This window comes from Apium graveolens, unplaced genomic scaffold (assembly GCF_009905375.1).
Source record: "Apium graveolens cultivar Ventura unplaced genomic scaffold, ASM990537v1 ctg4912, whole genome shotgun sequence".
Lineage (NCBI taxonomy): Eukaryota > Viridiplantae > Streptophyta > Magnoliopsida > Apiales > Apiaceae > Apium > Apium graveolens.
This window is the reverse complement of record NW_027418739.1, coordinates 39,956-110,973: the sequence shown is the minus strand read 5'-3', so window position 1 is coordinate 110,973 and position 71,018 is coordinate 39,956. Positions and strand designations below refer to the sequence as shown.

At 35.3% G+C, this 71,018-nt stretch overlaps 6 protein-coding genes and 1 non-coding gene across 11 annotated transcripts; 4 read left to right on the top strand and 3 right to left on the bottom strand.

Annotated features, from left to right (window-relative positions):
• Positions 1-19,862: 19,862 nt before the first annotated feature.
• LOC141702365 (uncharacterized) lies at positions 19,863-22,057 on the bottom strand. The gene is made up of 6 exons (XM_074506070.1): positions 21,790-22,057; positions 21,384-21,450; positions 20,765-20,813; positions 20,644-20,688; positions 20,193-20,271; positions 19,863-20,106 (listed from the first exon to the last, which is right to left on the bottom strand). Exons 1-5 carry the CDS (start codon positions 22,027-22,029, stop codon positions 20,205-20,207), a joined length of 468 nt encoding a protein of 155 aa, XP_074362171.1. The 5' UTR covers positions 22,030-22,057; the 3' UTR covers positions 19,863-20,106; positions 20,193-20,204.
• Positions 22,058-22,133: 76 nt separating this feature from the next.
• On the top strand, positions 22,134-22,207 carry TRNAV-CAC (transfer RNA valine (anticodon CAC)). Its single transcript has one exon. It is a non-coding gene; the product is annotated as a tRNA-Val (tRNA).
• A 2,747-nt stretch (positions 22,208-24,954) lies between these two features.
• LOC141702357 (tubulin beta-1 chain) lies at positions 24,955-27,153 on the top strand. The gene is made up of 3 exons (XM_074506057.1): positions 24,955-25,489; positions 25,702-25,971; positions 26,248-27,153. Exons 1-3 carry the CDS (start codon positions 25,096-25,098, stop codon positions 26,922-26,924), a joined length of 1,341 nt encoding a protein of 446 aa, XP_074362158.1. The 5' UTR covers positions 24,955-25,095; the 3' UTR covers positions 26,925-27,153.
• A 1,150-nt stretch (positions 27,154-28,303) lies between these two features.
• LOC141702361 (serine/threonine-protein kinase BSK7-like) lies at positions 28,304-36,757 on the bottom strand. 2 transcript variants are annotated; one of them, XM_074506061.1, is made up of 11 exons: positions 36,572-36,757; positions 35,788-35,871; positions 35,481-35,701; positions 34,974-35,109; positions 33,795-33,928; positions 33,589-33,694; positions 31,387-31,472; positions 30,778-30,966; positions 30,124-30,276; positions 29,346-29,459; positions 28,304-28,982 (listed from the first exon to the last, which is right to left on the bottom strand). In XM_074506061.1, exons 2-11 carry the CDS (start codon positions 35,867-35,869, stop codon positions 28,737-28,739), a joined length of 1,467 nt encoding a protein of 488 aa, XP_074362162.1. In that variant the 5' UTR covers positions 35,870-35,871; positions 36,572-36,757; the 3' UTR covers positions 28,304-28,736. The 2 variants fall into 2 exon arrangements, with proteins under 2 accessions (XP_074362162.1, XP_074362163.1); XM_074506062.1 differs by having other exon boundaries at positions 36,599-36,756.
• An 878-nt stretch (positions 36,758-37,635) lies between these two features.
• On the top strand, positions 37,636-40,987 carry LOC141702362 (uncharacterized). 4 transcript variants are annotated; one of them, XM_074506063.1, is made up of 7 exons: positions 37,636-37,774; positions 38,292-38,484; positions 39,183-39,240; positions 39,815-39,883; positions 39,960-40,055; positions 40,469-40,558; positions 40,723-40,987. In XM_074506063.1, the coding sequence occupies exons 2-7, from the start codon at positions 38,336-38,338 to the stop codon at positions 40,780-40,782; spliced, it is 522 nt and encodes a 173-aa protein (XP_074362164.1). In that variant the 5' UTR covers positions 37,636-37,774; positions 38,292-38,335; the 3' UTR covers positions 40,783-40,987. The 4 variants fall into 4 exon arrangements, with proteins under 4 accessions (XP_074362164.1, XP_074362166.1, XP_074362167.1 ...); XM_074506065.1 differs by having other exon boundaries at positions 37,670-37,769; XM_074506066.1 differs by lacking the exon at positions 37,636-37,774 and adding an exon at positions 37,804-37,856.
• Positions 40,988-42,818: 1,831 nt separating this feature from the next.
• On the top strand, positions 42,819-47,077 carry LOC141702358 (AT-hook motif nuclear-localized protein 5-like). The gene is made up of 5 exons (XM_074506058.1): positions 42,819-43,842; positions 44,351-44,418; positions 44,797-44,928; positions 46,327-46,485; positions 46,596-47,077. The coding sequence occupies exons 1-5, from the start codon at positions 43,386-43,388 to the stop codon at positions 46,827-46,829; spliced, it is 1,050 nt and encodes a 349-aa protein (XP_074362159.1). The 5' UTR covers positions 42,819-43,385; the 3' UTR covers positions 46,830-47,077.
• Positions 47,078-47,477: 400 nt separating this feature from the next.
• Positions 47,478-49,694, bottom strand: LOC141702359 (putative phospholipid hydroperoxide glutathione peroxidase). The gene is made up of 7 exons (XM_074506059.1): positions 49,559-49,694; positions 49,365-49,433; positions 48,820-48,896; positions 48,599-48,660; positions 48,383-48,501; positions 47,929-48,096; positions 47,478-47,820 (listed from the first exon to the last, which is right to left on the bottom strand). The coding sequence occupies exons 2-7, from the start codon at positions 49,413-49,415 to the stop codon at positions 47,788-47,790; spliced, it is 510 nt and encodes a 169-aa protein (XP_074362160.1). The 5' UTR covers positions 49,416-49,433; positions 49,559-49,694; the 3' UTR covers positions 47,478-47,787.
• Between the last annotated feature and the right edge of the window lie 21,324 nt (positions 49,695-71,018).

Genomic DNA, 71,018 nt, shown 5'->3' with positions numbered 1-71,018 from the left:
TTCCAAAGTACAGAAATCACAATGGTGATATAGTTGATATGAAGCCTAATACTGCACAGATCAGAACATATCTTGGTATTAAGGGACTTGAATTCAATCTAGAGTCTAACAAAGCTTATGTCATAAGACTAGATCAGGAGTTGAGAAAAGCAAAGATTAATGATCTCAGAGCTGCAATATTTCAAACTGGTGAAGATACTGCAGAGCTTAAAGATGTCAAACGGAGAATGATTGATGAACTCAGATATGCTGAGAAATGTTTGTTGAAGAATTATCTCAGAACAACTCCTGACATCAGAGAGATCAGAAAATGATGAAGCCAAGTCGAAGATCTACAACTGCTTAAATTCTGATGTGTATACAGACTAAAGTTGTTATCAGAAGTTGAATTGGTAAAAGCTTTAAGGACTGTAAGTTGTAGTTATCTTGTCTAATTCTCATGCATTTGTACTTAATGTTTTTGACATCATCAAATATCTGTTAAACTTGTATATTTTGCTAATTTACAAGTTGGGGGAGATTGTTAGATATATTTGATAATGTCATGGCTAATATGTTTTATGTTTAGATTTCAGATCTTATTTGAACAGAACAAATCAGTACTTAACTGATCAGTACTTATACTGGACGACAGGACTTAAGGGATATTAGTACTTATGTTATCAGGAGATAAGCATCAGGAGATAGATATCAGAACTTAAGTGCTGAAGGACGATCAGATAAGGACATCAGCTGATTAAAGTTAAGAAGATCAAGATAAACATAAGAAGAGATATGCATGAAGAAGGAATTCCATAAAGAATGGAATACTTGGAATAAAAGATATCTGATTGATATATATTAGGAAGCAGAATTATATTCCATATCAATTAGCGATTATCTTGTAACTGTGTAATATATAAACACAGACATAGGGTTTATACTATAAGTATTATCATTATTGAGAATATTATTTACTGTAACCCTAGCAGCTCTCGTGATATTTTGTTCATCACTGAGAGATAACAGTTCCAGATTGTAACAGAGTTTATTGTTTCAATAAAGTTTGTTTTCTGTTACATAAGTTCTTGAAGTTTGATTTGATTGTAATAAACACTGTATTCACCCCCTCTACAGTGAAAGTGTGACCTAACACAACCGTACTCAATACCCTGTGAAAACATACTTTGTATCATGTGAGAACCTTAACTGATGAGCGAGTTATGTAGTAATAGGATTGCATGAACAACTGGGTAAAACTTAAAACCCGCAAAGCTATTTCTAAAAGAGTCTATATTGTTATGTATGCCATGCTATCGTATTGCTAAATAATTGCTCAATCAGGTTTGTAAGAAATGGCCACTCACCAAATCACCAAGAAGAAGAAACTCAAACCCAAGGTCAAGAACAAAACCAAGATACCCCTATGATGAACCAACTCTTCCAATTTTTGCAACAACCCTCAGCCCATAAAGTCGGTAATTTCAAGCAATTTCAATCCGTACATCCCCCCAAAGTTTGTAGGATTGCCAGACCCGATTAAAGCTCAGTCTTGGTTGAGAGAAATGGAGAAGGATTTTGAGTTAGCGGAAGTTAAGGATGATAAGAAGGCGTACTACGCAAGTTATTATTTTAAAGATGAGGCTAGTTAGTGGTGGGAATCTTCCAAGGCGTTGCTTGAAGGAGAAGTTGTAACCTGGGAAAAGTTTACGGAGATATTTTTAGAGAAATATTTGCCAAGTTATATGCAAGACCAGTTGGAAATGAGGTTTCCGAATCTTAGACAAAAAGACATGACGGTGGCGGAATATGAAGTGAAGTTTTCAGAGTTGGCCAGATTTGTGCTTACGGAAGCTAAGAAGGCCAAAAGATTTCAACAAGGACTTAATCCATGGATTCAGAGTCAAGTGGCTCTTCTGGAGATAAGTACTTATGCAGCTTTGGTACAGAAAACAATGATTATAGAAGGAGAAAGAGAAGCAACTAAGAGGGAAAGTGAAGGAAATGAGAAAGTTTGAGAAATCTGATCAAGAATAAGGAAGCTCTAAGTTTGGAGGAAAGTTTGGGAAGAATGTTGGGAATCAGAACCAGAAGTTTCAGAAGTTCAAGCCCGGGAATGGAAATCAGAAGAATCATTTCCAGAAGTCGGGACAAGCAGTGAAGGATAATAGACCCCAGATTCAGGAGTGCAAGATTTGTGGAAAGCGACACCCGGGGAGGTGTAATAAGCTAAATGTGACGTGCTTTAAATGCAACCAGAAAGGACACTACTCAACGGAATGCTCAAGTGATACAGGAAAGCAAGAACTGACTTGTTTCAAGTGTGGAAAAGTGGGCCATATGGCCATGAATTGTAAGGAGCCTGTTCAGAAGGCAAATGTACTTAGGATTGCAGGACCACCACCCTCAGCAACACCAGCAGCCTAGTCAAGGGCAAGGACATTCAACATGACTATGAAAGATGCAGTGCACAATGCGGATGTGGTAGCAGGTACGCTTGTTATAAATTCAGTAGAAGTCAAAGTGTTAATGGACTCTGGAGCTACTAGATCTTTTATTGCTGAAAGTGTTATTGATAGATTAAAGTGCATTTTGTATCCTCTTGAGCCCACTTTAATTATAGAAGTAGCGATAGAAAGAGTTATTGCCAATAGGATTTGTCATAATTGCGAATTGGTTATTGTAGGTTGGCACTTTTCTACTGATTTAAACCTATTAAGCTAGGAGAATTCGACATTTATATTAGGGATGGATTGGTTGTCAAACCACGACGCGCAAATTGAGTGTAAAAGCAAGAAAGTGAAATTAAAGTCCAAAGATGGTGTTGAGGTGATATTCAGAGGGAAGAGGTAAGAAAGTTTCTAACGGTTATTCAAATGAAGAGATTATTACGACAGGGATACGAAGCGTATTTGGCTCATGTAAAAGATATAGAGGCGGAATCCATAAGAATTGAGGATATTCCAATAGTTAAAGATTTCCTAATGTGTTTTTAGATGAATTACCTAGACTACCTCTGGATCGAGAGATTGAGTTCACGATCGATTTAGCTCCTGGAACGGAACCAGTTTTGAAAGCTCCCTATCGAATGGCGCCTGCCGAGATGAAGGAATTAGCGACGCCATTGCAAGAATTATTAAACAAAGGAGTAATTTGCCAGAGTGTATCCCCGTGGGGTGCACCAGTGCTATTCGTAAAGAAGAAAGATGGAAGCATGAGATTGTGTATCGATTACCGCGAATTGAATAAGTTGACTATTAAGAATAAGTACCCTCTGTCACAAATTGATGATTTATTTGATCAGCTGAAAGGAGCTACCTATTTTTCGAAGATTGATTTAAGATCTGGATACCATAAATTAAAGATTAAGGCAGAAGACATATCCATGACGGCATTTCGAACGAGATATGGATACTATGAGTTCTTAGTAATGGCATTTGGATTGACGAATGTGTCAGCTGCATTTATGGATCTTATGAATAGAGTGTTCAAGCAATATTTAGATAAGTTCGTGATAGTGTTTATTGATGATATCTTGATATACTCTAAGTTAGAGGCAGAACATATGGAACATTTGAGGATTTTTTTTGGAAATTTTAAGGAAAGAGAAGTTATACACGAAGTTTTTGAAATGTGAATTTTGGCTAAAGGAAGTTCAGTTTCTCGGACATGTAGTCAATAGTGAAGGTATCAAAGTCGATCCCGCAAAGGTAGAAGTTGTGATGATTTGGGATATGCCAAAGACTCCCACGGTAGTAAGAAGTTTTCATGGATAAACGGGATATTATAGAAGATTCGTACAAGATTTTTCTAAGATTGTTGTTCCCTTGACTAAATTGACAAGAAAGAATGAGAAGTTTGTTTGGACATATAAGTGCGAGGAAAGTTTTCAAGAGCTAAAGAAGATGTTAGTAACGGAACCAGTATTGGTTCTACCTGATGAGAATGGTGAGTTTGTAATCTACAGTGATGCTTCGTATAAAGGACTAGGTTGTGTGCTAATGCAACACGGAAAATTAATAGCATATGCGTTAAGGCACACGAACAGAAGTATCCTACACATGATTTGGAATTAGCAGCAATAGTGTTTGCTCTTAAAATTTGGAGACACTATTTGTACGAAGAAAAGTGTGAGATTTATACGGATCACAAGAGCTTAAAGTATATCTTTACGCATAAAGAACTGAACACGAGGCAAAGGATATGGTTGGAATTAATCAAGGATTACGACCGTACGATAAGTTATCATCCCGGGAAGGCGAATGTTGTAGCGGATGCGTTAAGCCGCAAGGAAAGGTTGAATGTGTTGACTTCGTCCGAAGAGTTGATCAAGGAATTTGAGAAGTTGGAAATAGATGTACGAGTTCCAGAATTTGTAAATGAAGCAATGTATGCGATGATATTTCATCCAGAGATTTTGGAAAAGATTTGATGTTGTCAAGAACAAGTGATGAATCACGAAAAGGACAAATTGACAGGAGAAGAGGTTAGTGCTCAAAAGGATGAGAAAGGAATATACCGAGTTGGCTCACGTATTTGGATTTCTAACGTTATGGAACTAAAGCACGAGATTTTGCACGAAGCGCATAACTCGAGGTTTTCGATTCACCCTGGAAGTATGAAAATGTACAAGGACTTAAAAGAGAATTTTTGGTGACCGGAGATGAAAAAGGAAATCGCGGAATGGATAAGTAAATGTTATACGTGTCAAAGAGTAAAAGCGGAACAACAGCGACCGAGTGGATTGTTTCAACCACTGGACATACCCAATTGGAAATGGGAGCATATCGCGATAGATTTCGTGGTAGGATTGTCAAAGACCAAGTCTAATCATGATGCGATTTGGGTAATAGTCGATCGACTGACAAAATCAGCGCATTTCTTGCCTATCAACGAAAGGTTCTCATTGGAAAAGTTGGTCAAAATGTACTTGGATGAAATCGTAATGCGTCATGGAGTACCAGTTTATATCGTATCCGATAAAGATATGAGATTCAACTCGAGATTTTGGCGATAATTTCATGATCATTTGGGAACTAAGTTAAAAATGAGTACGGCGTATCATCCGTAGACTGACGGACAAAGCGAAAGGATTATTCGAATGATCGAGGATATGCTGAGAACTTGTACGTTGGATTTCAAAGGAAATTGGGACGACCATTTGTCGTTAATTAAATTTTCTTACAATAATAGTTATCACGCGAGCATCGACATGCCACCCTATGAAGCATTGTATCGAAGAAAATGCAGATCCCCTACCTATTGGGATGAGGTTGGTGAGCGCAAGTTGTTGGGCCCAGACTTAGTGCAACAAATGAAAGAGAAAGTGGAAGTGATTCGCAAAAGGCTGGTAGCTGCTTAAGATCGACAAAGAAAGTACGCAGATCAAAACAGAAAAAGATATGTTATTCGAACTCGAAGACAAAGTACTTTTAAAGATCTCTCCATGGAAAGGTCTATCCAGATTCGGGAAGAAAGGGAAGTTAAGTCCTAGATATATTGGACCTTTCGAGGTGTTAAGGCAAGTCAGAAAGTGGCATACGAGTTAGCGTTACCTCTGCAGATGCAACATCTTCATAACGTGTTTCACATCTCTCTTCTCAAAAGGTAGAATGCTGATGTTAGTCATGTGATCGAATTGGAACCAGTGGAGATTCAGCAAGATATGTCATACGTGGAACAACCTGTTCGAATCCTAGATCGAAAGGAGAAATCGCTTAGAAATAAAATGATACCTTAAGTTAGAGTTTTGTGGAGAAATCCTAAGATAAAGGAATCAACTTGGGAATTAGAAAGTGAAATGCGAGAGAAATATCCCCATCTATTTGTTTAGACTAGATTCTGAGGATAAAATCCTTTTAAGGGGGGTAGATTGTAGCGACTGAGAATTTCGCGATGTAATTTAAAGATTAAAATATAGTTTTGTGGATTATGTGGATTTTTGTGAATAAATAAAAGATTAAATGATTATGTGGTTAAATGTTATTATTGTATAATAGTAACTGGGAATGTAAAGTCGTTCCAATTTGATGAGTCGGCTAAGGGATTAAGTTGTGTCGTCAGACCGTCAAGTTGAACGGAACCTGTATTAAAAAGGGATGAAAATATTTAAAATTGTGAATGTGAAATATATGTGATGATCTTGTGTGTTTGCATAATATTGGAGGTGTGCGTGTTTGAATTTGAGAGTTGTGAAATTTTAAATATTTATAAAAGGAATTATAAGGGTTTTATTGATCTTTAAACATTTTTATAAAATTATAGAAATGTGATCAAGGTATGAGAGTTATTTTATTGCCTTCATAATAATCCAAGAAATTTTCTGAAAATAATGGATGGATTTATTTGAGTAGTTTGATATTTTAAAATGATTCTATAAAAGACATTTTCATTACTCGAGATTTAATGGAAAAATCATTATAAAATGATTCGCTTATTCAAAAAAATATTTAAAAGTACTAGCAAGAAGCTAATTTTATTTTTTACTTTTAAGAAAATTTAATTTTAAATAATTGCACTTTGTGTGAAGGAAAAATATATTTGTTTTGTTGTGTTTTTACCTAAATAAGAAAAGTAGAAAAAAAAGAATTAAAAGGGAGAATGACCATTTTGCCCTTGAGTGCATATATATACACTCCTTCTCCCCTTTTTTTCTTTTTCTCTCCACCTGGTTCTCTCTTCTCTCTTTTCTCCCATCTCTCTCTCGGCTTTTCTCTCTCTCGGTACAAACACACACACACTCTCTCTCTCTCTCTTTCTCTCTCGTTTCATTCAAAAATCATCCATTAAACTCAATCTTCAACCAAGATTTGAGTTTCTTATACTATATTTATGCATAAAGATGCTTGCATGTGTATGTTGTGTGTGTGTTTCGGTGTGTTGCTCGGGTTTCACCGAGAACCACTCGGTTCTTGACTTTGATTTCGTTTTTGAGTTCGATTCTTTGAAAGTAAATGATTATAGTGATATGCATGCTAGTTAATTTGGGTAATCGTTGAAATAGGGGGTTTTGGTTGAATACCCTCGAATGAGGGCACCATCGAGAAGCCACCGCCATAGGTGATGAACTCTAGTGAACGATGGTGAGCTATGATGCTTGACTGAGCTCTATTAATTCAAAAAGAATCATTTTGAATGTTGCATTTGTAGTTTTTGAGAAACCCGAATGTTGCTCTTGAATTTAAAAGAGATTAAGTTAAATTGTTTGTTGTAAATGGCTTATTTGATAATTGTTCATAGAATTGTTGCTAATTATGGTATTAATTCGGTTGCATGTTTGATTCGGTTAATTGTTGAGCTAAATGCTATATGCATGTCAAGTTTTTATGAATGGATGGTATAAATCTAAGTTTATAGAGGGTGTAAGTCATATGTCATAGCCTATTTGTATATTCGAGGATTCAACTCAACTCAAATAAGAATGTAATAAGTAAATAGTGGATCGACCGTCAGAGAGATCTCGCAAAGTAACATCTGTCAGAGGATTCAGAAACAAGGTTCATCTACAGACTTGAGGAGTTAATTCACTGGAAGAAGTTCAAGAAATTGATCAAGCCTCAGTGATATAAATCAAGACCGTGGATTTAATCAAGTGACAGAGATCTCGTCAGAGTATCAATTAATTACAAGGATTTAATCTGAAGAAAATCAAAGTATCAAAGTCAAGACATGAAGAAACGTCATGGAAGTTAGTCACTCATGAACCAGACAGTACATCGAGTGTCAACGTTGAAGTGGTGGAATTGATTCATAATTCTCAGTAATTTTCAGAAGATATTCAGAAGATTGGTTGCTGCTCAGGGTTAGTATTAATTCTCTATTAATTAATTAAGTCATATAATTTAATTAAGAAAATAAATTATATCTGCAAAGATTAATTTATTTGATTAATTAAATTAATTGATTAATTAATTCAGAATTAATATTAAGGTTTTTCAAAATTTAAATTGGATTAAAATTCATTTAAATTCAGCAAGTCAAACTGATTGTACTGGTATGACAATCGGTATGACAATCAATAGTCATACCGAAAGTCATGCTAGTACAAATAATTGTCTTGCTAAAAGTTACACTGGAAGAGAATTGTCTTGCTAGTTCAATCAGATTGTCTTGCTAGTACAAACAATTGTCATACCGAAAGTCTCTCCAGTTCAACAGATTGTCTTGCTAGTAAAATTGGATTGTCTCACCGATTGTCATTGCAGTTCATTCTATTCTGTTGTTTGATTAAAAGAAGCAGAAGCAGAACACAATCAATCATCCAACAAAAACAGAACCCGAGTACAAAAGAAAAAGAAGTCAAGAACATACAGAGAGAAAAAGCAGCCAAATATTTCATCTTATCTGCTAATTCAAGATCACAATTTTTAGTTTGTAATGTTAAATCCAATCAACTAGAAATCATTCTCTTGTTCTTGTGTAACAATCTAGCGGATCAAAATCCCTAGAACTTAATCTCAAATTGCGTTTAGCATTTGAATCTTTTTATTACAAAAATAGAAAAAGTTCATGTCGAATTTATTCTAGATTTGTGATAATTAATTTGAGATTAATTCCTTGTAATCGATACAGTTGTTGTAACACCTTTCAAGTTTAATAATATTTTTATTTAACTTGAATTTTGTTTCACATTTTTTATTCCGCATTTAATTCGATTATTCGGTACTGTTTGTATTCAACGCCCCCTTCTACAAACATATTGGGACCTAACAATTGGTATCAGAGCCTTCTGATTAACGAACAAATCAAGATCCTAGACTTTTGTGATTTTTCAACTCCTTGAATTTTTATTCATTCAAAAATTCATAATGACTTCACAAAAAGTTGGAACCGTTAAAATTCCACAATTTGATAAAGAGAATTATATTATGTGGAAGAAGAAGATGCTTTTATTTTTACAAGTGGCAAATCCCAAATATTCAAACTTGTTAAAGAAGGGGATAAGAACTCCGATGGCTATTGAACCGGAGGTGATAGTAGATGATGTTGTGATCACCAAAGCCAGAACCTATCCTAAAGATCCTGAGGATTTTTCTCCTGCTGAAAAAGATGAAGCCTCCTTGGATGCCAGCCTTCAGTTAATTTTAATTGATTCCCTTGATCCCTTGATGAACAGACATGTGATGAACTGTAAAAATTCCAAACACATGTGGGAAACTATTGAGGTGATCAATGAAGGCACAGAGGAAGTTAGGGAGAACAAGTTGGAGATCCTAACCTCTGAGTATGAATATTTTAAATCAAATCCAGTAGAAGGAATTACTGAAGTGTTTGAGAGGTACAATGCGTTGATCAACAACCTGAACATAAATGGGAAATATTATTCAATCAGGGAGGTCAACAAAAAGTTCCTTTTAACACTGCCAACTCATCTTGAACATAGAATCACTGCCATTAGAGAAGCTAGAGATCTGAGTGAGATTTCTTTGGACAGGCTCTATGGAGTGTTAAAAACATATGAGTTGGAGCAGATTCAACAGAAGGAAGTCTACGGGAAGGATAGAATGGTCAGCACATCTACTGCACTTGTAGCTGAAGGTCAACAACAACAGCAATCTCAACAATTGGAGAGAATGGTACAGTGTTCCAAGGCTGAGGAAAATATGTTAGTAGCAGAATATGATCCTCCTACTACAAATCAATCAAGTGATGATTTTTATTCCTTGGAAGAGCTGGAGCAATTGGAAGACGAGTCAATGGCCCAAATTGTCAAGAGATTCTCCCATGTCAGATTCAAGAGGAATCCCAAGCTTAAGTACAAGTCCAACTACAACAAATTCCAGAAAGGCGGATCTTCATCCTCTAACACCAGCAGTGATGGATACAAAACAGGGATGGTTGATCGGAGCACCATTAGATGCTATAACTGCAATGAGTTGGGACACTTTTCCACAGAATGTAGGAAGCCAAAGCAAGTAAGAAAGAACTCTGAAAGGGCTTATCTGGCAAAGAGAAGAAGCTGGGATGATACTGACAGTGAAGATGAAGATGAAGGAAATCTTGCTCTTATGGCTATTGATGGAAAAGCTTCATCGTTAAGAATAGAGGTAAAACTTTCTGATGCTGAAATGGTTTATCATCTAAGAGGTAACTTAGATTGTGCACGTCGTGATAATGAACTGTTAAGTTTACAGATCACAGACCTTGAGAAAGAGGTCAATGAATTAAGACTTGTGCACATTAATCAAGACAAATTAAAAGAACAAGTATCTTTTCTAGAGAATAGAGTTGACTGTTATAGAAAACTCGAAACTATTCTCAAAGACAAGATCATCGGTCTTGAGACTAAGGTTAGAGCCTACTTCAATTCTTGTTCGAAGGCTAAAGAGTTCTACAGTAAGCAATCTGTTAATCAAACATTTGGAATAGGTTATGATTACAATGTTACTATTGGAGAATTAGGCATAAACTCCCCTCCTCGTGTCTGTGCTAAAGGGAGGGAAGTACCACATGTGCTTAAGGGTGTTGATGAACCCCTCTATAAACCATCAATTGTTGAACCATTTGATGCGACCTCTTCTGTTATTCAAGAAGAAATACGTGCTGAAGATCTTGCTAATGAGAAGGTTGTTTCCAAGTCAAGTGTGTCGAAAGTTCCAGTCAAAGTTGTGAAAGCAACTGAGACTAACTCAGACACACATGAGTTAGATAACAAAAATGCCATGTCTACCATGCATAAACTGCCTGCTGTTAATCACTCTCATAAAGCATGTGGTGTTTCTAATTGTATGTCTTGTGCTTTTAATATGATGTATGCTTATTTTAATGGTAAGCATGTTTCTAATGATAAGACTACTCCTCGTCAGCATGTGAATAACAAGAAGCATGATAGGTCTAAGACTGCCAGTCCTTCTAAGGTTAGAAAGGAGACATTTGTGCCTAAGCTTAAAAAGAAATTTGTTAAGGCTGTTTACAAGGTCAAATGTTCAGTCATTGAGAAAGTTGAGACAATTAAAATTAAAAATGTTGTTTTGCCTGACAAAGGACAATTCTACAAGTATGCCGGGCCCAACCAAGTTTGGGTTCCAAAGAAGGTCTAATCCATTTGTAGTGCAGGGCATTAAACAGGTATAACCGGTAGTGTAGATTCTTGACAGTGGATCATCAAGACATATGACCGAAGATAGAGCCCTGCTATCAAATGTGGTTGAGAAAGCTGGCCCCATGGTTACCTTTGGAGATAACAGCAAAGGTTTATCTGAGGGATATGGTTGTCTGCAAGCTGGATATGTTATCAGTGAAATTTTGTATATTATGCTAGGTTATTATCAGGAAGCAGTATCTAACATATAGCACCAGTGACGAGACTTGAGAATATTACGACATATCAGGCACCTGCTGCACATTACACTTGGAATTGGACTCTAGTAAGATGTGTACAAGTATACTCCTGGTTGGTGAGTCAAAAGAGGAAGTCAGTGCACCACAGTTCATGGACTTTGCAGCTGCAGATCTATTAGACTATGCAATCTCTTCTTCACGATCTCAATTCAGGTTGGTATGAACCAGTGTACTGCTCAAGCAATCGTCATATTTATAACTCTCTAATCACTAGGCACAATCATATTGTTTTATATGTGCAGTGAGTTTTAGGAGTAAATCAAACTTCTTTCTACATTAGTGATTTCTTATTTCATGTAAAATCTTTTGAAATCACTATTGTACATCATTACTCTCAAAAGATTAAATGTATAATTTTCATTTAGCAAAAAAAAAGTATAATTTTCATTCATTATAGATCTTAAGTACATTTTATCTCTCTATATTGCCCTATGTTCTGTGATACAGGTTCAGTCTCCAATGGCTTTCTTTCATTGACAATCATGAGGTTGAAAACCCACAACATCTATCACAGACTGTAAAGACAAACACAGAAACAGAACCAACCAACACTCTCTTACCACTAAAATGCAGTATGAGTGAGCGTGAGGGAGATAGTGCCTTAGTGCACCACATAAGGAAGGTTCTGAAGTCAACCCAGTAGCTCTGTCTCCTACATAGATGAGTAGTATTTAAACTGAGACAACTGCTAGCCCCCATACATCTTCTCAAAAAGATGTAATGGCTGAAAAGGCACAAAAACAGTTACTAGATTCATTCTCTCAACAGGGTGCGTCTATTGAATTTTGCTTGTCGGCCAAGGCATCCGATGTAGTGTCACCACTTCAAACATAAACAATTCTTCATGCACAAGGAAAGGTTACACACACAAAGGATGAGTTGACGGAAACAAGAGTTTCGACCATTTTAAGGTCATATTCGATTGTTCAAGGTTCGTTAATGGACCAATTGCCTTTACAGGTGTTAGGAAAGGATACTGATCCAAAAGCCATATGTCAGTGGTCAGTATCTACCTCCCCAGGCTTAAATCCCCTGGATGCATCTACGGATAGTGGATCTGACATAGGTGCAGATCGGCAACTTGTTGACAATGATTCAGATATTACCTGATGAGTCACAAGGAAATGTCTTCACAGACATTAGAAAGGAACTTTGATATTTATGCTAAATTCATTGGATCATTGTTTACCTTCCCAGAATTTAAATCTGGAACCCTAAAAGGGAAACTAGCAACTTGTAAATTATGACTCAGATTCATCTGACGAGTTTAACAAGGATGGGGATTTGTGAACTCCCATTGCACCACCTATGACCTCCTTAAGGATGGCTAAGGTGATTTTCCTTGCAGGTACAGCTGGATTATGGAACTATGAGAGAAGAGTGATACACTTGTGAGAATGAGTGTAAACACGAGTGGAGAGAAGAGTGAAACACATGTGAGGTACACTAAACAGAATCACACACTCACAGTGAGGAAGAAAGAGAAACTTCTTGTTATTTCTTTTCCAACCAAGTGAAATATGAGAACTCCTTCAGACGACGGCATACATTCCTTCTTTAAGGGGGAGATAAAAGCTTAAGTAATAGTTTGGAGGATTCCTCAACTAAGGGGGAGAAATAGCAGGGAGGAAGAAAAAGATCATATGTACACTACACCACAACATTGTTGTTTGTAACTACGGATCCTATTGTACGGGAGAGGTGGTAAACACAAGGTGATTTTCTAGTAAGGGAAGAAGCTGTTTTCAAAAGGGGAGTACCATTGGCTTTTATCTGCGGATCCTATTATACGGGAGAGGTGGTAAACGAAGGTGATCTTCTTTAATCAGTTGATTCTCATAGGGGGAGAAGCAAGAGAGATATGGGCTTCTCAACAGAAAATGTGGTTGTACAAATGAAGATGGAACTACTTGAAGATATGTTCAGTCTAGAGGAACATCTACTTGGAATTTGGAAAATGTTAAATATCATCCAGAACTTTTCTACTATTTACTTTGCATTTCTTTTTATATCTTTTTCTTATTTGTTAGTTGAGTTATCCTCTAGGTATTTGTATGTTATTGTTTAACAAACAAATAGGGGGAGATTGTAAGTCATATGTCATAGCCTATTTGTATATTCGAGGATTCAACTCAACTCAAATAAGAATGTAATAAGTAAATAGTAGATCGACCGTCAGAGAGATCTCGCAAAGTAACATCTGTCAGAGGATTCAGAAACAAGGTTCATCTACAGACTTGAGGAGTTAATTCACTAGAAGAAGTTCAAGAAATTGATCAAGCCTCAGTGATATAAATCAAGACCGTGGATTTAATCAAGTGACAGAGATCTCGTCAGAGTATCAATTAATTACAAGGAATTAATCTGAAGAAAATCAAAGTATCAAAGTCAAGACATGAAGAAACGTCACGGAAGTTAGTCACTCATGAACCAGACAGTACATCGAGTGTCAACGTTGAAGTGGTGGAATTGATTCATAATTCTCAGTAATTTTCAGAAGATATTCAGAAGATTGGTTGCTGCTCAGGGTTAGTATTAATTCTCTATTAATTACTTAAGTCATATAATTTAATTAAGAAAATAAATTATATCTGCAAAGATTAATTTATTTGATTAATTAAATTAATTGATTAATTAATTCAGAATCAATATTAAGGTTTTTCAGAATTTAAATTGGATTAAAATTCATTTAAATTCAGCAAGTCAAACTGATTGTACTAGTATGACAATCGGTATGACAATCAATAGTCATACCGAAAGTCATGCTAGTACAAACAATTGTCTTGCCGAAAGTTACACTGGAAGAGAATTGTCTTGCTAGTTCAATCAGATTGTCTTGCTAGTACAAACAATTGTCATACCGAAAGTCTCTCCAGTTCAACAGATTGTCTTGCTGGTACAATTGGATTGTCTCACCGATTGTCATTGCAGTTCATTCTATTCTGTTGTTTGATTAAAAGAAGCAGAAGCAGAACACAATCAATCATCCAACAAAAACAGAACCCGAGAACAAAAGAAAAAGAAGTCAAGAACATACAGAGAGAAAAAAGCAGCCAAATATTTCATCTTATCTGCTAATTCAAGATCACAATTTTTAGTTTGTAATGTTAAATCCAATCAACTAGAAATCATTCTCTTGTTCTTGTGTAACAATCTAGCGGATCAAAATCCCTAGAACTTAATCTCAAATTGCGTTTAGCATTTGAATCTTTTTATTACAAAAATAGAAAAAGTTCATGTCGAATTTATTCTAGATTTGTGATAATTAATTTGAGATTAATTCCTTGTAATCGATACGGTTGTTGTAACACCTTTCAAGTTTAATAATATTTTTATTTAACTTGAATTTTGTTTCACATTTTTTATTCCGCATCTAATTCGATTATTCGGTACTGTTTGTATTCAACCCCCCTTCTACAAACACATTGGGACCTAACAGAGGGTTACATAGTTAAATTGTATAAAGTGAGATTTAGAGTAATGTATTTGGTATGCTAGAATGAGATTAATTTTTTTTTTTCAGTTTTACAAAGGATTTTGATTCGAAAATTTGATAGTGAGGTTCGATTTTTGAAGGAAATGACTCGAATGAGTAGTTTTTGGTTTGAACTATAGTTTATGCTTGATTTTGAACTTGCATGATGATTATTGTTAAGTGATATATGATGTACAAAGTTGCATGTAAGATTAAGTGGATGCATGTTGAGTTATTAGGAAATTACTTGGTTTATCATGTGGTTTGGTTCGAATTTTGGGATTAAAAAGAAAGGAATGAGATGTTTCGATATCGAGCTATACAATTTGCAACTATAATTAAAGTATAGAGTTTTGAGTATAAAGGTATAGTATACTATGTGCTATATGAGATTATTTATGATTATACTTGAGTATATACTTTAAGTGTTATTGCGATATGGGGTAATTGTTAGACGCTCTGAGAAACGTCGAGTGTTGAGTACATTGCTAATTAGGGGTTCTGTTTTGGATTGTAGATTCGGATAGCGGAGGCATTCAGGCTAGTAAAGTAAAGGCTATCTTAGGTAGCAGTAGCTCAATACCTGTTAAGTAGGAAAGTGATTTAAGGCAAGTAACTATGCCTTCCCTTATGATTCGAATGTAGAGAGGAATTATTGATGCCATGATAAAGTAGTGAACCATTATAGCAATTATGATAAACCTGTCTTTGATTTTGAGAAATCTTGATATTGATTCTTGTGATAACTTGTTATTGAATCCTGTTCGACCCATTTATAGCAACTTTATTGATTCAAACCTTATTACCTTGCTTATTTCCTTTGTCACCCTATGATCTCGTAAACCTTAAGAGAACCTTTATGAGTTCCCTTACGTATCACTTTGATTAACCTGGATTATTCGGTAACCCGTGAACCTTGTCACGTACTGATCTTTGAAATAATTTGGAATTAATATACCTTGTGTTCCTCTGATCAAGATCTTTAATACCGATTCCTGTTACTTCTGATTCATTCACTTTTCTTGAATCTTGAATTGAACTGAAGAATGATTTTCGACTTGAATAAGTCTAAATAATTTCACCTTCTTGGTAATGATAAAATGAACCTAGTCAACTTTTCCTTCTTCCAACACAAAGGTTTTCCAAACGAATTCCTGATGGATTGGATAGAGACGTAAGAGACTAGTGGGACTAGTCCAGTCATGTAAGAGGCTAGTAGGGCTAGTCCGACATAAGGCTAAAATAATGCCATAGGTATCATAATGACTAGATGGAGGTCGGTACGGGATGGTCACATGTATTATATATAATCAGAGGAGTATTCCAATCAAGGGTTCCTTATTGTTTAATAAAAGAAAAATTGATTACATTCTTTAAGAAGTTGCTTCCTTAAAAATGAAATAAAATGAAATGGATTGAATCGTATCTTGTTTAAATTATGGAATTTGAGAATGTTAGGGCGAAAACACGCGCTAAAATTCACGCAAGTATACGCGTTCTCAAGTAGTATAAGATATAAATCAGATTCGTTCTCACAGAGACTGGTTTAGGTTAAGTTCAATTTATGCACCTATGCAACAATGTATGGTTATCGCTCAATGCTAAGACAAATAATAAATTGGGTTTTTATTAAATTTAGAGATTATACTAAATAACATTAACTAAGAGAATTGAGGTTGAATTACTATATATGACAAACATGGGATCCTAACTTCATTAAATACTTCATTCAATAACCTTATTGTTCTTAACCTTAGCATGTAATGGTGATGACACTAATCAGATAACACGAAACTAGTAAACGCCAACTTTCGTTGTACGAATACCCTACTACCAAGCATCCACAAAAGAGATAGAAGTTGAATAGACACCAATTATGTTTATTCCTTATATGTCTATAAGAATTGAAAACATAAAGGTTTAATGCGCAAGTTATCTATCGTGCTTACATAGGGCAAGTAAGATGATTAAAATTACCTACGAATCATGCATAATAAATACATGAACCTATGCTAGCATGGCAAGTTCTAAACCTCTATATTCACTGTCGCTTCAATAGAGATTAACACGCTATCTTATATGTTAGCTACGCACATAAGACGAATAAGCACAACCAATACTAGGATATCAATCAATCACCACACACCAAGATATCGAAACAAATTAATTATTAAAATCCATAAGTAAATCCGTTAGAATCCCATGATAACGATTAGCCCATAATTGAACTCATCGTCACCATAGGTTCCAATGAAAGCATGGTATAAAACAAGGTCTTAATAAACTGAATAATAATTAAAGTACGAATAAACGAGATCTAGGTTCAACAAGAATGAAAACGAGCATCCAAAGTTACAACTAATTCAAAGAATCACAAGTTGAAAACAAGATCTTCTTTTTCGGAGTTGTTTTGTGCTTCTAGATCTTCTCCTTAGTATCCCAATCTTCCCGGATGACGAAAACCCTTTTTTAAAGTATATATAAGCCCATATTGGACCTGGACCCTTAAAATCGTCAAATTCCACTCAAAAGGCTTTTTCAGCGAAATCAGCAAAGTCAGCCGCGCATCAGCACCAGCATGCGGGCGCCTCCTAGCAGGCGGGCGCCTGACACCAGCAGGCGGGCGCCTGACACCAGCAGGCGGGCGCCTGCAGCCTTTCTGGAAAATTCTGATGAATTTTATTTTGCCCATAACTTGAGTTCTACTCGTCAGAATTAGGCGATTCAACTGTCCACGCGAAGCTAACGAGATTCCCTACAACTTGACAATGTCTGAGGCTTCCAATTCTGATCAGTTTTTATCATATTTTCTTTAAAAACTCCTTTATTCATTTAACTGATACCTGAAATGCAATAACACAAAAACACATCAAATACCAATAACTTGAGTCCAAAACACCAATTTAAGTTTGTAATGAAGCGTTCCAACTGGATATAAAATCCACTTATCAGAGAACCCTGTTACTTTGCACTGACAGTGGTATTGATTCTCGAAGCTTAATTACATGCTTCCTTTCAATTGAGCAACTCATTGAAATCCTGCTAATGATTTGTGATGAATGTCGGCTTTCACCCTATCTTGAGCCTTGATTCATGAAAGCACAAACCTTTCTTCATAATCTTTACATAGTCAAAGATAGAAATCTGCCACCTAGAGATTTAAAGTAGAATGCCTCAGAGGTTGATATTGATATTATTACTGCATTATAGAATTGTTATATAGTTACTTGCTGAGCTTTTGTGCTCATTTATTTGCTTTGATCTAACCATGCCAGTTAAGCAATAAGATGGTCAGACTTAGGCGCACCGCTCGCAAGAGCGTTCCTGGCGGTATCTACCATGTCGTAGGTTTCTAGATGCCAGAGCGGGTAGCAATGTGTGTGAGCAAGCGTAATTGTTGGAAGGAATGTATAAGTTGGATCAGATACAGTGGGTTATATGTCGGTTCCATGTCGGAATCCAATGAATTTGAATTTATTAATATTTTGGGTTGTAATATATTTATTCTGGTTGATAGTTGTAATCTTGTCTCAAATTTAATCATCTTGTTGTTGTTTAATGGGGGTTTATTATATCTGTTGTTATTATTAGTTTAATGGTGTATGGGTCCTCATTTTCTAACCCCGAAATTGAGGGCGTCACAGAAAGTGTCACCTGGTGACAAAAGCATTATTGCATACAATGTTAGGCAGACTAATAGTGATTAAAGAAGGATACATGGATATGTTAGTAATGAATCCTTACAACTTTCATTCCAGGGAAAGACCTTGTGGTGGCAACAACTCTATTGGGAGGCTGGAATGGATTGAGCACTCCCCATTCTTGAATAAAAAAGGCATATACAATGATTTAGAAAGTCAACTTGAACCAAGTATGAGAACAAAGGAAGGTATTCTTGATTTGAATGGATAGAGGGTGGCTTGAAGTTGTGGTTCTTAATGGCGGCAAATTCTCATGCTTTGGAAAACTTAACAATTTATTGTAAGAATAGGTTGCTGATCTTTGATCTAGGTGGTGGCTATGTGCAAAACATCAATTCAAAAAGGTGTTGTTATACTGCACATAGAAAAGATTAGGCAGAGAGTGATAGTCTGTGGTCAGCTTGGGTTATTGGAAGATATGAATTGTTGGAAGCTGACAATAGACCAACTTATGAAGGAGCATCAAGTAAAAAAGGTGGTGTTTATGATTCAGATGATATGATGAATGCAGGTAGAATTCATGGAGTTGTTCATCATACTGATGGAGTTAGTGGAGCCATTCAGCATCATGTTGATATAGTAGGAGCCGGAAGGAAAGTGATACATAAGTTTAGTGTAATGATACAATTAGCCCTTGAAATGGATAGGATAAGAAAAGTGGAAGAATCTGAGACCTCATGGGTAAGTGTTGGAAGAATCATCTTTGATCCAGGAGGATATGTCACCTGTGTTTATGAAGCTCAGCTGGTTGGTGGTACAACTGGAATTCTTTGTGATCGGCAATGGTTAACAGGGACTTTTATTGGAAAAGTTTTATTATTGGAAGAGCAAGAATGCATATTAGAGGAAAGAGATATGAATGTGATATGAATGTGATCCAGGTGGAAAAGAGTTTTAACCTGCAGGATCCACCACGAGGACATGGTGGTTTTGAAAGGGGGGATTGTCAGAAACTGCACTATATCAGAATACTGTGTTGGTAGCAATGTGGCTTAGTATAGTGTGTTAGTAGTGGAAGGGATGGAATGGTCTTTGTGCTGTGTTCTAAGTCTAGACTGGTATAAATAGAGTATGAGGATCTGTAATTCAGTATGCATTATGAAATATCAGAAAATGGAATGTATTTTTCACCAAGTCTTCTCTCTCTCTCTAGAAATTCTGTTATTCTCTTTCTCTAATACTGATCTGTCCCTAAATCATTTCTATCTCTGATTCTATCAATCTCTTGCTTGTTTCTCTTCAAATCTAGCTTTATTTCACTGAATCTATCCTTGTTTTACTGTTTTACTTGCTTATAAACCTAGAAAATCACAAAAACATTCAAAAACCTAGAAAATTACTTGTCAAGGCATGACATTCTCAGAATATAGTGATGACCAACTCTTTTCATGGTTTCATATAAACAGTAAATAATTAAAAAACTTCCTCGTAAGAAAGTTTTTGGGTGTTACAAATCCTTTTTAGGACATAACATGAACTACCAAAAATAGTACATTATTAAACTACTTTGATCGTCATGCAAATATCTGAAAGCTTGTACCATCATGAAAGTAGCTTATTCAAGCATATACCCACAGGGGCAGTCATACCCACAAGATCTTAATGCATTACCTGCCAATATACATACATCAGTAATCACATTCTTCAAATAAGTTAAACAGTGTTTAATACAGTAACAATTAGTCAACTTAGTATACCAGATCAACATGTCATGGAAGTCGGAGGAGCCTATTCACATTCGAATCCAAAGCATCTACATTCCTTCTTAGGGTCTTTCTTTGTATGGATCAAGGGAACGAACAAATAGTACTAGGAAGAAATTTATGAAAAATTAGAATTCAGAATCTATCTTGAACTCTAAAAACTAATCAGGCTTCTTCATTCCCTTACAACCAATAACTATGAAAAATTACAAAGAATTTGCAGGCAGTACTATCTGGATGAAGACAACGATATCTAGCTAAAATGAGCCCCGGCTGACATGATGACAGATGTAATGTAAACTGGTAACTGGAGTAGATCAACTTGGTTTTTATTTTATTTTTTTTGAGCCGGGGTTCAATTAAAGACAGGGGTCTATGCATGCCTATTTACATTATGATTATCAAAAACATGAAGCACTTGTGAATCCAATGAAAGAAAGGATACAGCTGCGCTGCCAGAATGTCCATGCCTTTCATTTCCTCATTTAACCTGCATCATAGATTCAAGTAACATAATTTCTCATAGTGTATGAATCTCTGATAAGAGAAAAGGTATTAAATCATACCTAAGGCATGAATTTATGTAACGATTTCCTTTGGTTGCCGCATCAAGTGCTACAAGAAATACCAACAAAGAGGATGATACAAACAGATATTCATTTCCAGCAAATAAAACTTGAAATGCATTAAGTGCCCGTTTGGTAAAATTGTATTTCATTTGAAATTCTAGATTTGACCAAATAACATGTTTGGATGAGTAAAATAATTTGGATTCGGATTTCATTTGAAATTCAAGACATTCAAATTTTAGTGCAAATATGAGAATTTGAAATGACAACTCAAATCATGTCATTTGAAATCCATCATTTCAAATGAAATGCTTGTTTCCAAACAAGGCATAAAGCTAGCCTCGTCAAAGACTTACACACTCATACATAAGCAGCAATACTCATAGATAATGAAAATAATTGGCACGGAAAATTGATTACTCTTCCACTAAAACACCACTTTTATTCATATACCTAATTCTTACGATTAAATGTGTCAAACTGCAACTTATATATACAGAAACAGAATAACAGTTGTAGCTGAACAATCTCCATCTTTAGCATACCATATCATGACAGGAAGTATAATTGTATAAAATATAAATTACGGAACATGATTTAGAATAACTACACTTACTACATTCTTGAAGACGACCAGCGGCATCATTAAAACACTCCAAATGATCAACAGAACATCCAGTAACCTGCAAAAAACAGATCATCTCTACTAAAAACAGCAAATTCGATCCTCCTAACATTCTCAAAAGGCATACCTAATTTTATTCTAAAGTTCATAAAGCTCAAAAATTAAAAAGTATGTAATTCCTCATTTTCCGTACCTACAACTAAGCACAATCAATTTAGCAATGGCTAACAGAAAAGCATCTAAATTCCGAAATATCGACAGCAACAATATAGTACTTGTCATAATTTAGATACTAGCTTAACAAATCATTCATTAGTTCAGTTGTAATCAATTGTATACTATCAATTTCAGCTTATCTCTCTCTCTCTCTCTGATCTCTCTCTCTCTCTCTCTGTACCTGAGATAAAGAGGAACGAAGAGAAGCGAAGAGTGAAGTGAAACTCTGAGCAATGGCAGTAGAGTCTCTCTCGACCACCTCGATTGCTTTTATTATCTCCGACGACGACGGCAATGACTTCAATTCACCGGCAGAGACTTCTTCTTCTACTTCATTTTCTGATTGTGAATTGTGATGACGTGAAGGTTCCTGATTGGAGCTGGGATCAGGGACTAGGGTTTCTGGTTCCTTCATCGACATTGCTGCTCCGATTGTCTCTCGCTATAATGTTTCAACTATAGATTAGAAAGTCAATTTTTTTATGATTTTGAATATATTTTATTGGGGTCACTTGTTAACTTATCGTCTGGGTGGTGTAGTTGGTTATCACGTTTGCCTCACACGCAAAAGGTCCCCGGTTCGAACCCGGGCTTAGACATATTGTTTTCCAAATTTTAGTTTTGACTCGTGTATGAGTATGGCCTTTTAGCAGGGGAAGAAGAAATGATTTCAAGACAACAGTAGGTCTCAGAGAGTTGAGTTTTCTCAACTCTGGAATCAGCCATGTCTGAAATTGTGCTATTCTTCCTCGGTGTTAAAAACATGAAGTGCAGTTGAATCAAGACAAGATGAACCTGTTGGGAGTCGGGAGGTGTCTCTAAACTACAGTAATTAACACGATAATATATGCCTCAACATGACTACACTAATGCAAGTGTTGGTTAAAACTTAAAAACAAACTGGGGAGTCAATCAGTAGCCTACTATCTCACCTTACAGCTGCAATGTTATACGATTAATGTCGCATTTTAGCTTGGTAAGGAAATTAAAAGATAAACTTCTGAGCAGGTGCAAATCCTCCCAAGTAGGTGTAATTGAAGAATGCAGATTATATGCTGAACAAAGCATTGTACAGGAATCTCTATATTACAAATTTTAAGAATGCATGTCTGCATTTTGTCGTTTTAAAACATGCATTGTTGAAGTGTTGTTCAGCTCATTGATCCTGCTAGAGTGAGACCAAATGAGGTAATAGGATTGTATTGCCTAGACTTGAACCACAGCCCAAAAGTGATTTGTGGCCCAGATCAAAACTGACAACCATATTAATTTGTGCACCAGGCTTGGTCTTCAGTCTTCCCTGTCATATTGCTTGGTTTCCTAGTTTATAACTTATATAAGGCATAGTAATATGATTTAATCAAATTCAGATGCATGCGAGATAACCTTGTTCCATGTGCTACCATGCTGAATATTCGAATGGTATCCTACCATGTTATGTACAGTCCCGTTATCAGAACACAATTATTCATTTTTTGTTTTGTCACATACGCATAACTACACAAGTGGTATATGGCTTCTCCTTGTCAGTCTTTAGTTGTGCGAAAATCTTCAACTCTTTTGTTGGGATTAATTTTCATAATTAAGCGAGATTGCAATTGATTCTACTAATTTCTAAGAACCTTGTTACTGGAATTGGACTCCCATATACTCATCTGGGGCACTCAGGGGATCACACTCTATCAGGAACACATTTTAGCATGAGAACAATGCAACATTAAAAATATGAAAAATGTGTAGACCATGAATTGTTGTTCTGCACTACACTATTTAAAAGAGTTTAAAATACATTTACCACAGATGAACTAAATTTCACTTCTCAACTGGTTGATTGAGAAAGATGTTAAACAAGTGGCGGTTGGTAGTAAAGGGCCATGTTACAACTATAGAGATTCTCTACTATGTATGTATACCGACAGTTTAACAATTAATCTTTGCTTAAGATGTTAAACGAAACACAACCCTTGACCTTGATACGAAATAATTGAATAATAAAACATCACGATTATTGGAATCATTATATGTTGATCGGATCTACGATTAATGAATTGCTGTAGAATAAGGAAGTAATAATACAAGAAAATAAGATAGGAAAGGTGATGATGACATTGGATCCTTACACCAAACAGAGGAAGCTGGAGCTGGAAGAAAGGTAAGGGTGGGGACATAACATTTGCATCAGTGCATGGGGTGAGACAAGATTGAATAAGACACTACCTCTATTTTTCTCGCTAATAATTGAATGGAAATGACCGTAATGCTATGATAAAAAAAAAAACTAAAACAAAACACTTGGAGCACATTATCAAAATAATTATAAAATGATGTCTATCAGTTTTTTATATTTGCTACAGGAAATTAGATCCTGCATTCACACCAATATTATTTATTAAATTATTTCATATGGACACATCAACTATGCTCATTTGATAGCAATTTTTTATACCAATTTTTGTACATTTAGCAATAATCAATAAATTATCATCTACAGAGTTCAAATAATAAAATATCGTACGACATAGTTTGATGTAAAGTATATCAGTTATATTTATATCCGGATTCGATTCTTCCTTCACTTAAAATCTATTTAAAAATAAATAATATTTATTATATTATAATAAATAATACTAAATGTGTTATTTTATCTTATTTTAGAAATTGTAGAGTGCTTTGTGATCATGTATTATGTGGATACATTATTTGAGCTTTACTTATAGGTATGATTTTAAGTATTTCATTTTCTAATTATGCTAAACAGCACCTAACTACCCACTAATTAATATTCCTTATCAGTTTATAATTTAAATATTACTCAACTTGTTACCTAATTTCATTTGTAATCACAGGCCCCATTTTGATATTCAGGTTGATAGTTTTGATCTCTTTCAATAATTCACTCTCAACGTATGCACACAATTGTTCAAATTTGTATTTATGACTTTAGCAAATACAAGTATTCGATTTGTAAGTTGACTTGTCAAAAGGTGAAAATAAGAGAAATTATGCATAACAGAAAAATGACGAGATTCTCAATTCACTCGAAAATCGTTCCCAAATAATAAGATATTGTCAATCTCTGGTATAAATGTGTAACATTACGATCAATTTAAACCAACAAGTTGCAATCAATCTAATGGATGTGATAAAATTATAGGGGTGGATCGGTTAGACGGTGAATGCTGAATAAGTCCAGATTAGCTATCAAGCATCTTGCTGTCTCGCTCCATGCCCAGCTCACTCATAGTGGGCTTGAACATGGCCCCACAAAAACACATCCACATGGAATTATTAATTTAACCTCTCTTCCATTATTCATTTTTGTAATCAAAAATATCAATTGCCACAAATCATCTCACAATAAAAACTACAAAACCTCATCTTCATTCATGCTTCATTGCCCCTCTCCATTTCTCTCAACATTGTCCTTAAGTACCAAAATTCCATTTTTTTTTGTTACATTATTTAAATTATTTTTTAAAAGTTGGAAATGAGAGAAATCCTTCACATTCAAGCTGGCCAATGTGGTAACCAAATCGGAGGAAAATTCTGGGAAGTAGTTTGCGATGAACACGGTATCGATGCTACGGGGAACTACCACGGAGACTCTCATGTTCAGCTAGAGAGGGTGAATGTGTACTACAATGAGGCTAGTGGTGGGAGGTATGTGCCAAGAGCAGTGCTGGTGGATCTTGAGCCTGGAACTATGGATAGTTTGAGAACTGGGCCTTATGGAAATATTTTCAGGCCTGATAACTTTATTTTTGGACAGAATGGTGCAGGTAACAACTGGGCTAAGGGTCATTACACTGAAGGAGCTGAACTTATTGATTCTGTTCTTGATGTTGTCCGCAAAGAAGCAGAAAATTGTGATTGTTTACAAGGTACAGTCTAAACCTTCTTCATGTGTCATTGTATTGTTAGTAATTTGCATCATTAAAGAAAATTTGATTTGTTTGTAACAAGTTCAATGTAATAGAAACACCTAACTTTCTAGAACGTATGCTGATACGGAAGTTTTGTGCATGTGACTTTTGAGGCATTAGTACTTAATTTTCTATCATGCAAAGCTAATGCTAATAAAGTACATGTATAGGTTTTCAAATATGTCACTCACTGGGAGGAGGTACTGGATCTGGTATGGGGACGCTACTGATATCAAAGATCAGAGAAGAATATCCTGATCGGATGATGTTGACTTTTTCGGTCTTCCCTTCTCCGAAAGTCTCCGATACGGTGGTTGAACCTTACAATGCCACCCTCTCCGTCCACCAACTGGTTGAAAATGCTGATGAATGCATGGTGCTTGATAATGAAGCTCTGTATGATATCTGTTTCCGTACACTCAAGCTCACTAATCCCAGCTGTAAGTTCTCTTTCTTTATATTAATCTCATTTTAATGTCCTACAAAGTAGCTTAAGACAAAAAACATGATAGATCCTTATTAAAAAATTTACAAAAGAAACAGTAGTACATAATTCAATTGCATAGTGATCAAATATATGCTTGGATCTGTTTGAATAAATAATTTTATATCCACTTAGTCCTCCAAATATAATTGTTATAGTGTACATATATCATCATCTAGGTGTAAAACTTAAAGTTTGTGTTTTCTTATGGAAAATTCTTTTATGGATGCAGTTGGTGATTTGAACCACTTGATCTCCACAACAATGAGTGGTGTAACATGTTGCCTCCGTTTCCCCGGCCAACTCAACTCTGATCTCCGAAAACTCGCTGTGAATTTAATCCCCTTCCCTCGTCTCCACTTTTTCATGGTTGGTTTCGCACCTCTAACTTCCCGTGGTTCTCAACAATACCGTTCCCTCACAATCCCTGAACTCACTCAACAAATGTGGGACTCAAAGAACATGATGTGCGCTGCTGATCCACGTCACGGTCGTTACCTCACTGCATCCGCTATGTTCCGTGGCAAAATGAGTACCAAAGAAGTGGATGAACAAATGATCAATGTACAAAACAAGAACTCCTCGTACTTTGTGGAGTGGATTCCTAATAATGTCAAGTCAAGTGTTTGTGACATTCCTCCAACAGGGTTGGCTATGTCTTCGACTTTTATGGGAAATTCGACATCAATTCAAGAGATGTTTAGGCGTGTTTCTGAGCAGTTCACGGTGATGTTTAGGAGGAAGGCGTTTTTGCATTGGTATACAGGGGAAGGAATGGATGAAATGGAGTTCACAGAGGCTGAGAGTAATATGAATGACTTGGTTTCGGAGTATCAGCAGTATCAAGAGGCTGTGGCAAACGATGATCAAGAAGATGAATATGATGATGAAGAAGGAATGGAGAATTGAGATTCAAGGAATGTGATGCATATTGATCATCATAATGTATGTGGCGTGCACATATATGTGTGATTTGATGAATTAAGTGGCATTGTGAGGTAGTGAAATAAGAAGGCCTCTTGTCTTGTGTTGTATTTGCTTGTTTTCTCTGTATTTTTCTGTGAAGCATCTTCCTCTCTTGTTTTCCTGTAAATTGTAATCATTGTCATTATTTTATGAAATTGTTAAGTTTTTGTTATTCATCATATTTAGTTTAATTTGAAATCTGTTGTAACACCGTAATAGTCCGAAAAAGATAAATATAACTTAAATTACATATTAAGAGAAACGTTATTTCCAAAACAGGACTGCATGTATCAGAGATGTGTATTTGATATAAAAAAAAATGGCTCGCTCTTACAAATTTTCTATTGAAATGAAATTCCGAAGAAAAATATGTCTGTATGGTGAACTTCATTCATGTATGCAAAAATTGGTGTTCCTGAAAACATTCCATTAACAGAATATAAAGTAATTTAATCCTGTTAAGTTGAGGAGAAAAGAAATTGGCCCACATATCTGAATGAATCAGTTGCAGCTTTTTACTTGCCCTCCAGTTGCCAGTAAAACAGTAGAGCTAGATTGCAGTTGCAGTAAACCAGACACCATTTGCAGTAAGCCACAAATGAGTTAAGTCATCTGAAACATGAAGGGCTTATTATGTTGGACATTTGGCAGCATCATAAACATTATTCTATTACTTTGTCATTCCAATCTGAAATATTATCACATAAATCATAATTAAACATTTCAAACCGACACGCCTTATCACATCCATTTTTATCACTAATTTTCTTTAACTTCCTCCATTTACCCCGTACATTAAAATAAAAAGGATCTAGACTGTTCATTGAGATGTAATCCAAGATTCTCCAGCTCCTTTCCTAATGAGTTCCCTCTTAAATTCAATAAGCTACTTTTCACTTTTCAGCACTACACAACTTTTTTCCATTTTCATAAAAATATGTAAAATAAATAAATTATGCCAACTTCAATAATAAAATACATTATCCTACGTATTCCTCATTAGTTATAAAATTTAAAAGAACAATCATGTCCATTAGTTCTAAAACTTAAAAGAACAAGCATGTTCTAACTTGTATACCTCACAAAAAAGAAAAAGAATTGTATACAAGGGCCAGGCCCTAAATACCACTATAGTTTAACATCTTTGAAGTAATAGGCCAGGAAACTAAAAAAAAATACTTTAGCATTGAGAGTAAAAATATATCTCAATTATGTTGCATCCTGAAAAAAAAATTATTTTATTAAGCTTATGATTTTATCGTCTATTACTTAATTGTATATTAGTTCTGGCTGCCTATCAAGTTTACCAATGAGCAAATATATTGTACATTAGAATTTAGAAACATGAAAGAAATAGCACACCATGCTACAAGAATGATACAGAATCTGCAAAAGCTTTTCACGATGCAGCATGTCTACAAACAAGGGAACATCCCATTTGAGATTAACATTAAAAAGATACATAAATAACATTTGTTCTATACAACATGATAAATTTACCTCACCTTACCTTTCTATTTGCGTGATCTATAATCCAGATGAACAAACGATATCTACCAGAATTATTTTTCAAGATTGTATGTATGTCTTGGTCTCGCAAAACGAATGTCCACAAATACCACTGGAAGGGTCAAATGAACCAAACAACCGATCAAAACCAACCCATCCGATAGTCACAAGAGAATGCTTCAAGAAATTAAACCAACTCATAATCCAAGATAAAGAGAATAAAAAACAATAGATCTTCTGTTTCCTTTAGGATTCTGTGTTCTTTTTCTCTTCGAGGACTGAACCCTCTCTGAGTGCAATTTGTCCCTCGTTTTCCCTTCCCAGAGAAAAAAGAGCAACAGCTTGTAGATATGACGCTATGTGCCACACAGGTGATATTACTTGTGCTTGCACTGCATCGTTGAGAGCTTCTTGTGGCATATCAGTCATAAGATATGACAGGCTTCGACGAGCAAAAACAGTTGGGGAGATCATGGTTCCAACATCAATGAACTGAGAAGTGAAAGATGACGCAACAAATTATCATCCACTCAGCTATATATATGATGGTGTAAATGAAACTATTTGTAATGACATCTACTTTTCAGAAGAGAGTGCATCAGTTGGATGCAAAAATGTTCCCATTCAATTTTATACGAACTCAACCTATGGACTGTCTTCTGTAGAATATCTAACCATGTTGTTAGCATGCTAAATAATGTACGCCCTCTACAACAAATTCTGGTAACTACTTGTACATAGGCTACAAATAAAGGAGACACAATTTGCATGCTTAATAAAAAGAAAGGTCGTGCCAAATTTTATTCAGTAGCTTACTATAACTGCTTAGGAGAATATGGATATTAAACTCCATACCTGTGTGAAGCACTCAACGGCAGCTTGAAATTCTTTACGCCTGAAAGCAGCATCCCCTTTTTTCTTTGAGTTTATAGTTTCATGAACCTGATTTGTCCACATTTGAAATGACAGCTGCATCCAGATAAAACAAATCAGTGAGCACATAAATTACTGCATAGAAAACTTGGTTGATATGAGAATTCGACTATTGGTAATAACTCCCTCTTGTACTACTTTTGGCTACAAATCCAAAAGAAATGATGATTTTAAGTGGAATTTCGTTCTCTGATTCTTTTTAAATTCTAGTGGGATTCCCTAGCACCAAGTTAATTAATTCCCCAGTGCACCTGCTAGTGATCCAAGATCTAACAAAAATGCTAAGAAACAAAAAAAAAGATTTGACGAGAGCCGCCAAGACTTCTTCCTATGTTATTTGACAAGCTTTCATATCTTCAAAGACCTTCTGGCTGGTATAGCTAGACCCCGAGTGGATTGGAGCCCCAAAAAGAAAAGTAGAACAGAGAACATGCTAAGTATAAAGCTGGTCCATTCATAGTTCGAGTCTTAGATCCCAAGTAAGAATGTAAAGCCAATAAATAGGCAAGTAATAAACGAAAATATAAGAACATGTCATATTTCAAATAATCCTCTCACAAGACAAAAAGGTATTTGAAAGGTTCAAGGCCTGAAACATCAATTCTCTTTTAATATAAAGAAAGTGAACATACATAGAGTTACATATCTTGTACAAAATCAAACTTCACTGATGGAGATGATAGTAAGTAGAACTATATACCTCGGTTGCAGCTCCCTCATCATCTTTGTACCCGAGTTTTTCTAGTATTTCATGTATAGCTGTCAAATCCTTTCTCAAGCAGGCATCACCAAGTGGAGATAAAGGAAAAGCAGCACTACTGTCTGGTACCCCCATTAGCTCATTAGATGAGACCTGAAAAGGTAGAACAAATTTTATACTATCCTAAGAAATCCAAAAATTCTGTAACATACACAATGGTCAAGGAATTTAATACATAAAATCTGCTGAGATTTCAAATAATAAGATCACCAAAAGGATTCGGGTTGAGTACGTAAAATATCCTATAAACTATGCTATACGGACTAAGAGTAATTTGAGATCTGATAGTTATTTTCTAAACAAAATGAAAGCATGGAAGTCAACTGCATAAAATGTAGACACATAGACATTAAAAAACTAGCAATCCTACACAGTGAACGACTGAACGTCCTACTAATACTACTCTATAACCTTTACAAAATCCTTCATTTATTTATTATAACAAATTACGCAAAATCATTCATTCATATAGTCTTAAGATGATTTTCGGCTACGACTACAAAAGATATATTTATTTTTTTCAATTTATGGTCTATCAACGATACATGATACATTCATAAGGAGCTTGCATTTCTGTCTTATAGGAAAATTAACCTGTGCTTCCTTCTGAAGAGGGATCAAAGCAGTAACCAAAGACTTGGAATTTGGACGCTCACGAGGCTCATATTGTAGACATCTAGAAGCTAAGCGCACCAATTCAGTTCCATCGTCGTTTGAAAATTGACCTTCCAAACAAGAATCAGTTAGCATTTGAAGATTCCTGTCCCTTATCAAGTCGAGGGCCTAACAAAGAGTTTTGAAGATTTATCATTAGTTCATAATCATATCAATGACTAGAAAGTGCTTGGAACAAAGACTGCCCTAGATTCTAACAGAAACATACTAGAGTTAAAGTAAAATATGAATAATACAAAAGGTGTGCAGCAAAAAAAGGACAATTTACAGGTTCAGAAAGTACATACTTATAAACACAACATGCATCTGTTCAAGAATATTGAAGATATCTCAGTTCTGCAAAAAGTTATTGTAGTGACTGCGGATATTTCACCATTTTTAGTATGACTACACCATTAAGCCAGGGAATAGTGTCTGCCAGCACCACTCCCATGACTATTTCCGATTTTTTGTGTAGCGGTTGTTTGACTCTCTACTATTCTATTCTACTGATTATGTATAGTAAACAACATGAATTGGAAGATATACATGACTCGGAGGAATGTGCTTTCCACTGAGAAGGTCAAGCAAAAGGGTGCCAAAGCTATAAATCACACTTTCAGCAGTTACTCTTCCTGCAAAAAAGGAAGTGAACACATGTTAAAGGACAACTAAATTTATGGAGTGACCAAATTATAATACATAGAACATGTGGCTATAGCAAAAAGACATAAACATAGAGGCCGTTTAGGTAATATTAAAATAGGTTACTTATGAGTTATGACCAATATGCAACAAGTGACTTATAAGAAATAAGCAATTTTCGACTTATAAGTTATTATCAGTTTCGATAAAGAGTTAAGTTCTATGGAGTCCAACATTTTATTGGAGTCCTGGAGTCCATGTGTTCTACATATAAAATATTGCTAAAACAAATTGTTTTGTGAATCATATTTTACAAACAATACTATTTTAATAGAAATATTGCAAATCCCATACATTTTATAAGTAGAATATTGCAAAACATATTATGTTCTGCAACGTGAACATGAATGTTCTGCAAACTAAGCATGTTCTGCAGAACAATATGGGATTTGCAAGATTATCTTTAAATATTGAGATTTGCAGAACATGATTAGCAAAATAATATGTTTTGCGATGTTTTACGTAATATATAACCTGCAGAACATATGTGGACTCCACGACTCCAATGAAATAGTGGACTCCATAGAACTTTACTATATAAGAGTATAATAAATTATTTTATTTGCATTTTTATAGTATCTATGTATTTTTATTTTTAATGAAGTCAAATTGTAAAGATAATATTAAGTAGGAGAATAAGTACACATGTTTCTACTTTTCAGAAATCAACTTAATTGTTACTTATAAGTAACTTTTACTTATTACACGAACAGTTTAAAATAAGCATTTTTAACTTATCAGTCGGAAACTGACTTCCGACTTATAAGACGGGAAACAAACAGGCCCATAATATCAGTAAACTTGCATTGAATACAAGAAAAAAATTTATTATTAAATAGACATTTGATGGCATTAGACCTTTACATAGAGTATCATGGCAATACTACTGAGGGTATATCAATAAACATCCTATAAAGAAAGAAATTTTCTTAGGGACTCGGCCACTTCACCAATACAATAAGGAAATTGTAATGATCACCAAGCTCAACTAGTCAAACTATCAGGGGGCTTGCTTGTTTACCCAAAACCTCTTGGTGTAGCGGTATCTCCCTTGCTCCCTTTACAAGAATAGATATGGTCATAGTCATACATAAGATGTCTTTTTAAAGACATAATATGTATATTAGTTCAAAGGTTGTAATTATAATGGTCTTAAGTGGAACAAGACCCATATATTTATATACTTCTGAGTGACATTGTACATATTGAAAAAGTTGACGAGATTTTGCGAAGCTATATCTGAGTTGCTGACGAGGAGCCCTCACGAGGTGACCTCTTCTTTGCTCGTGTTTGGCTCATTAACGTATTGTGTTTGAGATATGACCACATGTGTGGTTTGTTTAAATTAAGATCCGAACACTAAAGAGTTTTTACCAAATTATACAACTAACTCGTGATGACTTTGCTAATTTATAATCCCTATCATGCAACAAACCATAAAATCATTGGTTAAACCACCAGATATTGCAACGTGTAACATATACTTATCAGTTATCACTTCTTAAGAACATCAAAATCTTAACCAAGATTTCAATATCAGGAGTTTGGATGTCATAAAAACCCATCCTCATAAGAGAATTATTTATACTCACCTGACATGTCACAGTATACAATTGGGTGACCCATATACGATACTCGATACTGGTAAGAGAAATTATAGGCTTGAGTTATTGCTAGAAATTTTAACCAGGTGGATATTTCCTCATGTTGGTAACAAGAGGCGTTCTACTTGAGTAAATCACTAACTCATAGGTGGGAGCACCAACTCTGTCACACGTTCCAAAACATAATATATAAAATGTTGTAAGACTTTTAATAATTATTAGTGTGCTTTATTGGTTAGTCTGCGAGTTATTAATACAGTCTATTTACATAATTTGTATAGGTTGACAACTGAGTGCTTCTTATAATACCATAACTAGAGGAATGGATGGAACAAAACAAAATTCAGTCAACACAAAAATTCTGCTAGATATTGTAAGCAAGAACTAGACAATTCCAAAAAATGTTTACACGGATAATATTAGATGTTGCAGAGAAAAATACCAGTCCTCAGATACTCGGGTGGGGTAAATGCTAGGTTAGTGCTGTAACTCTTTCCATCTCTACTATTCTTCATCAACCCAAAGCAAGAGAGTCTTGCATTACAATCCTGTAAAATGATGAAATACAGTAACATTAAGTTAGTAAAACTGAAACACCAAGGTACAACAGCTTTAAAATGACCAAAACAATCCTAACAGTTTACTTACGTCATCAAATACTATCCTGTAAGCATTAAGATCATGGTACAGGGCACGTCCCTTCATTGTACAATACTCAAGAGCTTGTGCAAGATTTAAAGCCACCCTTAAACGCATGGCCCACTTCATAGGTTGTGATTCCCCTAAAAAAATATACAGATAAGATTCTATAAGAATAAAATAATATTGAAAGAGAAAATCTGAGGAACATTAGGACCGAGGATAATAAAGGGAGGGGAAAGTTGATGCAGTGGATATAAGTAACCAAATACCTCTTTTAACTAGGAATTTTTAAAAGATAAACAGTTCTGCCTAAGAATATAAGATTCTTTAAAGAGAATCTGACATTATATTTTTATCAAAAGTCTCTCGAATTAGAAGATTACAAAAGCATATATTATATTCCAAAACCTTTACGGCCAAGGGAAAACCCTCATAGATACAGAGAATATATCTTCTGAATCTAGACAATGTACAATAAAAATAATTAGGCAAATAAAGAATCAATTTAGCAACAATTGTAACGAAAGAAATCTTTGAATGGACCATACATGCATAAAAATATTTCTATATCTAGCAACTAATTAAAACCCTGAGCATATTCATAACAAAACAAATATCAAATCATTGTCTAGAAATCAAGAGGAGCAATACACATCTCATGTGTACAAAAATAGAATGACTCTGCCAGTCTTTTCTCTAATACATTTAGAGATTAGAAATCATATTGACCACATGCCACAGAATCTGATACAAGACAAAGTAAGTTTCTATATCTAAATCAAATTGCAAAAAGAATCGTGAAAGTACTAATATTTTTTATGATTATTAGAAAAAAAGAATTGCTACATTTAAGTTTTTATTAATCAAGAAACTTGAAACATTTGAAAAACACATGTTAGCATTTATTTATTATTTGTAAAGATCATATATATATTTAGAAATCTAAGCAATGAAGGGCTGAATCCCAAAGTGGATCATTGTTGCAAAGTCACTCTACCTCTTGAAATACAACGTCACGCATAACAAATTCCAGTGTTAATTTAATTTGAAGAAAAAAGTAACAATCCTTTCATGATCAAATTAACAGCCAATTTCCAGCCACATCAGTAAAATTTCATTTAAAATAATGCATGTAAACCCATCAAAACACAGTAATAAAAGATTAACAATATAAAATACACTTACAGTGAAATAAGTGTTTTGCAAGTGTGTCATTGGGCATGTATTCTGCAACAAGTAATCTTTCATCACCTTCAAAACAACAACCAAGTAGATTCGCCAACCTACAGTTTCTGAGTTGACCGACAGCTCTTGCTTCCTCCTGAAGTTGCAAAGCAAGAGAAGTTCATGGTACATAAGATTATCAGTCGAAAGTTCGAACCTTTTTTGAAATAAGATCACGTAACAAAGAACACATACCTATTAAAATTTCAAATATAGAACCTCTTTAAAGTGTAATAAGTGATTTAATGTAAATGGAAATGGCAAGCCAATACATCATAATAAAATTATGTGGCAATTATGCATAAACAGAACTATGCTGATGTATATTGTGTTTCAAAATCAAAAAACAACTTGAAAGAAAATACGTGTTGACACATTGAAGGGTAAAGGGTTATCTGCTTGCTACTTTACATCTAGAAAAGAGTAAGTATGTGAATTGTTTTGAGCAGAAGGGTAAAGTAAACTTACAAGAAACTGCTGACGATCGGGCCAAGCAGATCTATTAAAGCGTTTGACGGCGATCCGCATCTGAGTCTCCAGCTTTCCTTTATAAACAACATTTGGGGCCTTTTCCCCGTGTTCAGATATTATATTCTCCACAGCAAAACCAGAAGTTGCATTCCTTAGTTGCTCCAAAGTGTACTCTCGAAATGCAGGCAAGTCGCTAGCTTCGTCCTTTTCCTCACTTTCTGGCAAACATAAAAAGAAGAGCATAAGGCCCACATACTAAATTGGTTGAATGTTGGACAGACATCACGGTTAGTCGGTTACGTACCATCATTATGGGCCTTCGACAATGGTCCGTTGTGTTCCGACTTCCCACAACAAGAAGCTAAGCTAGAGCAGCCACAACCCATCTCTGTACCAAAAAATGCCAATCAATTTTAACATCAACTCACAAAAAACTTGTCTAACGGATTTTTCGAACATCAAGTACTAAAGTAATAGTGTAGATATCTTCCTAAATTTCAGTGAAACCAAAAAATATCATAACGCTCTATATTCCACTACACAAGTACAGGGTATGCACAAAATAGCAAATGCCGAATTGCATATATCAACATGTACCCTAGATGGTAAACAGTAAGTACCCTAGATCAGATAACCTATCATATCCTGATATGCTTCCATGCAAAATTAGTAAATTTAGGATACACCCAAAGGCCATAAGACCAGAAATTAACACCTAACATTTTCATCCAATCTCACACAATTTGCTAACTTCAAATCAAGAAACATAAACATTTATATACAATTACTTACTACATATAACAAACAAAAAAAGATACTTTCATGAATTTCTAGCAATCAATACTCAAATCTCAACCATAAAATCAACTAAATCACAAAAATAAACAAGTACATTTTCAAGATTCTAAATCAAATCAGAGCACAATAACAATACCCGAACATCTTAAATTCAACACAAACAATAAACAAATCAAAGTCAAGATTGAATCTTTACTTCTAAAACAAAACTGGGTCAGCTCAAAATCAAACCTAAGATAACTTAAAGCCCAAATCAAAGCTCAAACACAAAACATAAAAGATATACTTACAAAACCAATCTGAGGAAAGATGTTTACTTGGCTAGGACAAGACAGGGTCAAGAAACAGTGAACTGGCTTGAGAATAAAATATGTAAGTATTATGTAAGTATATACAGATGAAACTGAGTTCAAACGACATGAAATTATTGTGGGTACATAATAACATATGTATAAGAGCAGTAGTTAATAATAGAATAAAGAAATGGGCATAGTGCTTGTAAAATTAAAGTAGTAATAAAAATGTTAGTGGGTACTAATAGTTGTCATTTTAACAATTTGCGCCGACTTGTATTTTTCTTTTTGTGTAATGTTTTTTGTAATGATAATAAGTGTACCTTTGTTTGGTGATAATTAAAGATATTGTTGTACACGGAGAGGTTCGATACTTTTTCTCCGGGTTTTTTAGACTTTTTGAGTAAAGTTCGTCAAATATGGCAAGAAACTGACAACTTTGGAGTGGCATGCTTATTTGGTAATATTTTTTATTGGCTACTTACGTACATCTCTCCCACTATTTTAAAACTTACTAATTTTATCAAATAATCATTCGCTTAATTGTTTAAGGTGTTCAACTGATTTGTTTTTATAATCTGATTAATCGCTACATTTCTTTTTCAAAATTAATATATTTGATTTAATAAATTAAATATTATTGTATTTTATTAAACATATATAATTAATGCGGATTAATCACTGAATATCCTATTAAGCACTAAAATAAGAGTATATAACACTATTTTAAATATAGTATAAAATACAGATTTACAAATCTTTTTCTAAAATAAGAGTCTTATTTCCTTTATTAGAGAAATGATCGATTTTACAAAAATCATCGATAAATTATCAAAAAATTCTTGACGTTATCTGACTAATTTGATAAATCATTCAATTTTTAAAGAATGACCAAATAACTTAAAAATTCTTATTTCAAATAATTAATTTCGATTTCTGAGATTTATAAACACTATTTAGGATGGTCAAATTTTAAAGTGCGAAATTTTATACAATGAAAATGACGCGCATACCTTGATAACTCAACAGTCGTTGGGTCTTCTTTGTTGAATATAGGCTGGAACCTGGAGCTGGAGGCCTTTAAAAATAATTGGTATTGGGCTCAAAACATGGGCCTGTTAACACGAGCATAATTCAAAACCCAAAACACTTTCGTTCTCTTCTGGCCCACCTTCTTTCTTGGTAGCTTTCCTGAGTAAGGTGACATTTGTTTTCGTGTGTATGTGCATTCTTGTGTGTGTCGTGTATTTGAGTTGCATGTCTGTGTATATCTGTATGTAGTGTATGTACATCTTCAATTACAATACTTATGCAATTGTGTACGTATTTGTACTTGTACGCAACGTGTTTGATGAAATGCCTCACTGAAGTTTATATCTTTTAGCTATAGCTGATTTTTTAGCATATATTTGGGTAATGTAGTTGCGAGGAAAATCAATACTTATCTGGGTTTTTAGTCTAAACTGCAATTTTTGCATTCGAGGATGTCTTTTGTGTTTTCGATGTCCACATACATTGTATAAGTTTGGATTAAGGAGCACATGAACATTATTTACCCATTGTGTATAGGCTAGTGTACTGTATGTTAAGGTCAGCTCTTATTTTTGGCTTATTGCATGATAATGTGTCAATTAGCAATTTTTGAATGAAAATGTGTTTGTTTTTCTCTTTATTAGTATGTTTTTTTAATGTGACATGTTATTGGAATTTATTGCAGCAAGTTTGTGTGAATTATCTGTTGTGGTGATTAAGGGTTAAGAGATGAGGTACGTGAGGCCAATTAATTTATTCCAAGATTTGTTGAAGTTAAAGGCATCACAACGAGGGCGATTTCTTGGGTTGGATGTTGGTGATAAGTACGTTGGATTGGCGGTTTCAGATTATCACAATGAGATTGCGTCACCTTTGCGGTATGTATTTCCTATGCAAGTACATAATTCTAATGAGGAATGATTAGTTTTTTTTCTGTAGTATATATGCTTAAGTGTAGCTTATACTTGTTCCTCGTTGGAAGCCAAAGTAAAGATCCTACTCCCATATCCTTTTCCTTATGCTCATTACTCCTTTAGGAATATGGAGAGGGTATAATTGTAATCTTGGTTGTCCCTTTCCATATCAAAATTTATTTATGAATTTGATGTGTACTATTAGATCTTCAAATATTACTATTAGATCTTGTCTTCTTTTATTTAACATTCTCAGCTAGTATGTGCTCATCTCATTTGCAAAACCCGTGACATTACGTGAAATGTTTGCTTTGACTAAATAATCGAGCACTTTAGCATGCAACGGCAATATCTTAAGCTCTGAAGTTATTTTCCCAGTTTAGAATCATTGTAAAATTTGTCCATAGATACTTGTGCTTCTATTGTAGACGGTCCCTGCTGTTGGATTTACTCTTTTGATCTTCATTTTCTTATAGCATTTCCTTATAATTTATTCTAGTAAAGGTATCTTGATTTAGGTATTTGTTTTGAAGCTAAGCTATCTTATATAAACAAAGTTATAAAGTCAGCCCCCTTAAATTTTATGTATTGTTTTTCCGCTACTTATTTTACAGAAGATTTCCTTTTAGATTGATAATATTTGTTATATATCTATAATGCAGTGTTCTGCTAAGGAAGAAATCAAATATTGGATTAATGGCCGCCGATTTTCAAAGTTTGGTGAGTTTATCAGTTCCAAAATTTGCATTCTCGAATCGTTTCTCATATTTTTTGTAGTGATTGATCCATGTCTTAGGAGCTTGTCCTACATATTTCGATTATCGGTTTTTCCACATGATAAGCACGGAAACTTATAATTTTAGGCCAATTTGATTGGTGAAGTTGGTTTGAATGCAGGGGGGTCCATCACTATTATAAAAAATGAACCAATGAGGATGCACTAAAATTATAAGTTGCCGCGCTTATCATGTGCCCATGGGCACATAATAGAAATTTCGTTCAATTATTTGGAAAATGCATTCTATTATTTAGAACCAAGGCCACATTGGTTACTCTCTCTTCCAAAATGCCTTTACAAATATAATTACTGAGGATAATGTTAATATTGAAAATACACATTTTCCGAAGCATAAAATTTATGCGTGTGTCCTGCTTGGTCCCTGACCATTTAAACTTTAACTAGGATTGTGCTTCTCTCCAGGAATTCATTTTGGATTTAATTATCTGCATTTAACTTCAACTTATTTGTTGTTGAATATTACAGTTACTGATGAGTGTTTGTTGTTGCATGCAGAAATCTGAATTCTCTCTGTCAGGCTTCATTTTTGGCTACCCATTTTATAGAAACAAAAACAGCCCAGATGTGTGTCTTCCTCCCTGACATGTCTCCCAGTTATTGTTCATTCAGTCACAATTGATTTTTTTTCCTTCTTTTGCAGGCCATACAAGTAAAACTTTTAGTTGAAGATCTTTGTAAAACAGGAGTCCTTGAAGGTTTGAAGTATACTTTTTGGGATGAGTGTTTCACGTCGAAGGTTTGTGCTTCTTGCTGTATATGATCATTACCGAAATTCAAATTCTAATATTTTTTTTTACACAACTTGTAGCTACAAAACTGCCGTTGTAGGGTTGTCAAACCATTATCTCCTTCGATTATTCAGCTTCTGTACCAATATTCAGGGCAGTTGAATCATTAACACAGATTTTTATGCCCCTTTCCACCTTAACAATTTGCTAGTACTGCCTAACGGAAAAATAAGCAAGATTTGGCAGAAAAAAAATAGAATAAGGAAACAATTTGCTAGAGCTGATTTGAGCACGATCAATCTTCATTTAATACCCCTGGTTTAATTCTAGGCAATTGAATAATGGAAAGTCACATTTCGGTTTTATTCAATGATACTGCTGATATCATATATGTTTATAGAAGTGGTAATGTTGTCCTCAGATCACGGAGTTGTTGATTAAGGATTTAAATATGCATCCAGTACAATATAAGTCTGCCATGGACAAATTTGCTGCTGTTGGAATACTCCAGGTACAAATCATTTTTCTAGTGTGCACAGTTATTACAGAAAAGCCTGACATTGATTGTTTAATGTTTGAAGTTGCATCTGTAAGATATGTCAAAGGGAAAGAGTCTGCTAACTGTCATTCGACACTTAAATTACCTTACCTGGCTATATTTGTTGACATCGGCAGGGTTACCTGGATTTTGCAAATAAACATTCGAAGCTGCGCTCAAATGAAGACTTTTTATGATGAAAACTACGAAGACTAGTTGTACTAGCCGGTGAAACCACCTGGATGTCCAGGATAGATATGTAATCAGATTTCTGAATCCATAGTTTTGGAACAACTGCTTGGATTTCAATCAAATTATTAGATTTAACTTTGCTATATGCAACTGTTGTTGAATTCATTTGTTCTTATCTGTTTTTAATTTTGCGTCAATTTTTTTGTGCTATGCAACTCTTTTTATGTCATTTCATCTTTCATATATATAGGATTGATTGAACAGTCAGTAGTGGGAGCTTTGATTGATAAAAAGGATTTTGGAGGGATGAAATTTGTAATGAACCCTTGCCATTATGGAAGCAAGATATGGTAGGGACCAAAACAAGGGAATTTTTTGTTATTAGGACCAAAACAAGGTTTAGTAATAATATTTGGACCGGAGGCCCCTATTTACACTGTTAAATCTAATCATATTATGTTATGAAAAATGTTAAATCCACAACTTGTTTTAATTTTCAGATGAAATAGTTCCAATCCCCCCCACAAATTTTTACCTCTTGTACTTGATTATAAGAATTAAAAGAATCATGAGTCCTGATTTACTCCGCATTTAACATTTACCTCTATCCAGTTTTCAAATTATGCCCAGAAACAAAGTTCTGAACAATTCAACACAAACCCCGCTTCTTGTTACATGCGCTTGTCTTTTTATTTTTGTACAGTTTTATAAAATTTCTTAGGGTTGGTGTTCATACAAATTTTACTTTACCCAATTTATTTCTTTAATGAAAATAAAAATATACTGTATATTTTATGTTAGTGATAGAAAAAAATATAATTTAATAAAATTATTATTTTATCGAGATTCAAGTGCACAAACCTATTTTTTTTTTTGATAATTATGACCTAAATTGGATACCACCTGGGTGCAGGTGCAGACAATGACATATACAGTGTACTTGAGTAGGGCACCCACTGTCTTCCAATAGCCTCTTGAATTTATAGCACCCCCAAAGTCTCTCTTGAGTCGGAAACTTGCATCCAGCTATACCCTTTGACTGTGTGCCAAACCAAAACCCCCCTTCAACTTTCAACCCCATTTATTAATTTAATGGTACTACAAACTAGAGATGCACAAAAAACTCCGGCCCGAAAATCTGGCCCGGCCCGATTTGGTCAAAACCCGGTCAAGCCCGGTTCAGTCAAAACTCGGCCCGGTCCCGGCTTCGGACCTCGACGGCCCCTATATTTTTAGGCAAAGCCCGGCCCGACCCGGTTAAAAACTCGGGCTTCGGCCCGGCCCGGCCCGATTAAAAGCCTGAAAAAGCCCGGTTATAATCTGATTATTCTAATATATTTTCTTATATATTTATAAATTCACATTTACTATAAATATAAATAATACTTTAAACACATATATATTTACATATTTGTAATTAATAATATTATTTATATACTTCGTTGCATAAATAATGAAAGAAGATATAATAAGTACACTATATATATTTTGATATCATTGTCATGAATATTTGGATATCATTGTATGATATCATTGTTATCATTGTTATCATAACAATGATAAAATATATTATATAAACATATTTATTTTTTACCGAACTTAAATGTTTTCAACGAAGTAATATTTTCCTAAAATATTCCATGTAAACTAATACATTTTTACGATGATCTAGTTGCTAACACATATATTCTTCGGAATCTCTAATAATACTAGATCCGATTTAAATTAGAAAAAAGTCCGGCCTGATCCGATCCGGCCCGAAAAAAAGCCCGGTCAGGCCCACCTCGAGGGCCCAAACGGGTTTTGACATTTCCGGAAAGCCCGGTCCGGCCCGGCACGATCAAAGTGAAAGCCCGAAAAGTCCGGCCCGGTCAAAACCCGAGTTTTTTAAGGTCCGGTCAAAACCCGACCCGGTGGACCTTTTGTGCATGTCTACTACAAACCCCTCTTTTTTATTTTAAAGTAAAAGAAAATGTCACCTTCATTTACTTTAATTCAAAAGCTCTTATTTTTCTAGTATTTCATCTTACTTTTGTCTTTACTCTCCCCCCTCCCTCTTTCCCAAAGTCCTCAATTCATTCTTCATTTTAAATCTAGGGTTCTTGTTTCATCTTTCTCCATTCTGTTTTGCTCTCTCCTTCATATACTTCAACCTCACCATTCTAGCTCTCTTCTTGTTTCACTTAAAGCTTCAAACTTTCTGCATTTTTATGATTACCCAACTTGTTTTTTTGTTTGATATTGTCAATTTTATTAGCTTTCTCATCTTTTTTGCTTCTTGTAATGAAAGATAAAATCTTGTTTACTCTCTGTCCAGATACTTCAACTTCACCATTCAAGATTTCTTCTTGTTTCAGCTAAAGCTTCAAACTTTCTGCATTCTTATGATTACCCAACTTGGTGTTTTGGTTCATACTGTGAATTTTAATACCTTTTAGCTGTTCTTTATCATCTTTTTTTGCTAATTGTATTGAAAGATTCAATCTTTTTGCATAATATATTGCTTTCAAGAACCCTCATTAAAGCCCTTGTCAAGATTTTCTTGAATTTGTTAGTTTTAGTGTTTTTTTAGTGTTTTTTATTATATTTAAATCTTTGGTGTATTTGCATGGATGGAAGAGAAGGAATGTCATTATCTGGGTCATCTCCTTACTACTTCACCAGAGAAGTCAGTGAGCCTAATCCCAGCTCAGGTTCAGTTTTTGGGCCAGGAACTCAGAGGGGATTAGCTGCTCCAACTGGTTTCAAGGACTTTTCAAGCCCTAATAGTTCAGTTCAGACCAATGTAAGTGGCAATCTTGGGAGTTCATCTTACCAAGCTGGTAATTTTGGTCATGGAGTTGACATGAGTGCAGCTTCTGGTCTGTCATTGAGTGATTCTAGTAAGAAAAAGAGGGGAAGGCCCAGAAAGTATGGTCCTGATGGGGCCAACATGTCTTTAGGATTGTCTCCTATGTCATTTAATCCCTCACCTGGGGCCGGGGATATAATGCTGGTCGATGGAGAGAAAAAGAATAGAGGGAGGCCTCGTGGTAGCGGAAAGCAGCAACGGCTAGCATCTTTAGGCAAGTGTCCAGATTGGATTGTGGAAGCTCTGTACATAAATACAATTTAATTCCAGTTAATTGCAATCACTTGCTCTTGTTGAATATTTGCATTTACTTGCTTTTCTTAAATAATTGCAACGCTATATGCATGCTCTGAGGCAAAACACTAATTACTTTGTAGCTTTACTTATCTAGTAGTGAAATTTAGCACCTTGAAATATATAGCAGATCAAGCTCTGTATGTATGAGGTACTTGACTAGTGATATTCTGTGTTAATGGAATTTGGTTTTTGAATTTGCATATCCTAATGTAGTTTTTTTTTAAGTTAGAACCTTCCTTCAGTTACTTATTGACAATAACTAAATGAAATATGGAATTTATTTACAAAAAACAGTGGCTGACTCAGTTTTTGCTTCTGCAAAAGAAGCCTGCATAAGCGACACTAGAACTTTAATTAGGTCCTTTTTCTCGTCCACTTTCAATAAAATTGGATATGTTGTCTCACGTTTGGCATTCACTTTCCAGGCGAATGGATGAACAGTTCAGCAGGGAAAGCTTTTACTCCGCATGTCATCCAAATTGCCCCAGGAGAGGTATTGCTTATATGATCCCCTATTTAAGAATTTGTTAGTAAGAACCCTACTGCTCATGCAAGTTTAACCAAGTATTTATTAATAAGAAGTTAAGAACCTTACTGCTCATGCATGTTTAATCAAGTATTTGTTAGTAAGAACCCTAAGGCACTTATTGTAAAGATGTTCAGAAATTTAATTTCATGTAACAATGAGGGGTGAATACAAAAAGTGGTCACTGCTGATATGTACGTGTGCATTTCACAAAAATCTGAGAGAAACAGTTGCTTAAGTAATGAGTACAAATTTGACAAGTTCACCTTGAAGAAGTAGTTTGCACTGATACAAGATTTTCAACTACTATTTCTTATTTTGAAATTCTACTCTATTTTATTGCAGGATATTGCTTCAAAAATATTGGCATTTGCTCAACAGAGACCAAGAGCTCTATGTATCTTGTCCGCAAATGGTTCTGTTTCTTCAGTGACATTACGTCAACCTATGTCTTCCGACAGCACACTAACATATGAGGTAGACCTATTAAGCAGTCGATGTCTTTTTCCTTTCTTTAAATTAGAAGTAACTATTCTGTTGTTATCAAACGTATCTATTGTAAATTTTGTTTCTGGACAAGTTCCATGGAAATATGTTTGATTTCTTCCTACTTCATTTAACATTTTAAACGCCTCCAAGATCATAGTTCTTTACCTGTAAGATTTTTAGACAACTTTCATTGAAATGACATACCTAATTTGAAAGATTCATGTTTATTTAAGATTTTTCCCGACCTGTACTCTAGGTGGATGAAATTTTTCAATATCATACACGTGTACATAGTTTCAGTTGATAGCGCCTTAGGGTAGGTTATTTGTTTATGAATTACGCAATTGCTGACCTTCCTCAAAAGTCAAATCCATAGAATGTGAGTAATGTAGTTCTTTATGTATATAAATTACAATAAAATTATTACTCCCTCCGTCCCAACCATTTGTTTACATTTGGTTTGGGCACGGAGGTTAAGAAAAATGATAAAGTAGTGGTGGAAAGTTTAAAAAGTGAGTAAAGTGGTGGGACCGATTAATATTTTATATATAAAGTGGGTATAGTGGAGGTAAGTAGTGGATGAGTTTACTTTTTATATTATAAAAACTTTACTACTTTTGGAAAATTTTGAAATGTATAGAATTGGAAGGGACATCCCAAAAAGGAAAGTATAAAGAAATGGTTGGGACGGAGGGAGTACTGTTTAGAAGACAATTTCCAACTTTCTGATATTTGAGATTTTTTTCATTTGTATTTCATATCTTACCAAGGTGGTAGGGTGATGTGTAGCTTTTTAAAGCCTAATAGTACTGAGTGTTGCTAAGGATACAAAGTCTGAGCAGTACTATAGTCTATAGTATATGGCATTTACGAGTGAGCACTAGCATAATAAAGTTTAGCCCTCAGGTTGGACTCCCAAGTTTTAATATTATAATGTTTCATAATATGAGCATAATCGCTTGTACTTCATTCCAACTTCGTTGTGTCACATACATTTTCATTTGCAACAATGTTCACTCCATGATTGAGTAGGAGAAGTTCTACAATTATTTGTAAGGTTTACTGCATCTTTTAATGGGAACTTGGTAGCATAACATCTTGCAAAACCTGCATGGTAGGTTGAATGATTTCATCCCTTACAGTAATAATATATTAATATCTGTTGTTCATTGTAATTTAATTATCTAGTTTTTGTTTTAATGGTTTCCTGGTGTCTGGGGATGTAATAAGTGATGTGATGCTTCCTTATAAAAATGCTGCTTTTATTACCCTTTTTTTCCTAAGCATTATTACTTCTTCATAAATCCATTAATCTAATTACACATAATGACCTGTGTCTTTCTAGTTCCTACTGATAAGACCTAGCTGTTTCTTGCTCTTGTATAGGGCCGTTTTGAGATATTATGCTTGTCTGGCTCCTATTTGGTTTCTGAAGGTGGACACCGCAATCGAACTGGTGGTTTGAGTGTATCTGTATGCAGTCCTGATGGCCTCGTGATAGGAGGTGCAGTAGGTGGTAGCCTTGTTGCTGCAAGCTTGGTTCAAGTAAGTTTATAATATCCCCTTCCCCTATTTAACATAGCTGGGTTTAAGTTGATCATCTATCCACTTGATTGTTAACATGTCAAGAGCATAACCAACACCACTTGATGCAGGCAATGGTGTGCAGTTTTGTTTATGATGGTTTCAAAACAAAAACCGGTTCACAGGCTGATGCAAAACATGAGCAGATTTCCGATTTTCAACCCAACGAAGGATCATCTACACCAATACCAGTGGATGCTTCTCATCGAAGTTTTACTCCAAATCCCGAAAAGTCTTCATGTTCTCCAAGTTCACGGCCACATATGAGAGATCTAAACACAGAAATTAACCTAGCTCATGGATGACACACTTTCCTTACAATAGTTGAATGTCATATCTGTATAGTGATGAAGCAATCCAAAGCTAGATCAGCAGCCAGCAGGGTTCCAATTGTTGTCATTAGTAAATGTGTTTATCTAGCAAACGACATAGTCCATTGTGCTTGTAACATAAATAACATCCAGGCATGCCTTGTAGTTTAGTAATCTTTTTCTAGCAGAATTTAAAGTATGGTATGGGCTTTAAAAATCTTTGTACCCTCTGCCATTTCAAATATTTTTGAACATAATTTTGTTGCAGCAATTTAGATATCATCAAGGAATCATGTGGCAAGAAGAAATAATATTTTGGCATCTCCTCAAAATTATAAAAGTAAATATGCTCGAGTATATTTCAGTACAAACGGGATTACACCAGGAACTAATATCGTATTGGATATTGGAGAATGCAGACTGACTTGTGGATATCAACTTTTTAGGATACTAGTGAAGGAAATTGGAGAAAAAATGAAGCCAAGATACCATTATCTTCGGAGAAAATATTAGTATTTTTGAGAAAATTTGAAATTCTATTAAATTATTAGTATTTTTTAGAAAATTTCAGAAATTGTAAGATTGAGTGAAGATTTTCAAAAAAATATTGTAATACTTAATCTTCACCACGAGCAAACAATATACCAGAATTCGAGTTATCCTTGCTGTAAAAAGCTTACAAAGCAAATCACAAACAAATTGTTAGGTAGTTGAGCAAACTACAAGTACAACTATTGTGCTTGTAACAAGTCAAATACTAGTTGTGTATGACAAGTTATTTTCCTTCATGATTTTTGAGTTCTTAAACATCAAATCTTCATCTTACTCAAACATCAAAATAGTTTGAACTTGCAAACTGACATACAAGTGATTAACAGCAGTATTCTAAATGTTTTATTCAAATCAAATTTTCATATTATTGCTTCGGCTGAGCAGCATCAAACTTCAATACTTAAGCTATTTCCAGCAGTTTCTTTATGTCCTTCTGAAAAAATTGCAAAATAAATGTCACGATGAAGATGGCAAAAATTGGAAACACAGCGATGATTTCAATATTCATACGAGTTATCATGAAATAGTTTACAAAATGTACCTCAATGCTTAAAGGAGACGTTGTGGGAGCATAGCGATCAACAACATTTCCATCTTTGTCAACCAAAAACTTGGTGAAGTTCCACTTAATACCATCGCCAAAATATCCGCCTTTGCTTGACTTTAAGTACTTGTATAGGGGGTTAGCATCACCACCATTCACTTTGACCTAAATCACCAACAACATAAATAAGGATTCTTGCTAAGAAAGCAATTGTATCTAGACATCTAGGAAATCAAATGTATAACAAAGGGAAGGAACTGTGACATAATACACAATAGTTCTTAGTAGAGTCATTTAGGTCCAGAATACAGGCATTTCATATTTGATAGTTCATGTTCCTTCGTTGGTAGCTACTAGCTAGCCCGGCTAGCCTTGTAGTCCAGAAGACAGGTGTATCATAATTCGTGTTACTTCATGGGAAATTCACAGAGAAGCTTTTTCGAATTCCTACCTTGTCAAAGATGGGATATTCAGCTTTGAATTTAGTGCAAGCAAACTCTACTATTTCTTCATTAGTTCCCGGCTCCTGTGATCCAAACTGGTTGCATGGAAATGCAAGAATCTCTAGACCTGGATCACCGCAACATGTTTAGACTTGAGTTTAAGTGGCACGATTTATTTCTGTGTCAATTATAGAGCAGAATAAAAACAGAGTAAAATAAACAACCTTGTTCCTTGTATTTCTCATACACCTTTGCCAACTCTGTGTAGTTTGAATTGGTCAAGCCACTACAAGAAATAACAAAAGGCTCATCAAATTAACAATTTTGCTAAACTCAAAATAACATGATAATGTACTATTTAACAAAAACTTGTCATTCAATATATGAATCAAAAGTGAGATCATGATCATATCTTCAATTATAACCGAAGCCTCTACAAAATTACCATTGAGATGCAACATTAACAATCAACAGAACCTTTCCCTTGTACTGGCTAAGGTTCACATCGTTCCCTTTGGCATCCTGCAATGCAAACAGCTTCGGTAATTAATCTGGACCCCTCCCTTACAAACTTCAGAGCCCTTAACCAAAACAGCACATGATTCTTTTTCTTTAAAATCATCGTAAACACTATGACAAATAAATTTTATTAACTATATTGTAATAATATAGTACCCAAAGCGAACGACACAATAACATACTAGTACCAAAACATATAGTAGCAAACAGGTGACATGGTATACCTAAAGATCAGGTGACAGTTGATCATGTATACTTAAATCTTAGGAGTAGTATTATTATCTCATGACATTAAAGGGTTAAAATTACTACGAGTAGGTACAGAAATGTTTTGGATGAAATATTTAGGGCTTTGCTCAACATAAACAACTAACAATTCTACATCACAATAGATTTAAAGGCCACAACAAATAAAAATTAATATGAACAAGTAACTGGAGAATTTCGAAAATAATAGGCAAGGAAGAGGACCTTGACAGTGAAATCGTGGACAGACTGGGGCTTGTCGGATTGAGTTGCCATTGATGATCTGATCTTAATCTGAAAACAAGTAGCGAATAGTTTCTTGTTAAACAACTTCATTCATAATAGTCTATGCAAACACCTTATATCATACCATATAATACTATATATATATGTGTGTGTGTTTGAATAGAAATAAATACCTGCAAGAAAAGAGTTGTTCGAAAATGGAAGAAAACAAGAACAATACAACTTTGATATATTGATCTGAGAATTACTGGGCAACTTATATATTGTATGCAGAGGGAGACTTGGGACAGCAGCAGACATAAATTGTATGTTAGCCATGACGTAAACGTATCATAGGGTTGATGTTCAGACACGTTAAGTTAGTGAGAACGTACGGTTCAGATGATTCTTGAAATAGGACCATAATATGCGGGCGTTGAATATGTGTGAAGTGGCTTGGATAATTGCCGTCTATTAATTTGTCAAGTTTTATTTTTTAAATGTAATCTTTTATCGAATAAGAATCTTCCGTTTTTTTTCTCAAGTTGTCAACCCAGTAAGTTCACATTTTTGGACCCCCTTACTGGTTCGTTCTAGAACCTGCGTGATCATTCCAGTAGTGACATTCAAGTGAGTTGTGTTTTTAAGAAAAATGGTGATTCTTGAATTATAAATACGACTGCAAACTACTTACTTAGCCGTCAACAAAACGAACCTAACCTTGTAGGACAATAATATTTGGAATTTTTTACCATCTCCGGGGATAAGAAGAATAAATTTGCTGATCCTCACCTTTGACAATAAATTACCCAAGGAGCATTATTCTTTTTTTTAAATACATCGATGTTCAGTTAACAAACCCAATAAAATTATGCCCAGGTTTGAAATATTTGACCGCCGGAGACATCGACTATTGGACAATGGATTAGGCAGGATAATTCATTCAATCCCATCAATTGCTCGTATTGTTTATAATTATATAGCTCTTTATGAAGTTATAATATAGAAATCTCATATTTGTGATTTAATTGCGAATTTTATTTCTAAATAATTGTAAAAATCGAACTACAATCACAAACCACTATATATTTATATTATACTATTTGTTATGTCCTAAATCTTGCATGAGTTAGATTTAAGGCCCATAAAGGGGTTGGACTTGATTGACAGAGACTATGATGTATTTTAGTATGCATTTGGTTCAATGATTTATGTTTCTGGAGGTACAGCACTGAGGTGCGGGGTTCTTAGTATAATAGTAGCCGATCAGGAGATTCAGTTGGCTGTTGTTAGGTTTATGTGGTCATGAAAGGTACTGGAATGTATCAGGAATAAGCACTTGTGGACAGGTGAGGTGCTTGGATATAAAGGATGGTGAGGTGCCATTAGCATACTTCAGCTGACAGGAACAACGTACCTCCTGGGCAGAATCAGTATGTAACGAGGACCGTAGCTCCTAAAATCAAGAAGAATGGACTCTATCTTCAAGGAATGGCTTCCTAATGCATTTCTATCATTAAAAACGTGGTGATAACTCCTAATTAAAGGATATATACCAGATTTATTGGATAATTATATTTAATTATGGATTAGTCAAGTTTTGAGTGTCCTGCTGGAGTTAGGACACTAGAAGCTCACTTAAAAAGTGGTTGGATAGATTTTGGACACGTGGAATGGATTGTTAAAAGGATTCCACCACTATTAACGTGGTAAATAACAAGGATTAAAGAATAAATACATGGTTTAATGATAATCATGTCTCGGTTACGCATTAAAATAGGTTTCTAGTGTCCAGCCGCACTTAGACACTAGAACCTCACTTGAAAACAGTTGGATTAATTGTGGGAACTGGTTTTGGCTTATCAAAAAGGTGGATTATTGGCCAAGGAATGGAGTCCAGCCCTAAAGAACTACATTGAATTTGATCCCTATATATAGGGTATGTAGACAATTGGCAAAGGGGGTTTGAATAATCACTTCCTACGTGAATTGGCACATGTAACTATTGTGACTATTTTTCGAGTACATTTTGGCCATATTGAGAAGGTTATTCCCTGCCATTTTTACTTGGTTCTTTGCCGATTCAGCTCATACACAATTCCGGCTTTATCTCTGCAGTCACACCTCTTTTCAACAGCTGCAGCAGCCACATTCTCACCCGAAAATCAAGGGTAATTCAGTTATTTAGGCACGATTAACTCGGGGTGTTATTACCAAATTCCTCTCACAACATTTTTGGCGCTAGAAGGAGGGGATCATCATCATCTTTAGAGAGGAAATATGTCTGACGATGGTCGTACCTTGAAGAACAATGGTTGTAATCTTGTAAATGAGCCTAAGAATGACGTTTTAACAAAGGATTTCGTGAATCAAGACGATATACATGAAGGAGAACCAATCTCTCAAGAAGGTATGTCAAAAAAACCAAAGAAATGAAGAAAAAACCATGGTTCATCGGAGAAAATAGGTAAAAATGTGTAAAAATGAAGATACGACTTTGGTATTCATGGGTTACGGTTTTGGTGAGAAAGGACCAAGAAAAATGACCGGAAAGGAAGATATTTTACACTCATTACAATCTGAAGAATAGTTTTAGACGAGTCTCAGGCGCAAAACTGGACCTCAAGCTGCTGATGGATGTAAAGGTTGTCTAACTCAGACCATAAGAGCTTCAGGCCCGAAGCTGAACATTTACCTGCTGATGGAAGTCAAAGTTGTTCAGAGAATTTTCAGGTGAAAGGTACATGAGCAGAAGACAAGAGGAACCTCAATCTGAAGGTTGCCTCGTGGCAGAAGGTTCTCGAAGCCCAAAGAAGAACCTCATCTTGGAGGTTAAACTTCTAAGAGGTTAATGACTACAAAAGTTCTCACTGTGGAAATTTTGGAAGCAGCTGAACCCAAAGCTGAGGGGGAACCTTCTGATCAATAAACAGCAGTTGAAGCTGATTTTTGTCAAATGTATGAACCTCCTGATTGTTGAACATCAGTTAAAGCTAGTTTATGTCAATTGTATGAATCTCCTGTTCAATAAACAACAGCAGCAAAAGCTGATTGTTTTCAATTGTAAGAACCTCCTGATCAGTAAATATAAGCAAAAGTTGATTGTTGTCAATTGTATGAACCCCCAGATTGAGGAGCAACAGCTGAAGTTGATTTCTTTCAATTTTATAAACCTCTTGGTTATATGAACAACATGTAAATTTGGATACAAACAAAAAGGCTCATATGAGTACACGAACCTCCAGGATGATGAGACGTAGGAGGACATGAAAAATTATATAAGTATATGAACCTCCTAAATGGTGAAGATAGCTGAAATCGAGAATATGAATCTCTAGGATACTGAGCAACATGTGAACTTGGATGATATCAAAGAAGCTCATATGAAGATGCGAACCTCATAGGCGAGGAGGCATCAAAGGACCTGGACACACATAAGGATGTAGACAGCTTGGAAGATAAGTTTCAGGGAGAAGATTCTAAAGGTCAAGAGTCTTCATCGAAATGAGGTTCTCATACGGGAGATTCAATGATGGGAAGTCACCTGAACCAGTAGGATTCAAGCATCTATGAGGGAGACTCATATGGAAGAAAATTAGTACAATGAGGTCATAAGATCCTCTTTGAGGTGTATACGCTAGAAATTTTACAAGCAGAAGGACTCTACTAGAAGGATCTATGAAAATATTTTTATCTAAGTTTGACTACTTGAACCTAGATAGTCCAGCTCCGGGGAAAGGTAATTTGGCATGACCATAATGAAGACTGATAAATGTTTCTCCTATGGTACCTCTTGTTTCCTACAACGAGGATGCTCATGTAGGCTTAGAGGTTCGTAGTTGAAGCTGTTTGTCACTTAATAAAAGGTTAAATGTCGGTTAAAACTGATAATTGGTTAAATGAGGTTCTTTTTTCGCAAACTTCATAAACTTTTGAAGGATGCTAGGTTCATGTTTCCTCATAGTATTATGTAAAGGGCTTCTACCGGAAGGATCGTTGGTGGAATCTCATCGCGGGATCAGGCAGCTAAACTTAGAAAGTTTTGCAACTTGGAATACACAGTATTCATTGGAAGGAATATTACATATGGTAGCCGCTTCTCTTACCAAACCTATTGTTTCTTACAATAAGTATATACACGTATGCTTAGAGGTTCATGTGAAGCTTAGATTTGGATTACGGATGATGATTTTGGTTATATATGGACTGGAATAGAAGACATATGGGTTGGTTATGGAACAAGACTGGGTCCAGGTTCACCGTGGCGCTTACTGCAGAAGATGATGATGGAGATTTTAATCCACACCTAAGCTCTGCTCACCATTCAGGCGGAGGTTAAGTGATGAATCTGAGGAAGAAGAGGTGCATGCATCTGAACCATTTCAACATGGGAATGAAGGTATATTAGGTAGAAGAGCTGCAAGGTGCAGGTTCATGTAAATATTTGGATCTCGGCGTGGTTCAGGTACATACGAGTATGGAAACTGTGACCATGGAGGTTCATGCAAGTACGAGGTGGAATATATGTGCCTTGTACATAAAGGATGGATATAAGGTCATACATCAGGGACTTGAAGGGTTTGCGCCGTAGTTAGAAGTTCAAGTCAATTTGTAGCTGAAGCTTGTTGCACGTCAACAGAAGACTCGACGGTACTTCCAGAATAAGATTCGAGATCACCCTCTAAAGGTTCATTAGCGTTATGGATGGAAGGTTACATGCTACATGAAAGGTCAAGCTAGAGAAGCTCATCCGTAGGGTTCATGACATACTTGCGCAAGGTTCGAGGTACGAATTTTAATTCCCGAGTTTACCCATCACCTTAATTTGGTACATGTATATTGATTTTTATTCTCCATTCTATTACATAAGGTAGATTTCCATATAAAAGGTAGGCTGGATGATTGGTTTATGGTTTGAGATTATTGCATGTTTATATGCTCGATCAGTTGAAAAACTTGCATGATTAATGAGATTTAATACGCTCATAGTTTCATATATAGCTTCACAATTCTACTATGTTTACATCTGATTTGAACTATCTGTTATTTGGTATACTCTACATGGTTTAGGTTAATTATGTGGTTTGTATGTATATTTACATATTGGGCTATGACTGCACGCTTGAACCTAGTTCTTCACTATAAGGTTAAATTATATTAAAGAACTCAGGGGGTAGTAGGTGGATATATCCCTTAGTCTTATAATTTAAAAATTATTAAATTTTAAAAGAAATTTTAAATTTTATTAGAACTGAAATGAACAATTATACTTGGATTTCTTTATAATTGGGTTGTACATGAACCTAATGCTCTGATTATAGTGTAATTTGTTTATCCTATGAGATGTGTTATAGGAAAAAGGTCATAATTGTTTGGCATTTTCTAAGTTATAACGTTTATTTATGTATGAACGTGGGTATTGAACAGCTTCATGTGGATAAATTTACCTATCATTAAGAGCATACTCGTTAGAATAATTGAAAAGGGATGTTATGGTATTTGCTCTTTTGTATGCTATCTAATCGGTTGTGCGGAAATGCCAAAGTGCTTAGAGAAGTATGTGCACGTTCAGCTATATATGCGAGTTGCTATCATAACAAGTTCATTGCAATCAAGGTGTGATTCATAGGTTCAGTGGCACTCCCAGTTATCTAACAGATTTTGTTGAAGCTCACTTGAGCTTAACAGGTTCAATAACATATACAAATGGATGCAGGTTCATTCACCTCCATACTTAATGTGTAGAATATATATGTCGCTAACACCTTGCAGGTCCCCTTGTCCATGGTTATTAATATGGAGATAATAGCTCCCAGTTTCACCTCAATTCATGAGTATCTTGCAGCTTCAAGTTTGCAGGTTCATTGATGCTTAGTTTAAACTAAAGTTGACAGTTTCTGTCAACGACTTAGGAGCTTCGCAATATGCTTGGGATTAAAGAATAAAGAGGGACAAAATGACCCCTCGATACAGGACGAAGTTGGTGCGAGGTTCAATTGTGGACCCATTAAAGGAAGAAGCATGCGCTATGAAAGCTCAAGAAAATGATGGACCTAACAAAAGGATCTCATTTGGAATGGACTCGGATTTGCATATGGAGAAGACAAAGAAAATAAATCAGGAAGGAGAGTTCATATCATTTTCAAAACAAAGGTTGTTGCAACGAGTAGCTTCCCCCAAGATGTGAAAACTAACAGCTTCACCTACAGAAGATAAAAAAAATCATACCTTAACGTACGTCAAGGATGGGAGGCAATCGTAGTATGACTGGAGGTTCGAGCCAACTCGCAGCTAAAACTGGTTGATGTGAGAAGAGGACTCCAAAGATTCTTGCTATGAAGCTATTGTCGGGTGATTCACTTATAAATGATTCCACGAAGACTCCTAACTATGGTGTAGCCGTTGCAAACTGGAAGAGGTCGTTCCTCAACAAGTTAGATTTTTGGAAGGATAATGGACATTTATTTATGGTAAACATGTTCATTTATGTGAAATTTGAAGTACACAAATTACATTTGTGAAAGATCAAGTACATATTTTGCAGAAGTGGCAAACTTTAGACACATATTATGCATTTAAGTATGAAGGAAACCTAGTTGTTAGATATATTTGATAATATCATGGCTAATATGATTTATGTTTAGTTTTACAGATCTTACTTAAACAGGATAAATCAATACTTACTGGAAGTCAGGACTTAAGGATATCAGTACTTATATTATCAGAAGATAATTATCAGAAGATGGATATCAGAACTTAAGTACTGAAGGACGTTCAGATAAGGACAGCAGCTGATTAAAGGAAAGAAGATCGAGACAAACATAAGAAGAGATATGCATGAAGAAGGAATTCTATGAAGAATAGAATACTTGGAAGAAAAGATATCTGATTGATATATTTTAGGAAGCGGAATTATATTCCATATCAATTAGCGATTATCTTGTAACTGTGTAGTATATAAACACAGACATAGGGTTTACACTATAAGTGTTATTATATTCGAGAAGATTATTCATTGTAACCCTAGCAGCTCTCGTGATATTGGTTCATCACTGAGAGGTAACAGTTCCATACTGTAACAGAGTTTATTGTTTCAATAAAGTTTGTTTTCTGTTACTTGAGTTTTTAAAGTTCGATTTGATTGTACTTTACACTGTATTCACCCCCTCTACAGTGTGTGTGTGACCTAGCAAGTGGTATTAGAGCCTATCTTTTAACGCACATACAGTTTAAGATCCAAACACAATCATGTCTGACACAGAAACTCCAACTAAGCCTAACAAAACTGAAGAACCTCCAAAAACACAAATTCAAAGTCGGTATGAAACCATCAGAGTTCCCATATTGAGACCATCTGAATATGCCATATGGAAGGTGAGGATGACCATGTTTCTGGAAGCTACAGATCCATAATATCTTGATAGAATCAAGGAAGGACCTCACAAACCAACCAAGCTCGCTGTTGCAGTTGCAGGTGAAGCAGCAAAGACTGTACCAAAGGAGAAGAGTGATTACACTGCTGAAGATATCACATCAATTGCTAAGGATGCCAAGGTACGACACTTACTGCATAGTGCCATTGATAATGTAATGTCAAACAGGGTAATTAACTGCAAGACTGCAAAGGAGATATGAGATGCTCTGGAAACAAGGTGTCAGGGAACTAATACAATTAAGAAGAACAGGAAGACAATACTCACTCAAGAGTATGAACACTTTGACTCAAAGGCTAATGAGTCATTGACTGATTTATATGATAGATTTGTCAAACTCTTGAATGATTTGTCACTGGTTAATAAGGAGTATGATCTTGAGGATACAAACCTTAAATTCCTGTTAGCTCTTCCTGAATGCTGGGATTTGAAGGCAACAACAATAAGAGACAACTACAATCTTGATGAAACAACTCTTGATGAAATCTATGGAATGCTCAAGACTCATGAACTTGAGATGGAATAAAGAAGCAAGAGAAAAGGAGGAAAGTCAAGGACAGTTGCTCTTAAGGTTGAAGAAGAATCCCCCAAGGCAGCTACCTCAAGGAAAGACAAGGGTAAAGCTCTTTTCACAAAGTCTGATACTGAGTCATCAAGTTCTGAAAGTGATGATGACTCAGAGTCTGAAAGCTTGCCTGAGACTGATGCTGATGAGGAGATGATGAAGCTGTGTGCTCTTATGGTGAAAGGGATCACAAAGATTGCATACAGGAAGTTCAGGAAGGGAAAGAAGTTTTCCAGGAAAGGCACAAATTCTGATAAGAAGAATTTCAGAAGATCTGAGGGCAGAGGAGGAAAGTTTGACAGAGGAGATTATACCAATGTCAAATGATATAACTGTGGTGCGAAAGGCCACATATCTCCTGATTGCAAGAAAGTGAAGATTGACAAAGGCAAGGCTCTTGTCACAAAGAAGAAAAGCTGGACAGACACCTCAGACTCTGAAAGTGAGGATAATTATGCTTTGATGGAAAATGCTGATAAAGCAAGTGCTGAAAGCAGTTCTGAAGCTGCTGAATCAAAGGTACCTCAGACTACTTATGCTTTTCATACTGATGATATTAATGAGTTGAGAAGATATCTTAAAACCATGTTTGTTATTTATAGAGATCAAACTTTAACATGTGAAAGATTAACTTCTGAAAATCTTGCTTTTAAGAAAAGAAATGATTTCTTAGAAAAAGAGTTAGTTATGTTCCATCAAACTCAGAAAGATAGAGATGATGCTTTTTATGTTAGGGATGAAGTGCTAAAAATGAATGAATCTCTAAAAACTGAGTTAGAAAAGGAAAGAGAGGTTATCAGGACTTGGACTAATTCTGGCAGAGCAACTCAAAATTTGCTAAGTAGTAAAAACTGGAAAGAGGGCTTAGGTTATGAAGAGGATAAGAATGATAAAGGAACTGTAGAAATTAAGCATGTTGTTGTTAAGCAAAAGCCAAAGTTAAAACCTGTTAAGTTTGTAACTGTAAAGTCTGATAATGAGAAATCAGAAGTTAAAAAGGGATTAACTTCTGACAAACTAAAACAGGAAAAGACAGCTGAAGTAAACATAGGCTTAATGACTAAGAAGCAGCTTAAGCATAAACTGAAAGATGTTAAGAACGCAAACAAGTTAGAATCACCTAGGAAAAATAGAAATGGAAAGGAAGGTGTGAATAAAAGCAATGATTATAAACCTGTTCCTAAAGCTCCTAGAAAAACGTGTCATAACTGTGGAAGTTCTAACCATCTGGCCTCTTTTTGCAGGAAAAATAAGAACATAAACTCCTTACCTTCAAAGTCAGGAGTTAAGAGTCAGTCTGTTAGATATAAGCCACAAAATCCTTGTTTTTATTTTGGTAGTTTATGGCATTCCATTTATATGTGTAAGGAATATCATAGTTTGTACTATGATTATTATCAAATAAAACCTTCTTTAAAGAAAGTTTCCATTGTTCCTTCTAGTGTAAATTCTGATTCAAAGTCTGATAGTGTAAGTTTTGATAAGAAAAATGTTAACATAAACTCTGATGGTAAATCCGCTGCAAATGTTAACAAACTTGATAAGGCCAAAGGATCCAAGCAAGTCTGGCTCCTTAAAACTAATCATTAGTGGTCTTTGTGATTGCAGGGCACCAGGAAAAACATCCTGGTTCTGGACAGTGGATATTCAGGACATATGACTGGAAATAAAGCCCTGCTATCAGACTTTGTGGAAAAAGCTGGCCCAAGTGTTTCTTATGGAGATGGCAACATTGGAAAAATATTGGGATATGGCAATATCAATCTGGGGAATGTCATCATTAAAGAAGTAGCTTTGGTCTCAGGACTTAAACACAATCTGCTGAGTATAAGTCAAATCTGTGACAGAGGTTAGTATCTTGATTTCTTTGAAGAACACTGTGAAGTTGTGAGTAAATCTAAAGGCAAAGTTGTTCTGAAAGGATATAGGCGTGGTAACATTTATGAAGCCAAGCTTTCAACAAGTACTGATGGCTTTGCAATCTGTCTGATGAGTAGAGCATCAATTGAAGAAAGCTGGAATTGGCACAAGAAACTCTCTCATTTAAATTTCAACAATATAAATGAGATGGTCAAGAAAGATCTTGTGAGAGGACTGCCAAAGTCAGTATTTGCTCCTGATGGTCTTTGTGATTCTTGTCAGAAGGCCAAACAAAGAAAATCCTCATTCAAGAGCAAGACTGAATCATCAATTCTTGAGCCTTATCATCTACTACATGTTGATCTATTTGGTCCAGTGAATGTCATGTCTATTGCAAAGAAGAAATATGCTTTGGTCATAGTGGATGAGTTCACCAGATACACATGGGTGTATTTCTTGCACACAAAAAGTGAAACTGCATCTATCTTGATTGATCATGTTAAACAACTGGATAAATTGGTCAAAGACTCTGTGAAAACCATAAGGAGTGATAATGGGACTGAGTTCAAGAATTTGATAATGGAAGAGTTCTGCAAAAACCATGGAATTAGGCAGGAATTCTCTGCTCCTGGAACTCCACAGCAAAATGGAGTTGTTGAAAGGAAGAATAGAACTCTCATTGAAGCTGCACGTACAATGCTTGAAGAAGCAAAGCTTCCAACCTATTTCTGGGCTGAAGCTGTGCAGACTGCTTGTTTTACTCCAAATGCGACACTCATTAACAAGCAAGGAAAGACACCATATGAGATGGTGAAGAAAAAGAAGCCAAATCTGAAGTATTTTCATGTATTTGGATGCAAGTATTTTGTTCTTAAGACTCATCCTGAACAGCTATCCAAATTTGATCTAAAAGCTGATGAAGGAATCTTTGTTGGATATCCACTTTCCACAAAAGCCTTCAGAGTCTATAACTTGAGAACAAGAGTGGTCATGGAATCTATCAATGTCTCTTTTGATGACAAGAAGATTACTGGACTTGAAGATTTTATTGATCATGATCAGCTGAGATTTGAAAATGAAGACTCAAATTCTGTACTGATAATCCTGACAATCTAAGTCCTGATATTGCAAACTCTGATGGATTAAACTCTGATGTTATTGAAACTGTGGTGACTACGCCAAAGGAAGATGCACCTATGCAGGGGGAGCATACTCAAGATCTTACCACATCTCAAGAAGCATCAGAACATACATCTGGCTCTTCAAGTTCTGATTCGTCAAGTTCTTATAAGCCAAGTTCTGATAGTTCTGAAAATCTAAATTCTGAAGAATCCAACTCAGAGAGCATAGTTTCAGGGGGAGCATCAGAAAATGAAAATGAAGACAACATGGATCATGGGGGAGCATCCAGTTCTAGAGAAAACCTTCCATCTGCAAGGAAGTGGACTAAATCACATACACCTGATTTGATAATTGGAAATCCTGACGCAGGTGTCATAACTAGAACAGGTACTTCAAACGAATGTCTTTACAATTCTTTTCTTTCTCAGACTGAGCCAAAGAAAGTGGAAGAAGCTCTTCAAGATGCTGATTGGGTGCAAGCAATGCAGGAAGAGTTAAATTAATTTGAAAGAAACAAAGTCTGGACCCTAGTGCCAAGACCAAAGAATAGATCTGTTGTTGGTACAAAGTGGGTATTCAGAAACAAAACTAATAGTGATGGCATAATTACAAGAAATAAGGCAAGGCTGGTTGCAAAAGGATATTCTCAACAGGAGGGAATTGATTATGATGAAACATTTGCACCAGTTGCTAGATTGGAAGCCATAAGGATATTTTTGGCTTATGCTGCTCACAAAAAGTTTACTGTCTTTCAAATGGATGTGAAAAGTGCTATCCTCAATGGAGAATTGGAGGAAGAAGTATATGTTGAACAACCTCCAGGCTTTGTAGATTCCAAATATCCAGATTATGTCTACAGGCTTGATAAAGCACTTTATGGACTTAAGCAAGCTCCTAGAGCATGGTATGAGACTTTAGCTCAGTTTCTTCTGGAAAGTGGATTTAACAGAGGAACTATATACAAAACACTATTCTACCTCAACCATGGAAAGGACTTACTTCTGGTCCAGATTTATGTTGATGATATCATTTTTGGGTCTACAAATGACAGACTTTGCAAGAAGTTTGCCAAACTGATGCAGTCAAGGTATCAGATGAGTATGATGGGGGAACTTAGCTATTTTATGGTCCTTCAAATCAAGCAGAATGAAGAAGGCACTTTCATTTATCAAACTAAGTACACCAGAAACTTGCTGATGAAATTTGGAATGCAAGATTGTTCAAGTGCATCCACTCTCATGGCCACTGCAACAAAACTAGACAAGGATACTGGTAAATCAGTAGATATTACTGATTATAGAGGTATGATTGGCTCTCTACTCTATCTAACTGCTAGTAGACCTGATATCATGTATGCTACCTGTCTTTGTGCAAGATTTCAAGCAGATCCAAGAGAACCTCACTTAACAGTTGTAAAAAGAATATTCAAGTATCTTAAGGGAACAGCTGATCTGGGATTGTGGTATCCCAGAGAATCAGATTTTAAACTAATAGGTTACTCGGATGCAAATTTTGCAGGTTGCAAAATTGACAGGAAAAGCACAAGTGGAAGCTGCCAATTTCTTGGAGGCAGATTGGTTTCTTGGTTTAGCAAGAAATAAAAGTCAATTTCCACATCAACTGCAGAAGCAGAGTACATTGCTGCAGGAAGCTGTTGTGCACAGATTCTTTGGATGAAGAATCAGTTATTGGATTATGGGTTAACATATTTGAAAATCCCTATTTACTGTGATAATCAAAGTATTATTGTTATTACAGGTAATCCAGTTCAACACTCAATGACAAAGCACATCAGCATCAGGTACCACTTCATCAGGGAACATGTGGATGAAGGTACAGTGGAATTGCACTTTGTTCCAACAGATCAACAACTAGCAGATATCTTCACCAAACCATTGTGTGAAGCTACTTTTACAAGATTGGTAAATGAACTTGGAATGGTTTCAGGTTCTTTTTCTAAATCTGCTTAGTTTTGTTCTGATGCATTAGACTTTATGATCAGTATTTACAGAAATTACTCTCTTTGTGTATTATGTGCTTAATTATAAACTTGCTTAAGTACTGACTGTTGTCTGATGTAACTTTCTAAACTCTGATAGTGATATGTCTGTTTAGGTAACTATTCAATCCTATGAGGATACCTGTGCTAGATGTTGACCTAGTAATCTTCAATATACTAATGATCCCATGTTAGAAGTAATTATTTCTGTGGAAATCTATTGACACAAGCAAATTCTGACATCGAGCGTAGTTGAGTTTACTTTGTCTATCTTATTACTAAGTCACAAACTAGAATATTGCTTCTCATTTGTTGAGTTCTGATGCTAGTAAATCTGTTTGGATGTATTAAGTGCTGATAAACCTCTCTTATCAAAAGAAAAAGAAAAAGAATCAAGGATTAAAATTCAGGTACTCCTTTGAGATCTAGAGTACAAATGTAGAAGGGACGACCCAAGTTCATTACTGGTATTAAGTAAATATGCATCAGAAAATCAAAATATTTTCTTGGTGACTTTTCACACTCTATGATTACTGGAGAAATACTCTGATAATAGCATAAATTCTGATAAGCAGTCATGACTCACTTACACTGAGAAGCCACTGTAAAATGGAATTTAAAAAGATGCACAAAATTAGCACAAAATAGTTGAGGTGGACTCAAGCATGAATTCATTCAATAGCAGGTTTCAGAATACTGACAGGTTTTTAGTAAAGTTTTAGTTATGCCTTATTTCTAAGGTGTACTGAAGTGAATTAGACTTTACTCTTTGTCTGATATTTAGCTTAATGCACACACTCAACACTCCATATGAATGATAAAAATAATTGTGGTGATCTATGTTATTTTAGATGAACAGTTTCTATGTCACATTGCACAAATTCTGAGGACAAGTTCTGATTGCATGTTCTGATGATTAAGTTCTGAAGAATCTAAATCAGAATTTGTGTGAGGACTTACTAAGATAGGCATTCATTTTTCGAGTTAAGAAATTATGTTCTGGTAACTGTTAAGTTCTGATATAAGTCTAAGTTCTGATATTAAATTCTGATTCTTTACTTGACTTATTTGAGCATAAAATCTAAAAACAGTTTCAGTTTAAATCAGACTATGTTTGGGTAGAATATTAACAGTCAATATCATTAGGGATAGTGGTTCACATACCCGTACAGTAATTTTTTACTTGTTAGTTGTGCGCATTAACCCTGACTTACACTTCCAATGACTGTTTTCCTTCTTCCAAGTCTGGGGAGACGAGGTAGAATTAATTCTACCTGTTAGCATTAAATTTCTTTGCGTCTCATGGCATTCTTTTGCCTATAAAATCAACCACTTCACATCAACCTACATATCAACTCTTTTATCACAAACTCACTCTCGTTTTACATTTACCACCACAAATGGCTGCATTTGGCTGGTTCTACAACTATGGCGATGAGACTGTACATGTCTTTTTAAATGGGATTCCAACTCCATACCCTATCGCCAACATCCCTCACAATCTCTGGATTCAATTTCCAGAGGCTATTAAACGTGATCTGGTGGCAGTTCGAAGAGAACTTCACCTTCGTCGCCTTCGAAAGCAGGAGCAAATAATACGACTTGCTATTCTCTTTGTCGAGAGTAGGAAGACGAAATAATTTATTTTCTTCTTCCTGTTTTTCTTCATCATCAGCTTTGCCAGGCTTCTTAGCTTAGGACATTAGCTGTTGATGTTAGGTTTAGCAACTTAGGACAATCTTGTAAAAGTTCTGATGTAATTTTAATTTCAAGAATGTATTCTCTTAATATATTAATGACATTTCTTTTTTTTTGCAAGTTCTTGTCTCTGAGATATTTTGTAATGCATTGTTAAATCCTGATAAATATTCATATTCAGATGACCATATGAATTTTATTTTAAATTAAGTTCTGATTTTACTTTATCAGTACTTGCTCACCTGATTTCTTTTGGTCATTCTCACCTAATTGAATACGAGGAAACAATTTTAATTTTGAATTAAAACTGATTTACCTTGATTAATGGAATAACTGGGTAAGTGGAACGGTTTTTCCTTGAAAAACTGCAAGTGGGTAAGTAATGATTACTGTTTTCCCGTGCCCATTAACTATTCGTTATTACTGCATGTCTGACAGGTGTCCAACGGTAACATTTTTTTACAATGTATAAGTAAGACGGAGAGAGGATTTTTTAATCTTTTATTCACTTTTATACTTTATCTATCTATACGCTTTTACTCTCTTTCATCTTCTGACGTTGGTTTTTCAAATAGACATTTTATCAAACACCTAACAGGCACTCTTAAATCTCGATTATTTTCATGACACCTAAGGATTTGATCATTGATGGAGCTAAATTTGTTCCAAACAACTATGCTGCGATTCTTGATAATGCTGAAGCTCCGTCTGAGTTGCATTTTGTGCAAGATCTTCTTGCACACAGTGAAATCGGGTATGCATTGACCCAACCTTCAGTCTTTTCCGGCCAACAAGTTCTGACGTTTTGGCGGACTGGCCACTTTGATAATGGTGGTACACATGGTACTCCAAGTATTGTTTTCGAAGTGGATGATTCTACACATGTGGTAACTCCTGGTATAATTCGAAAGGCTTTACATTTACCAGAAGGATGTACTTTTTCAACCCCGGAGGAATCAGCTCTTCAAGAATTAATGGCTAGTTTGGGGTATGAGCAGAGTTTGGCAAAGCTTGGGCAGTTGAAACGGGCTCATATCAGGAGGGAATGAAGCTTCTTCTTCGACTGCATCACTAAAGCTTTTGGGAATAAGTGTTCAAATTTTGATGCCATCCCTATAATGAGTCAACACATCGGGTATGCTATCATTAACCAAACTCATTTTGATTTTGCAACTGCTGTGATAGGTTTTATTGGGGATAGGATGACAGAAGATAGGAATGTTGTTTACTTTGCTAGATTTTGTCAGCTTATATATAATTTTTGTTGTGCTGATGAACCCCAACCTACCACTGACTTAACTGCACCTTTCAAAATTACAAAACGAGCCTTTAAAGATTTGGTAAATGCTGATCTTAAGAAAACAGTGGTTAGACCTTTACAGATTCCTCAGTCTGTAAAACAGATCTTGGTAGATGCTGATCCTGACACCTATAGATCTGTTTATCCTTATGTCCAACCAACCACCACATCTCAAGCACCACAACAATCATCAGCACATATCACTCATATTACTCAACCTACCCTCAAACAATATCTCAAATCATATCTCTCCACTTCACAGACAGCTCAACCCTCATCCTCAGCACCTACTGTGAAGCCTTCATCTTCCAAGCCTAAGAGGACAAAGACTGTTCCTCAAACACCTCAGAAGAGAAGGAGGATTGTTTTGAGATATGAATCTGACAGTGAGGAATAGGTTTCTACATTAGAACTTGTTGTCAAAGAAGTTGAGAAAGTTCCTTCTCAGAAGGATTCTGCAATTGGGGGATCTAGGCTTCTCAAAAGGCTTAGAAGAATGAATGTTGATGAAACTCCCAAGGAATCCATATCTTCAAAGAGATACAAGAAACAGAGGGCAAAAAGGCCAGTTTCAGATGATGAGGAAGCAGCAGCTAAGGATGGAGATCAGGAATCTCTGATCTCACAAGAACCGGAATCTGCTAAAGCCACTGCTTCTCCATTAACTCCAACTAAGGAAGTTGCTACTGATAATGCCAACACACCATCTGTGTCTCCTAAGACTGTATCTCCTGTTGTTCCAGGCACATGTGCTGAAATTGATATCCAGACCTTGGTTATGCCTGAAGTACTTTACTTAGAAGCTCCAACAACAACTAATCCATCAACAACACCTGTTACTGATGCTGTTCAAACTCCAGAGTTATCTACTACACCTTCTCTGCATCTAGATGCTGATGATCAGAATATAGGTGAGCATCAGGATATGGCTGTTGATCAGAACTTGGAACCAGATCAGCAATTAGAGGATGATCCTGAAGCCTCCATTGCTACTCATACTGTTGTTTTATCAGATGATATTGCTTCTGTAAGTTCTGATGCTGTAAATACTGGAGATACTGGTGAAGCTGCTCCAAATGAAGATGCTGATGAAGCAGGTCCTTCAGGACATGCTCCTCAACAAACTGTTCTTAAATCTGAACTTGTTCAAAAGTTTGTTACAAGAGAAGCACCAGTGCCTTGGAGTGAAACTCCTACAGGACAGGAGTGGACTAAGGAATGGAACTAAGTTACCTGTGCTCCATCTGCAAAGCATCTTGCTGAACACTTGACTAAAGCTGATGAGATGTTAATTACTGATGATTTCAAAACACAGCTTAGAGTCACTGCATTGAGTACTAAACATCTACAAGGTCTTAATTCAACTACTCATGCAGAGTTACATAAGATTCTAGAAGAATTCATTAAGCAAGAACAAGTTCAGAAGATTGACAAGAAAAAATTCTTCCAACCTACCTTTGACAGAGTTGCTTATATTGAGAAGACTCAAGAGAAGCAACAAGCTCAAATTGATGATATTTTGAAAAATCAAGCTTCTCAGCAATCTCAACTTAATGAAATCCAAGCCTCAGTGGAATTGCTTGTCTCTCTTCTCTTACCTGCTGATGCCAAAAAGGGGGAGAAAGTAATTAAGTCCAAATGCAAAACTAATAAGACACTGAAGGGGAAGGATGATGAAAATGATGACCAAGGAAACTCTGGAATGGGTAGAGGTCATAGTCAAGGTAGAGGTTTCCCATCAAGAAAAGCTGAAATCACAAGTCACAGGACAAGTTCTGATGCTGGAAAAAGAATCAGTTCTGCTACTGGTAAAAGGATAAGTTCTGATGAACTTCTAGATCTTGATGAAGAAATGTCAAGACAGTTATTTCTTCAGGAAAATCCAGGAATGGACTTGGAGAGTTTAATAGAAGAAGAAGCCAGACTTAAATCAGAAAAAGTCACGTCTAAATCTGAAGCTTCTGGTAAAAAGACACTTCCAAAATTCAAAGGCATTGTGATAAAAGAAAGGACAAATACTGAAGCAATATTGGCTAAATCACAACCGCAGATAGATCCAAGATCCAAGGGTAGAGAAAAGGTTGGTGAACCTATCAAGGTTTATGTGCCTCCTGAGAATAAAGAAATTACTGATGAAGATGCTGATCTTGCTTTGACTTCAAGAAAAATTCTTAAGACAACCTCTGACATGGCTCAAGTTGTTCAGAGTCAAGAGACAAAAAGTTCTGATATTTCGAAGAAGCAAGTAACCTCTGACTTAGCTCAAGTTAACTTGATATCAGAAGATAAATCAAAGACACTCCTACCAGGATTCACTAAAGCAAAACAGACTCAACCTTTGAAGACTGCTGCAAGTGGTTTTGAAGCAAGAGTAGTTACTGGAAAGGAAGCAACAGATAAAACTAGATTGGGAAGTGCTGATGAAAGAAGAATACAGAACACTACCAATGATCCAACTTCCTTGAGTGAACCAGGTATTGGAGCAACTCCTGAGAGATTGAATCAACTAGAATCTGTACAAATGGTTTACCATATCTACTTGAAAGAACACATCTTGTTTTACTTCATGACAGATGGTAGGGTTTATCATATAAGGCAAAATGCCATTCCATTGAAGTATTTTGAAGAATTGGAGTATGTACTATTCTTACTCCAAGTGAATGACAGATTGACAGGAAGTGTTGCAAACTATTTGAAGGATCAGATTCAGAGACAGAAAAGGCTTTATTCTGTTAAGTCTGACAGCACATATGTTCTAAAGTACAGAGATCACAAGGGTGATATAGTTGAAATGAAGCCCAACACTGCTAAGATTATAACTACCTTTTTGGGTTACAGGGCTGTGGAATTCAATCTTGAGTCTGATAAGGCATATGTGATCAGACTGGATCAGGATATAAGAAAAGCTAAGATTAATGATCTCAGGACTGCAATCTTTCAAATTGGTGAAGATACTGCAGAGCTTAAAGATGCTAAAAGGAGGATGATTGATGAACTCAGATATGCTGAGAGATGTTTGTTGTAGAACTATCTCAGAACAACTCCTGACATCAGAGAGATCAGAAGATGAAGCCAAGTCAAGATCTACAACTGATTAAATTCTGATATTTGTATAGACTTAAGCTGTTATCAGAACTTAAAGATTGGTAAAGCTTTAAGGACTGTAAGTTGTAGTTATCTAGTCTAATTCTCATGCATTTGTACTTAATGTTTTTGACATCATTAAATATCTGTTAAACTTGTATATTATGCTAATTTACAAGTTGGGGGAGATTGTTAGATATATTTGATAATGTCATGGCTAATATGATTTATGTTTAGTTTTACAGATCTTACTTAGACAGGATAAATCAGTACTTACTGGAAGTCAGGAATTAAGGATATCAGTACTTATATTATCAGGAGATAATTATCAGAAGATGGATATCAGAACTTAAGTACTGAAGGACGTTCAGATAAGGACAACAGCTGATTAAAGGAAAGAAGATCGAGACAAACATAAGAAGAGATATGCATGAAGAAGGAATTCTATGAAGAATAGAATACTTGGAAGAAAAGATATCTGATTGATATATTTTAGGAAGCAAAATTATATTCCATATCAATTAGCGATTATCTTGTAACTGTGTAGTATATAAACACATACATAGGGTTTACACTATAAGTGTTATTATATTCGAGAAGATTATTCATTGTAACCCTAACAGCTCTCGTGATATTTGTTCATCACTGAGAGGTAACAGTTCCATACTATAACAGAGTTTATTGTTTCAATAAAGTTTGTTTTCTGTTACTTGAGTTTTTAAAGTTCGATTTGATTGTACTTTACACTGTATTCACCCCCTCTACAGTGTGTGTGTGACCTAACACTAGTATCAACAGTAAACTGGTACCGTAATAGTTTAAGGACGTGTGATAGTTTTTTTTAACTATATGTGGGTCCAATATCTTTTTTTCTTCAGCTTCAGCAGACAGGCCCTCCAAGTGAGACCATGGTATATATTTGCATTTCCTCGAACAAAACTTGTACACATGACATTTTGATGCAATAAGATTATTTAGTCCACGTGTCTACAAATCTGATGGCTGCGATTAGTCAAAAATATCAAATCGGTAGATATTATAATATAATAATGATTATCAAAATTTAATCAAGAAGACACGCAGAACTTATTGATGAAGTCTCTCATAATTTATCGAGGAAAACTTGCAAAACTTCTTAGAAAAAAAACTTACTAAGGAAGAATTGTAAAACTTATTAAGGAAGATTTACGAAACTTACTAGTGAAGAACTACGATACTTATCAAATAAGATATAGATAATTTCCTTAGTAAGGCTTGTCAACCAACCTCTATAAATAGGAATTTCAATTATTGAAATCAGATATACTGAAATACAATTCTCTCTTCAACTTTTATTCTCTCTATACGTGCAATTATTAAGTTATTCATAATCAAGTAATTATAGATTTACAACACGTTATCAGTACGAGTCTCTGCCAGCCGAGCCTTGTTTTTATAAAAGAGGTACAACTTAATTTTCCTCATGAAACCGTGTCAACTCAAACTTGTTCCACAAAAGAGGTATGACTTAATTTTGCTCATGTTTGTGCTAAGATATTAATTTTATCGTCTTTACATATTCATTTTATATTGTTGCTTAAATACTATAAAGATGGATCTGCCGTCAAGTAACACTATTATAAAAATGGCTCTGTCGTCAAGTAGTATCAAAAGTTTTTTGGCTGTCTATGTCGTCGTAACTTTTGTACTAGATTATTATGTATATTGTTTAAACTTACTTGCTTATTATGTGACATATTATACCATATTTTAAATGTTTATTTTAAACTCAGAATGACAAACCTTGCAAAATTAGAGTTTTGTTGCGTTGGATGTGTTTGGGGATAATTATTTGTCTTGGGTGTTCGATGCAGAATTAAATCTTAGTGCTAACAGGCTACACACACCATAGAACCATGAAAGTTCTCAACTGTTGAACAAAATGCCAAAATTATCATTTTTCTTAGACACCACATCCATAAAAATTTGAAATCCGAATATCTAACTATAAAAAATCCACTCGCCCTTTGGATCAATCTCAAAGATAGGGTTGATCACCAAAAACTTATCCATTTGCCACATGCCCGTTATGACCGGATAAATATAAGGTTGCAAGATTTTAAATCTGTCGTTGAATATAATTATGCCTTGTTCAAAATAAGCTAAAAAATGATTTTGTGTGGTGAAAATATTATTGATGCTGACATGATAGAAAAGACCCTTTCAACTTTTCACCCCAACACTATGATTCCGGCGCAACAGTATAGGGAGCACAATTTTCGGAAGTATAGCCAGCTGATATATCTTCTTCTTGTCGCTGAAAAGAATAATGAGTTGTTACTGAAAAATCAACAGATACGTCCCACGGGCTCTGCCCAGTTACCTGAAGTACATAACACGTCATTCCACAAGAATGGGCATGGGAAAGGGCATAGAGGAGGACGAGATTACAGACGAAACTGTGGGCATGGAAACTTTCGAGGCCGGTTTTGAAATCATTATAACTCTAGCCACCTGAAGTTTCCGCGTGATGGTTACAACAACTCTGACCACCAGAAGTGGCAACATGGAGTGCCAAATAAAAGGAAGGCACCACAAGAAGAAGTACTAGGGA

Excerpts from the sequence above, each read along its gene's own strand:
- LOC141702365 (XM_074506070.1), bottom strand. The coding sequence starts at position 22,029 with ATGTCGATGAAGGAACCAGAAACCCTAGTCCCTGATCCCAGCTCCAAT. Across the intron at positions 21,451-21,789 it reads TTCGTTCCTCTTTATCTCAG|GTTACTGGATGTTCTGTTGA; the intron begins GTACAGAGAGAG and ends TGTTTTTTGCAG. Across the intron at positions 20,814-21,383 it reads TGGTCGTCTTCAAGAATGTA|CACTTGATGCGGCAACCAAA; the intron begins GTAAGTGTAGTT and ends TATTTCTTGTAG.
- LOC141702357 (XM_074506057.1), top strand. The coding sequence starts at position 25,096 with ATGAGAGAAATCCTTCACATTCAAGCTGGCCAATGTGGTAACCAAATC. Across the intron at positions 25,490-25,701 it reads AAATTGTGATTGTTTACAAG|GTTTTCAAATATGTCACTCA; the intron begins GTACAGTCTAAA and ends GTACATGTATAG. Across the intron at positions 25,972-26,247 it reads CAAGCTCACTAATCCCAGCT|TTGGTGATTTGAACCACTTG; the intron begins GTAAGTTCTCTT and ends TTATGGATGCAG.
- LOC141702361 (XM_074506061.1), bottom strand. The coding sequence starts at position 35,869 with ATGGGTTGTGGCTGCTCTAGCTTAGCTTCTTGTTGTGGGAAGTCGGAA. Across the intron at positions 33,695-33,794 it reads ACAGGATAGTATTTGATGAC|GATTGTAATGCAAGACTCTC; the intron begins GTAAGTAAACTG and ends ATCATTTTACAG. Across the intron at positions 28,983-29,345 it reads CCGTTGAGTGCTTCACACAG|TTCATTGATGTTGGAACCAT; the intron begins GTATGGAGTTTA and ends TTCACTTCTCAG.
- LOC141702362 (XM_074506063.1), top strand. The coding sequence starts at position 38,336 with ATGAGGTACGTGAGGCCAATTAATTTATTCCAAGATTTGTTGAAGTTA. Across the intron at positions 39,241-39,814 it reads CCGCCGATTTTCAAAGTTTG|AAATCTGAATTCTCTCTGTC; the intron begins GTGAGTTTATCA and ends TGTTGCATGCAG. Across the intron at positions 40,056-40,468 it reads ATGAGTGTTTCACGTCGAAG|ATCACGGAGTTGTTGATTAA; the intron begins GTTTGTGCTTCT and ends TGTTGTCCTCAG.
- LOC141702358 (XM_074506058.1), top strand. The coding sequence starts at position 43,386 with ATGGATGGAAGAGAAGGAATGTCATTATCTGGGTCATCTCCTTACTAC. Across the intron at positions 44,419-44,796 it reads TCCAAATTGCCCCAGGAGAG|GATATTGCTTCAAAAATATT; the intron begins GTATTGCTTATA and ends ATTTTATTGCAG. Across the intron at positions 46,486-46,595 it reads TTGCTGCAAGCTTGGTTCAA|GCAATGGTGTGCAGTTTTGT; the intron begins GTAAGTTTATAA and ends CACTTGATGCAG.
- LOC141702359 (XM_074506059.1), bottom strand. The coding sequence starts at position 49,415 with ATGGCAACTCAATCCGACAAGCCCCAGTCTGTCCACGATTTCACTGTC. Across the intron at positions 48,502-48,598 it reads TGAGAAATACAAGGAACAAG|GTCTAGAGATTCTTGCATTT; the intron begins GTTGTTTATTTT and ends GCGGTGATCCAG. Across the intron at positions 48,097-48,382 it reads AATATCCCATCTTTGACAAG|GTCAAAGTGAATGGTGGTGA; the intron begins GTAGGAATTCGA and ends TTGGTGATTTAG.